Source organism: Lacerta agilis, chromosome 8 (assembly GCF_009819535.1).
Source record: "Lacerta agilis isolate rLacAgi1 chromosome 8, rLacAgi1.pri, whole genome shotgun sequence".
NCBI classification, from domain to species: Eukaryota; Metazoa; Chordata; class Lepidosauria; order Squamata; family Lacertidae; genus Lacerta; species Lacerta agilis.
The window spans coordinates 46,160,111-46,232,199 of NC_046319.1; the positions used below are offsets into that span (position 1 = coordinate 46,160,111).

A 72,089-nucleotide genomic window follows, 5' to 3' on the forward strand; every position below is an offset into this window, starting at 1 on the left:
GGCACTGACAAATCCACACAGACATGAAGGCAGGATATTATATCACAATTTCCCCCAATCCTACCCTCTCAGTGGATGCTAAATATGAATTATCAGCTTATGAAAGATATGACAATAATCAGAGATGCAACATTTAATATGATGGGGGGAAACATACTGTGGTGCAGAGCTGAAAGTGCTTTCTGACCACAGCTAGTCTGATAGGCGGCAAACTAAATGAAGAGAAGAATTGAAATTTAAAAATAACGGTTGGTTTGGCATCCAAGTGTCCTTAGAGTTATAAATTTATTAGAAGCATTAGGGTAATAGAAGGGAAAGGGAGGAAGCTCTCCAAAGTCCATAGGTACCATAAAAGCGTTCTCGAATTTCAAATCGGTTTCATGCAATTTATGTCTGGGTACTATTTATATAGCTGTGTGCACAGTGAAAGGCTCCCGTATTTTTATGGGAGCCAAACCATAAACCTAAATCTGAAAAGAACCAGATTTAGAACGCCTAAAATCCAGACGCAGAGCCAAATGTTGGGAATTTGGACCATGACATAATTTTAGCTATCCATGTGCTATTAAAGCCATACATATTTGCAGGCCTGTGGCTGCGACTGTCATTAATTGTACCCAGAGGGAGCTGCACAGCCTCTAGACCCTCTGACCTTTTGCAGTCTCCTCCCTGAACTCAGGCTTTTCTGTCTGCCTTGCCTCTCGTTGGCTTAGCTGCTCTGTTGTCAGAGGGTCACGGTGATCCTCGGTTGGGTAGCTAAAGTGGTTAAGGAAACTAAAGAACAGAGGAAGAGGATTTTATTTCACCCTCACCCACCCAATGAATGGCAAAAATAATAATAATGAATGCTTTTGCCATTTTTTGGTGCAGCTCTGGACTGCATATGTCTGTTTGGCTGAAGGATTCACTTGTGTTGTTCTGCATGAATCCTAACTCTCTTCCTGTCCAGTCTGGTGGCAAAGTAACACAGCGAACACATCATGCTAGGCACGGTGACCAGGGCCACATGTGGGGGCAGGCAGACTGTTGCACCAGCCTTGAGGTGGCACAGGGATCAGGCCCAATGCCGTCATGTGACAGCAGTTGGACCAAGTCATCATCTAACAAAACCTGGGCTGGCTCAGCCTCACCTCCTGCCCACCCCACAGAAAGACCCTTTCAGGTCTTTCTGCTGCCTATACTTCCATCCACCCATTTGGTTGGCAGGAGGGAAGCTCTGTTATCTATGGTATGACACTGGCATCTCATCTCTGATGGTAGCCAGTGGGGGGCTGATGAAGGCTGATGAAGGCTGGCAAAGCTGAGTGGAGGGGCACCTCTGCCCAATGTAATGGGCTCCCCAGCTTGGCACAAATGGGAGTTGGTTAACAAACCACCCTGTTAAAATGTGTATGCATTAGAAAGATGAAGTATAATTGCCCGTATAAATAGAATAAAATAAACCACCTGGAACATTTTAGAAATAAAGTACAAGACCCAGGAAAAACAGCAACACGTTTTATTTATTTCTCTCTCTCTCTCTCTCTCTCTCTCTCTCTCTCTCTCATTTTACAAATGTGTAACTTACTATGAATGAAAGGCAAATGCTGCAGGTTAATTAACAAGCCTGCTCTTCCAATGCTGTTTAGTGAGATTATGGCAGTGCCTGTTGCAGAAAGAGGACACTGCAGTATAATTGTCTTAAAAGCTCTCTATGGCTTATGGAGATTTAGCCTGTAAATGCGGTAAATCTTTATGAAACAAGTGAACCAGGTACTTCTTCCAGCTCTTATGACACTCACTGCTTTGCTGATTTCCCAGCAGCACAGTGTTGTCCTAAGAAATAGGGGATTACATAGTTATTTTTATTTATCCTAGTCAAAGTTGGGTTGTTGGATTAGCTCACTGATTTCACTGTTCACACAGAATTCTAAACTAAAATTTAAAAATCAAGGCTTTATTTTATTCAAACTCATCAAATGCCATCCAACAGGTTTTTTGTGATTTATGGGGAAATTACTGTTTGTTTGCTTATTGATTTGGCTCATAAAGGAAGTAAAACTAATGCAGCCATCCTCTCCCTGAAGTCACCACAGGCTTCTGACATGTGGTGGAACAAATCCATGTGGCTTGGAAGGAGCATGAAAGCTGCCAGTATGCTTGAGCCTCAGTCAAGAGCAGTCTCTAGATGAGGAGAAATATATCATGGCAGCATGGGAAGGTGCCTTAAAATGAATCAGACCATTAGTGTATCTACCTTGGTACTGGCCTCACAGACTAGCAGTGGCTCTCCAGGATTTCAGGGAGAGGTCTCTCCCAGCCCTACCTGGAGATGCTGGCGATTGAACCCGGGACCATTTGCATATGAGGCAGATGCTCTCCCAATGAGCTATAGCCCTTCTGCAGCTATGCCCAGCTGAGGGGCAAGTTTCAGTTCCACATCCTCACTTTACTGAGTAGGCATCAATTCTGTGTGTGTTGTGGGGGTATTTATATTCTGCAGAGTGTCTGAAAATTAGATATACTCACGTAGACATTTTATGTTTGTGACATGTCTGTGAGGTTGACTATGTTGATGGTCAGTGATGAACCTAAATCATCTGATGGTCTTCACAGATGAATGGAGGTTAGAACCCCAGATTGCCCTGTGGTGCTGGAGCAACTTTTTGCTTTCAATTTTTAGAACAACGAGGAGCTCCAGTTTAGCAATCACCCCCCCCCCCCGAATGCACTGTGCTGTTTAGGAGAATTCCAGATAGAAAATGGCAAACACCTCTGCCTTATTTTCCTCAGAATGCCCCAGAACAACACTGGGGGGCAGATATGAGAGTGAATGTTAAGTGCAATTGTAGATTGTGAAAAACAAGTTTTTAGTCGTGTTGCTTATTTTTTTAAAAAAAAAAAAGATGATGATGATGATGATGATGATTATGATGATGATGATAATTGTATTATTTGTACCCCACCCATCTGGCCGGGTCCCCCCAGCCACTCTGGGTGGCTTCCAACAAATATTAAAATACATTAAATACATTAAAATATCACAGATTAAAAACTTCCCTAAATGATTCCACCATCTTCCTAATAGAACGGCCAGCGTTGGCCAGCATGATGCTCCATTGTTACCTACCTCCCCCCACGAGTCCTTTAAGAAATTTAAGCCTTCTTCACCACCACCACCATTTACCCCCCCCCAAAAAAAAAATCAAGGATATACAGGGATTTTTAGTTCAAGGCTAGAATGCGCCACTCTGCTGATCATACAAAGATAGGAGGCCAGGCAGCTATAGTTATATCTAGCCAGTGCAAAGACTTCATACTATCTGTCAATCACAGAGGCCAGTGATGCTCACATCTATTTTCTTCTCCACCTGGAGGCAGTTTTCGAAGCACACACAATCCATCGCAGTTCCTCATCAGCCACTTTATTGTACTATAATAATAATAATTTATTATTTGTACCCAGCCCATCTGGCTGGGTCTCCCCAGCCACTCTGGGCGGCTTCCAACAAATATTAAAATACATTAAAATACTAGCGATCGATTGGCCTTGACAATTTCCAAATAAAACTTCCATTACAAAAAGGAGGCAATAAAATCTACCATACAGAATATTTTTATCATAAATATTCTATATAAAAAATTAATTCACGCAGTACAATAAAATCCTAGAATAAAATAAAAACCGTGTTATTAAATCCCTACACTACCTAACTCTGATCCTTTCCATTTCTTTTGCCTAAAGTTTCCTCGAAGCTAAAACAAACAAGGCTGTTCTGCAAGTCACAAAAGGGTCAGATTCTTGCAGTAAAGTAACAAATTGTTTCCCGATCTGATGAGGTTGTTAATTCAAACTAGAGGATTTCCAGGATTTCCAAGATACTCCCCACACTTTGGCCCATCATATAAGAGATATTTTGGTAAATAACATTATATTCTCCATCTGATTCAGAGAACAGATGCAGAGCCACTGGGAAACAGGAACCCATTTGTATCTGCCATCCAACATGGCAGAATGCATCAACTGTGGGTATACCTCATAGTTTATTTTTGCACTGTTAGGTTGTAACTTGTATTTATTTTAAAATTTATAGCCCATTTTTCATGGAACACTGTGCTACTGTACTTTAAGTGAACAGCGCTGAGCACAGATACATTTGTAGAAAATGTGGTATTTAAACTGTGAGTATGAGATACCCCCCTCTTTTTCTCCTCCTCTGTCTTGCAGTTTTGCCACTTTTACATTATTTCAACCACCTCTCTCAATTCCCTCATCCCTTTTCTGTCATTTTCTCAGCCAGCATAGCCTTTCATGTTATCTTCTTTCTCCCTTCATTCTTTGTCTTTACTACTACTTTTTTTTCTATCTCTTCAGAAATTTAAAGAAACGTGTGGGTGAGTTTGGGAGACGATTAAAAGTGTTTTATTTTTCCATCACAGGAAATGCGGCTGCTCTGCAAGGCCAATGAAGTATTGTAAGCAATTAAAAAACACTGCAGCTAATTTTGTACAAAAATCAGCTAAGCCACTTCTTACTATTCTTACCTGCAGACTGACTGTCATCTTCCCAAATCCCATGGAGTCTCACTCGGGATCTACAAGGTTACTACAAACAATTATTTGATCTCAATAAAGCAGAGAGGCAGAACTTGTTCTTATAAGTGCTAACGCTTAGGCTGCCCCTGAGATTGACCTGGAAACTGCAGTTGGTGCAGAATGGGCATATATCACCACCACGCTACGCCATTGCTGAAACAATTGCACTGGCAGCAAATTAAGTAAATTCAAGATGCTGGTACTCAGAGCCGGCCCAGGACATTTTGGCACCTGAAGTGGACCCCAAAATGGCACCCTCCTACCTTCCAGGGAGGAAGCTGTGAGAGACGACCTACATCAGGAACAAGGTGGGGGGAAGAAAGTTTGACATCTGGACTTGCTGTCTGATTTCAATGGATTCTGCTTCCTGAGGCAGTCGCCTCACCTTGCCTCATGTGTGGGCCAGCTCTGCTGGTACTAGTGTACAAAACCTTATACAGCCTGGGACCAGGATACCTAAAAGAATTTCCCACCCTTTATATCCCCTCCTTTATATGCCCAATCACTGTGCTCTTCAGCCGAGATCCCCTTGCAGATGTCATTTCATCAGGCAGTTCATTCCATGCAATGTGGAAATTGGGTATTTACCTATGGCAGATCTCCCTCCTGCTAAATATCAGGCAAGCACCATCTCTATTATATTTTCTGTGCCTGTTGAAGACTTTCCTTTCCCAACAAACCTTATAAGTGGAGATCTTTATTCTGCATGTATGTATGTACATATTTAAACGTAGCTATTGTCTACAAGCTCCAGCACAGTTGGCAGAGCATGAGACTCTTAATCTCAGTGTCGTGGGTTTGAGCCTTGCATTGCAAGAGGTTGGACTAAATGACCCTCAAGGTCCCGTCCAACTTACAATTCTATGATCTATGATCTACCACTTAACATTTGAAAAAGCTCCAAGCGTTGTCTATTTTGGACCTGAAATTGCTTTTAAATACACTTTTATTATTGATGTTTTCATTGCTTTGGGATGGAAAACAATTAAATTTATGAAATACATACAGTGTACATACAATGGTTATTCTAGGTGGTGGGAATGATAGGTGCCAGCCAGGCAGTAGTATTCTGAATTTTGCCCGCTGCCCCAACCCTTGCAACCCTCTTCCCAAAATTTGAAAGTGGGGGAAACAGTTTCCCCTCCTCTTTCACTTCAAACCCAACTCAAAATTAATGAACTTTCAGCCCAGAGCAAAAATGTGCAGACTCACAAAATAAACACTGCTCCACTCATAATTCATCACTTGGTTAGACATGGGCTATGCTAAGAACATAAAAGTTTCTGCTACATGAAGGCATTTAACGTAGGAAGAGAACTGCTATTCTTTTCCAATGGCTATTCCTGGCACATTAGGCTGCTTGGTCCATTTGTAAATGTGGAATAAATGGCTTACACCAGAAGACACACACACACACACACACACACACCAAAAAAGAAACATCTTTTAGCAACAGGCCAACATCTGTTATGTATGGCTTGTAAATTTACCTTTCCGACCTCTCAACAACAAGGGAAATCAGACAGTTGAGCAACTTATATGAGTGGGGGACTTAGGCGGTTCTGCTTTGCGTCAAACTCCATTTCAGACCCCCAAGGATCTCCTTTTTCATTTTACTCTTGCCCTTTCCCCATCACCCTGACCTACCTTTATACTCCCCAGCCATTCAGCCTTTCTCGTCTTGTACAGAGGGCACCAGCTTGCTATTCCAAGCTGAAAGGGTATTTCCTGCACAAAAGATATTCTGCTGCTACTGCAATTTGACCGTCATCTTCTCCCTGAAATGCATGATTGCTTGGTCTTTGATACATACATATTGCATATGCTTTCTGCAGAAGGCTACAGAGTTACGAGTCAGTACTTAAGACTTCTATGAAACTAAAATGGTTTTCAAAAGGTGACAGAATCAGCAAGGGAGGAGAGTTTGATTATATTTTTAGAGAGGGGTTGATGTAGATGTATCGCATTTGGGTTTCCATAGGGCCTGCTTAAAACTCTGTTCTATTCATTATGAAAACCTGTCATATTATTTTTTTAATGCTCTTGTTTCAGAAAACCAGGACAAAAATGTACCTTGGGTGTTGTAACACCAAAGACCAGAGGACACTCCCCGCCCAGGATGCTTAGCAGAGAGCATCACCCAGTTTGCAATGGCATGGTTCAGAATACAAATTTGTCCAACTCATCTACTCATTTTTTTGGAAAGCCATTCATTATACATTTGGACACTGTAATCTGGTGGGGCAGAGCTACAGCAATAGCCTCCCGAGAGCAGAGTCACGCCACATACTGGGAGGGAAGGCAATGGCAAGGCTGGCATTGCATGAGCACATTGGTAGAGTCAACCTGGTGATCCCACTTGTGTGTCAACTTGGCCCTGATTTTGTTGCTGCCTTGCCCTGCCTGGTATGTGGCCGGGACACCACGACCAGGAGGCAATTGCTATGGCTTGGCCCCACGGCATAAGCCGATCCTGGTTATACACAATATGTTTATTCTCCGGACACATGAATGGCTTATCGGGTGGTGGGAGGGTGGGAAGGATCCTGACCCATGAACAATGTTGGTTATTCTTCAATAATAAAATCGCCAGGATCCTAAATACCAATGGATTGTTAAAAGGGCACTTGCCAAGGCTTATTAAGTACATGAACCATAAATCCATTTGGTCTGCAATTAATTCAAAATTACACAAGCACTAAATGTGTAATTAACTCGACGAGGAGTGTTTAGGCCTTTATGTTGGCATTTACAAAGGCAAGCTACAAGAAGTTTATTAGCTGGCAATTTATTACTAAAATACTAGCAATTCATGAGTAAGTTGATGGAAATCTAACTTGCTATCACTTTATCATTATGGGCCAATTAAAAGCCTAAACAACCCTTTTAAATAAATTAAGAGCCAATTCAAAAGCAGGAGGAAACTTATTTCCACATGCAGGACCACACCAGAAACATACAGTGATGTATGTGGGACTGCCTTTCAATGGGCTGCCAATGTCAGAATTCTAGAGCTGTCATCTAATTAAATAAATTTTAGAGGATTCACATTCAAACTCCATCTTAGAAGAGGCATCCTCTCATCTACGATTCTATGTTTAAGAGAGAATGGGTGATTCCTCTTCTAAGATAGTAGAGAGGAGGGGATGATGGATATTAGATGTCATCTATGATCCATTTTTCTCTAGATGCTAAAATAGCTCAATATTTTTAAGGCTTTGGTAGGAGTGCCCCCAAATTAAGAGATTTTGGGATAAAATTGGATCTGAAAAAAAAGGATTTGTTGAACTTGTGGCATAACTTATCTATCTATATTTAAATTGCTAATAAACAAAAGCACTATTAATTTCTCTAACTACAGGTCCATATGTGCTGCCCCCAAACGAAAACACTTACAAGAACTACATAAGGACCTATGAGACAAAAATATCTAGAAATTAGCTATAGATGAAAAATAACACACAATATATGTGCTGATCAAAGCTTACTTATGCAGTAATTACTCAAAGCTTACTTATGCGGGTATTACTTATGGTAATATGTACCAGAAAGAGTTCCTAGAATTGGCTAGTCTGGCTGGGAGTTGCTCTCCAGCACAGCTCCTTCACCTGCTATCTGATATTATTTTTTACTAGCTGTGACAGCGATTGAATCTGGGACCCTGTTGCATGTAAAAGCCATGTGCTCTACCACCATCGCAGTTCCTCCTTCTGATGAACTTGACTCTGAAAGCTTTTGCCATGAACAATTTGTTGATCCTTATGGTGCAAGAAGACTTTTGTTTTGTTTTAACAGCAACAGACTAGGAGAGCTGTTTTTCCAAAAGTTGTAAATAAATTTGCTCTCGAATTCTGGGCACAGAAAATTGAAATCAGCTGTCTGATCCCTGTCAAATAAATACCAGATTTCCTATCATATGTGATTTGGAAATCTTACCATACTCTGTCATTATTTGTTTGCCACACATCTTACTACTCTGAGGCATCTGATACCACAGTGTCCCCTCCGCTTAAGCTGACATGCTGCAGTGAGTAATGTTCAGACTATTTGTTCCACCCAAGTCTTCATGAAATAAATATTGGTGTCATTAAAATAGCCCTGCCATTGTACCACCCCTTTCTCCGCAAAAACCCTTGAGAGGAGCACATACAGTTTCTCCTGAGCCCAATGTTTGAGGTCAGAGTAGTGGTGGGCATTCTGAAAAGCTGCATGTGAAAGCTTCCAAGTTAGCCATTTTGAAAACAAACACAGCTCTGTCTCTTTAAATCTCCCTCCCCGTGATCACAAACATGTGTGTGTGTTTTATAAAGCCCTGGAAACTCTGCTGAGCCCTGGGGATGATGCCAACCAGAAACCCGGGTACCTTGGGACGAGAACTCTACTAGGCCCGAGGTACAACATGCTGTTTGTAACAATTATAATAATACACCTGTACTACCATTGTCAGCCTGGAGTAGCCACATGGGGTCTCATTAGTATTGTATTAGGACTACATGGGGGAAAAGATAATGGCCCATAATGAAAAATGCCAAATTTTCTATATAATAAAAATGAACTTGATTAATGAAAATCACTTTCAGGCAAAGGGTTACAGCGTTGTTAGAAATAAAAAATGATGTATTAATCCAACACTCTTACAGATGGTCCCAACCTCCTGACAACTGTTATTCATTTGAGATGCTATTAGCATGCATAATTATGCTAATTAAGTTGTAATTAAGCACCAATTCTTCAGAGGGCTTTTTCTTCTCCTTCCCTCTCTCAGTCTACCGTTTAATACAACTCGGCGCTCTCAAAGCATGCTGAAAGCTTCAGACTTTGTGGCAATGCAAAAAAAAGAAGGGATTCCTATCTTTGTAGCCAAATAAGATGATTGACCATCTAATCTCTGTTGAAGAGCCCTATCCTATGTGTGGTTACTGGGAGGGAGAGAGCACTCCTTTTCACACTTCTTTACCCATCATTACCTCCCATTGTCTTGTGAGGTTCGTCATCAACGCTCTCAAAATATATATTTTTACACATGATGAATACTGCAAGTTTTACATGCACATTTCCTTGTATATGTGTCAACACTGGTATCACACATGCTTTTTTAAACAACAACCCTGTCATGTCATGTGTTGCAAGGCTGAAATGTTATTTGCTTGTTTTTGCATTTGAATGAGCAACATACCCACCTCACTTTCATTGATGTAGAGTCAAGAACTGTGTTGAACTGCACTAACTAATCTAAGGGATTGCAAATTGTTCTCATTCACATATAAGGATGTTGGAGAATTATGATAGGAACGGAAATGGAAATGGAAAAGTGTCTTCTTTTTCAACCTATGTCAGGGAAGGAAATCAATCCAGCAGATATGATTGGCATTTGCTGTTGTTGCTTTCACTCCATCTCAGAATATGGGGTACTCCTGACCTGACAACCCTGGTTCCACCCTACCCAGTGAGCTGCTTCAGTTAGGGCCTAAATACTTAAAAGCACGCCTCTCCCTGTACGTTGCTTGTCCAGGAGTTGAGATCTGCAGGGGCATAGCTGTCAACCCTCCCTGCTGTTTCCCAATGCTATAACGAGGGATTTCCCGCAAAAAAGGGAAAGTTTGACAGCTATGTACAGGGGAGGCCCCCTGAATGTCCTTCTGCTGGGTTTCATACATTGGGTGGGCCTTCTCAGCAGTGACACCTCAGTATTGGAATTTCCCCTGGAATATGACTGGCACCTTCCTTGCTTGGTTAAAACATCCCCACAAACTATAGGAACTTGGCATTGAGGAATCAATGACACTCAGCTGAAAGACTTGGGTATATGGATGTAATCTTCTGTTTTTGTTGTGTTCTACATATGTATTTTATTTTATCTTATTGTTACCCACACTGAGTATATTTAGGGCAGGGGTCTGCAACCTTTAAGACAAAAAGAGCCACTTGGACCCGTTTCAGAAGAGAGAGAAAAACTGGGAGCCGCAAAACCATTGCGGCACACAAAAATATAAACACCCAGAAGCTCATAGCACAATTTAGACAGGTAATGAAGAGCAGGTAATGAAGGCAAAATGGCAAAATATCATTAAATGCTCCCCCCCCCCAGCTAAACAACAAGCACTGTATTAAAGGAACCGTCCAAACGCCTGACGCTGCAGGGGCAAATCTAGAAGGGGAAATCCAACCCCCCAGAATACTTCCACCCCATGAACAGCACAAATGCAACCCTAAAAGTTTAGCAAACTTATGCAAAAGCACACAGCATGCACACTGCCCCAATCACTATTGGCCAGCAGAGGGGCTGGGCAAGGCAGCTGAGAGGGGCTGAAGCAGGGGGCTGATCACGTCCCCCCTGCAGGCGCGGGAAAACATTCCTTCAGAATGGATAAAACCCTTCTTTCAGTCCATGGGACTCCCGCTTCTAGGGGGGCAGGGGGCTTCTAGGGGGGGCCGCTGCCCCCTCCTGCCCCCCCATCGGTACGCCCATGCTCGGGCCCCTTTCGCCACGCTGCTTAAGGGAAGTCTCCTGCGCGCTCCCGAAACAGAGCCCGGGACCGGTCGTCCCCTGAGCTTTTCCCCGCGCCCATCTCATCCCGTTGGGCCGCCCTTAGCTGAACAGCCGGGCTTCCTTTTCCTTCCCAGACTGCCACGTGTCCTGGAGCCGGGCCCTTCCACTTTTTAAAAAGAGGGCTTCCCCCTCGCCCGCCGCCCGTCGCCCGTCGCCCCTGGCCCAGCCCGCAGCTGCCTCCTTACCTCGTCGAGTCGTTGCGCCTCGTCGAATCGCAGCAGCCAGCAGCTCCACCAGCAGCAGCCAAACACAAGCGCCGGGACAGGCGCCAAGGAGGGAAGCTGCTGCGGTCTGCTGCTGCGCCTGCGCTGGTACGAAACGAGACACGCATGAGCAGCACAGCCGCCAGCAAGGTAGAGAAGTGGGTGGGCACATTCGGGCCAGCAGCGTGGCGCAGCGCCCCCTACATTTTGGCGCTAAACGCACTGGCCCTGCCTGGAGCCGCGGCAAAGGTGCAAAAGAGCCGCATGCGGCTCCGGAGCCGCGGGTTGCAGACCCCCGATTTAGGGTAATGGCGGTATCTAAATGTTTTAAATAAAGAAACTAAAATTTTAAATAAAGAAACTAAGCAACCCCACTCCACCCTCAACAACTGAGGCTGAACTTTTCACCATTTTGATTTTGATCCAGCATGAAACGCACACACACTCACACATGTACACACACACACACACACACACACACACTTTTAGATCACAATAGCTGAGAAAGAATTAGTCTTTCTCCATCCCCTCCTGTAACTCCACAAGAGTGCATTCAGAAAGCTATGATTATTAGAATTTCCACCTACGCATTATCCCCCTGTAAAGCCCAGTTTTGAGGTTCTCAGCTGGGCAAGGGTCCAGCCTCATGGAGCCAAGAGGGATTTCATTTCTAACTGATTCAGCTGATTGTGCGTAAAGCTGAAATGGCAAACATCTTAGGAAGAAAAAAAGAAGAAGTGAAGTTCCTGATATAGAATTAAACTCTGTACTCTACGTGCAAGCTGACACTGTAAATAGCCAGCCTTGGAGAGTTTCCTGGGATCCAAACATTTGGCTTCAATTGCCCCGCGAGCTCTCTGGATGCCCAAAGACTTGCCTTTTTATTTGAGAGAGTTTTATTGCCGCCACCCCCCCAACACATAAAACACATGACCAATAAAACCAGCATCAAGTTCAACTCTAAGACGGGGAGGGGGAAGGAGGCAGGGAAAGAAAGAGAAACAAAGCACACAAATACATATAACGGTTTAATTTAAATGTCCTGCGGAATATTCCATATGTGGACACAACTGGAATCTGTTAAAAGATAGCCAGAAATACAAAGTTCTCTCGCACTGCTGACAACTTGGCTCTTCTCTCCTCTATTTGTACCTGGTGGCTCTTTTCTATTGACTGCTGCAATTCTGAGACGGAACATTAGCATCTCAGTTTATTTCAGCGTTCCAACGTGATCCAAGTGAGTTGTCTCAAGTTTCCCTGAGAAACGAAAAATGAAAAAAACAAAACAAAAAACAGCTCAATCAAACATTGAAGCCAATGGGTATCAAAAATATATATAAGCAGGTCTTGTTGATATTTCTGCAAACTCCATGTTATTTATTTATATCTCTCTTTTATAAAAGGATTACTATATCCTACCAACTCATAGGAACATAGGAAGCTGCCTTATACTGAGTCAGACTATTAGTCCATCTATCTTAATCCAATTATATCTGGATAGGGCTGGAAAAGGCTCCTACGTAAAAACCCTCTTGGTCAGTGTAGACCAGGGGTCGGCAACCTGTGGCCCATGGGCCACAAGCGGCCCACAGGGGTCGTTTAAACGGCGCACAAGCCGCCCCCGAACCAAGCTGCCTGCTTGGCAAGTCCCCGTGCACTGTGCTAAACCAGCACAGCGGGGAGCAGGGAATTGCTTCCGCGGCACTGGAAACCGGGTCTGTGCAGACAAAGACGTTGGAAATCGTGTCTGCGAAGACGTGATCCGGCCCAAGGAGTGATCTCCACGGGAGTGAACCGGCCCAGGCGAGGTAAACCTTGCCGACCCCTGGTGTAGACCAGTGATTGTCAACCTGGTCCCTATCGCCCACTAGTGGGCGTTTCAAGATTCTAGGTGGGCGGTAGGGGGTTCTACGGCACAAGCTGAATCCTCCTTCCATCAAGCACTGGTAGGCGGTAAGAAAATTTTTACCATCAAGAAAGATGCATTAGTGGGCAGTAGGTATAGAAAGGTTGACTACCCCTGGTGTAGACAATACTGAGCTAAATGGACCAGTGGTCTGATTCTGTATACACACACACACACACACACACACACACACATACATACATATAAGAAGGCTGGAAGATAGTTACTTTCTTCTCCTCTCCTTCACATCAAACTTGATGGGCCTTTTGCAAGTCTCCAACAAAACTCATAACTGTTAAGTGAACTTGGTACCTTCTAGTTGTACAATAGGGAGGCAGGGCGTGAAGCCTAGTCCTGTACATGTTGACTCCAAAGTAAGTTTTCAAGCATTCCGTGGCACAGAAATTTGATATCATGGCAGTAGATCAGTGTGTTGGAATTATATTACTGCAAAAAGTGGAGAGGAAAGGCTTTAAATCAGAGCATTGATAGAAAGGGGGCGAGGCTCAACTTTCCCCTCATCTGTGGCTGTGAACTCCCCTTGCACTCCTAAACTATTTGCCATTCCTCTCTTGGTGGGGTTTCATAATTTTAAGTGATCAAATGGCAAAGAAGCTGTTTGGGAAAGGACTGCGGGGGAAAGGGAAGGGTTCAGCTACCCTCTCCCACCTACCAAAGCTACACTTAAAATCAGGAATGGTGAATCTCAACCCCAGTGCTGAATGTGGCCTCTCTATCTGGCTCTTTGAGCTCTCTTCAGAGCACACCCCTTACTGGAACTGCTCTGTATCCTGAAAGGATACCTAGCTGAAATGTGTCCTTTGAGAGTGCCTCTTGCTTTCCTGGATGAAAGAGAGAGAGAGATGTTAGTGTGTGTAGAAACTAACCTGTCAGATACAAGGGGAAACTTGCATTTGTTGTTCCACCTACTTTTTGCTTCTTAACCTTTCCACCACAGGCAGATTGCCTCTTAATTTCAATGGCTCTGCTCTGTGTAGGACTTAGATGAATACAACTCACTGCTCCTCCCCCCAAAAAATGCATATTTAATCAAGTCTCAGCTAGTAATTTGTCTGCCATATTCTCAACCAAATGAAGTGTCATAAACTAACTCATGTACACTTATTGCAATAATCAACCCTTCCACTTGACTCTAGCTTTACCCCACCAGTAAAGACAGGGAAAGGAATTCACCCAATGGAAGAAGTGAATGGGATGCAAGGAAATAATGGAATATGGGCAGTCAGGGGAGAAAAGGCCATCAAATGAGGTCAGCAGGCATTCCTAAGCAACTAACAATTCCATTACACCATTGGCTGTAGAAGGAGCTGCCACCCCACCATGACCCAAAATCAACAGATGTGTCATGTTTAAGATTGTCTTGGCACTAAGTTCGCTTCTTGCCTATTTGAAGAAAACCTTGCAGCCAAAGTTTGCTCAGGGTGTGAGCTGAGTTTTGGTTAATGCATAAGCCAACAGCATTAACTCTTGGTGTTTTGTGGGTTTACACCCATAAATGGGCATAATTAGCATTGCCTCTGTTGCTGTGAGGATGAAATAATCATTAAGATTTGTAACATCATTCAAGGATGGTAAAAACAAACAAACCCAAAAACCTTACCCTAAGACTGCAATCCTATATAAGTCGACACAGGAGTAAGTCCTACTGAAATCTATTTTTAAATGAACTTTCCAAGCATTGTTAGAAACACATATTTTGAGAAAGGGAACAGCAAATCTTCATGCAGGTGGTGTTTTGTTTTGTTTTGTTTTGTTTTGTTTTGTTTTGTTTTGTTTTGTTTTGTTTTGTTTTGTTTTGTTTTGTTTATGAAATGGCAGGTTACTGCTGAAATGGGATGGACCTGAGTCGTGGGCGAACACATATGAAGATTACACCGACTGATGTGCCCTTCCCTGTGGTGAACTCTCCTTCACTGGAGCATTTTAAACAGGGATTGGATAGCTAACTGTCAGGGATTCTTCAGCCGTGATTCCTGCCTTGCAGGAGGTTGAACTAGATGAGCCTTGGGGTCCCTTCCAACTCTATAATCCGGTGATTACATCTGTAAAAGAAGCATAAATTGGAACCACAGCATCCAGGCAACAAGAGAGATTTATAGGCATTCCTATTAAATGATCTTGAAGCTCAAAACTATGACTCTTTATCTCTGTAGTTTTTCCTCAACATTTCCTGGGGAGTGGTCAATATTGTGTCTTCATTTTTGTTTTGTTTTTTGAAGTGCAGGGAATTTTATTTTATTTTATTTTTTGCTTCTAAAGACTTTTCTGGACTAGAATTTGCATCTGCTTTCAGTTTACTGCTCTCACTGCTGTAATGTTTAAAGAAAAGCCATTTAAATGTCAGTCCCACTCGCTATTCCCTTAGCAGGGACAAAACACACCATCCATGACACCAGTTAATCATCTCAAACTATCAGCCTGTGCAGATAGTTGAGTCAACAACAAGCCTCTACAATGCAAATAGCTCACATAACAATGACATGATAATTATTTCACAGACAGATGTCCTGGACACTGAAGCTGAGTAAGAGTTTGTAGGAACAAATCTTTCAAGCCTATCTCTGATTAGAGCCAATGTTGACAATCAAAATGTTATTTATTTATTAAAACATTTATATATACCATTTTTCATTTAAAAAAAAACACAATAAGATGGTTTACAACACAAAATAAATACAATAAAACAGTGAAAAATATGGAATTGAGATGCTTCGCGTTAGCCAAGTTACTTAAAGAATGCAGAGTCCAGAGAGAAAAGTCTTGATAACACTCAGCAAACTGAACAAAAACAGTGTATAATCTGAGAAAGGAACAAATAGGTTTGGTCTTTCTTCAGACAGGCTTTCCACATAGCAGGGATACAGTCAACCAAACATACACAGGAAAAATTTCCCTCAGAACTACACAGCCAATCAGACCATATGCTACCTCAGCAGAGATCATGGCACTCTGGTTGCTAAACAACATCCCCAACCACCCTCCTTTTGGATAGTGGACCTTATCACTAACAGAATTGACCTTTAAGTTACAAACTGAATGATCCTGGGTGTCCCCTAGGAAGTGATTCATAAATGAAAATAAGAATAAAATACTTCAAAAAAAAACAAACCCCAAAATATCACAAATATCAAGAATTGCCTATAAAGGTAGTACTAGAAATCATTGCTCAGGAATGCCTTCACAATTACCTGTAGGTATGTTTTAACTGCACAATGAAACACCATTGCCAGAGTGTGTACCTTAGCTCTAGAAACATTGGGGGTTAGGTGCTTAGTCAAAGTCAAGGATTGCTCAGTATCAAGTATCAATCTGTCATCTATTCACCCCAGGTCTACAGAAATGAAAAAGGGCCTGACTCTGAAGTACCCAGTTCCAATGATCTCCCCAAGAACATAAAGTGAAGTTGTACCCATTTATTGCAAAAGTGGAGCCATACCTCTGGGTTGAATCTCTTTCCAAGTCTTTCACTTAAACTTGATTGAAAATAAGTTCTTCCTATTTATTTAATGGTCCCTTTTATTCTGCTTTTACAATAGGCAGTCATAAAAGTTGAAATTTACAGAACACTTAAGACTGTTGTGTAATCATAAACTCATTTTTCAACCTGAAGCTTTGCTTCATTCGTTTACTAACCAAAAAAAGGGGTTGCTGATGTGTTGCTGAGATCTGGTATCCACCACATGTTGTAGTAATGATCACTCTTTAAATATACCCTATAAATCACACACTGGAAGAGTGTGTTTGAGAAGGCTGATGTGACACAGGTCAAAGGGCAGAGGCAAAAGGGTGTTATGTTTATAGTCCTTTGGAGGGGAACTGGTTAATTAAAAGATGGCCTTCATTACACCTTCCAATGGAGCACTTAGAGGAACTTTTCTGACTGCGACTATCCTGCCAAAATCTAATTAGAGATTCATTGCATCTTATAAATCAATGTTATTGTGTGTCAGGCAGATACAATGCATCAAGCCTAAGTGGAATTTTAACTGTCCAAATCCGTTTGTCTAAACATCATAAAACCTGAAACAAATCAAAGAGCCAGTTATGCTAATAAAAGAGACACATATTTATTATGAAATACTGTGCAGTGTGTGTGTGTGTGTGTGTGTGTGTGTGTGCGTGCTTGCTTAATGATACAGGAACAGAGCCAGATCTATCACAGTAGCTAAATCCCACCTTCTGGGCAATAGTACATGTAATAGCCCTGGCTAAGTTTTCATCATGTGTAACTAGCTGAGTGCAAAGACTGGTAAAACCCAGATGGAGACATACGTCCCTGTGGACATAAAAAAGTGCTTCTCTGCAGTTCAATAGCTCTGGGAGAGCGTTGCATTATGGATGCAAGTGTGCATCCTTCATAAGCTGCATGGACCTGGGTCCTCTGTACAGATTTCCTGTGATGGGAAGGGGAGATGGTTGCTTGGCCCACACAATTGTGTCTGTGTAACCAAATGGGATATTGCACAGGTAGTAACAACACAGAGACAGAGAGATTTGTTGCTGTTGGCATCCATCTGTCTTGAGAGACAATGAAGTGTGCCTCCAGGTGTGGAACCACTGTGTTTGCAGCAGCGAAGTGACCTCGCCAGGGGGCAAGCCTGGGCAGTGTCTTGGGCCACCCAGACAACAAGATCCCCTCTTGGCTTACGTGATGTGGTCCAAAGGAAAGGAAAGCAATATGTTTGGCACCAGCCTGGCTGCAGAAGTTGTCGGAAGGAGGTGTGAAAGGCGCCATTGAACCATCGTAGGGACACCACTCTGGATTTGTGTAGGGTTTAGTCCTTAGCCTTTTCTTCTCCCAAAGATATCCTGCTAGACAGAATTTAGAATAAGAGTTTTGCTTCTCCTAGATGGACTATCTTCCCCAGTTGATGAGCCCCTTCTGCCCCTCACTTCACAGCATGTGCAGAAATTGCCTTCTTGACTGTTGGACCCTCTCTTGGTCTCATCCAATCTGCTAGTGCCTGTCTTCGCCTGCAGGGAAAGCCCCTAACTGAGGATTTGAGACTCATCGGCTATCCTCACCTGGTTTAGCTGGCCAGTCAAAGCTGTTCCCAAGGTATGGCCACTGCTGACAGCTTCTAGGAGGCACAAGTGAGAGCTGAGTGCAGAATGGGGGCCGAAGGTGGACAAACTGCCCCAGAAGGAGCACGGCTATATGTGACCTTAATGATGTCATATGTGACCTTAATGATGTGACTGCAATAATCATGTTAAGTTTTAAAAACTTAAATAGCTAACCCTATCCATCCACACTGTGGTCCCAGTTAGGCGTGACTGTTGGCCTCCTTGGAGCTGTTCTTGACACTTGACACCAGAGATGTATGTTTTTGGGATGAACCCCATTCTTGTAACTGTGGTTCTGTTTTAGACTGTTTTAATATCGTTTTAGACTGTTTTAATATTGTGTGGCGCTGTGGTCTAAACCACTGAGACTCTTGGGCTTGCCGATCAGAAGGTCAGTGGTTTGAATCCCTGCGTCGGGGTGAGCTCCCGTTGCTCAGTCCCAGCACCTGCCAACCTAGTAGTTCAAAAGCACACTTCAAAGTGCAAGTAGATAAATAGGTACCGCTCTGGCAGGAAGGTAAACGGCATTTCTGTGTGCTGCTCTGGTTCCGTTGCACCAGAAGCAGCTCAGTCATGCTGGCCACATGACCCGGAAGCTGTCTGCGGACAAACATTGGCTCCCTCGGCATGTAGAGCGAGATGAGCACGCAACCCCAGAGTCGTCTGCGACTGGACTTAACTGTCAGGGGCCCTTTACTTTTACCTTTAACATCGTACTTTGGTTTCCTGTCTCCTAATTTGTCCTCTGGTTCTGACTTGCTCTTTGGTCCTGACTTTTGGCTGATTCCTCAGTCCTGCCTCATTGTTTGCCCTTTGCTCCTCACTTCTCAATTGCCCCAGAGCTCCTGGTCCCCAGCTCCTGGCTCACCATCTACTCAACACCATAGTTTTCTATGTGTAGGAAACATTTTTGCACAAAGGAACATCCCATCGCATTAGTCCTCAGTGCCAATCTGAAGTGCCTTACATCGTTTAAAATTAAGCCTGCTTCCCTGTATAGTGCTAAATGCCTGCTTGGCTTTCCTGAGCTGTATCCAACACAAGTCCTTACCTTTGTAAGTTTTGTCTATTAGCTTCTATGAGTTTACTAGAATTGGATACAACCCCCTGAGTTCTTTTTAAAGCCACTATCCTTGAGGAAACTGCACAAGAATCTTCAGTCTATTTGACAAATCCATATGGACTGGCAACATTAAAAAAAATTAATGAAAGAAAAAAATCCCTGGAAAGTCTCTAAGCTATCATATTTTGCATTAGTTATCCTAGTCCACTTCCCCCACTTTGTAATAACTGGTTATCAAAATGGAAAGTGTAGAACACATTGCATAACAGAGTTCACTGATGGGTCAGCTGATTGCCTGTTTTCTTCCTGCATTTCAAGGAAACCATTAACTGATTTATTGCTGAGGCTTATATCACAATTTCTAAGAAAACATTGTTTGTGGTATGATATGAATGTAAAAAAAAAAAAGCTGAGATGTTTCCAAGCGTCTAAGCCATAAGATGAGATCAACACCACTTTCATATGACTGCACTTCTCAGTCCACAGGGAGCTCTGTAGGGAGCTTATAGATCTAACCTGTAAAACAATTAGATCTACGCCAGGCCTCCACATGTTATCACTAGCCAGCGGGGTGCAAAACCTCTTTATCAGTTGTTATAGAGCAAAACCTCTTTATCAGTTATTGTGAACAGGTTGTTACACAGTCATCCCCATCTCTGATCTGCCCAGCACAGAGAAGCACCTTGAGATATGAGTGACTGGATTCTGAGAAAAACAGACAAATGAGTAGCTAAGTCAAGTTGGGTTAAATAAAGAGTGTTGTGCTCTGCAAACATGGCACGAAGGCTGGCAACATTAACCACGCTGTGGGGAAATCCCTTGCAGATAATTGCATTGCCAGGAGACAGCCAGAGAGGCAGTTTTAGGGCAACGTGACTGGTTCCCCCACAATGGGCACTGAATGGAGAGGGAGCCCAGTAAGCACATGCCTGGCTATGGGAAGGAGGCATGAGGGCTCTGATGGGGTCCTAGATTCCTCCCCACTCCTCCCCCACGCCAGGTAAGAGCTAAGTAGGCTTTAGGAAGGAGACAGGAGACTCGAGGACCCTGTCAGAGCCTCACACATCTTTCCCAAAGCCCATTGCCTCACTTACCAGGCTCAGCGCTCAGTGCATATATCTCACAGCCCTAAATCTGCCCCTGCTACACCACTCCCATGCTGCCAGCCAGAGATTTGCATTACAGTCTGAATGAGTTTAATGCTCACCCTTCAGATTGTGCCACCATAGGCATGTCTTCAGTGTTCATCAGAAAAAGTGGCAGAGCATGAGTGAAATGTGCTTCTTTCAGGTCTCATGCACTGGAGTGAAATGCACATGTGCTCTGCAGACATAAATATGGGGAGAATGGGCAAGTTCAGCTTACTATGGACGATATATTAAAATATATAAAGATTCCTGCTGGATCAGGCCAAAGACCCATCTAGTCTAGCATCCATGGGCCAACCAGATACTTCAATGGGCAGCGTACATTTCATGCCTTGCTTTGCACATAGCGTAGAAATAGTAATGGAAAACTCACCCTGTTGTAAAGTTGCTTTCCCCAAGGTAATTCAACTGGACTGCTATCTTTCTAGGAGTTAACTGACACTGGGACATTAATATGGATACTACTTTTTTTTCTTCCTAGGAAAATGCTCAACTACCCATAACTCAAGACACGTATTTATTGACCTGGACTGCCAGTAGCCTGAGAGAAAATTCATGTCATATTTGCACTGAGACATTCAGCTGAATTTGATGGGAAACCTGGTTGGACAAGGTTCTCCATCTCAATCCCATATAATGTTGTTTTTTAAAAAAAAAGAAAGAAAAAAGAAAAAAAGACTCCTCACTTCCATAGCATTTCCCCAAAACAATCAAGAAGAACCCCACCCCCACCCCCCATTTCTGGTTTACAAAATGAGTACTTATTGTGCTAGAAAAGTGTTTCAAAAGGAGCGCCTTCATTCTTATGCAACACGAAGTCATGAATTCTGCATGAGGCTGCAAGCACACCTTGTCAGAAATTATATCTGCTTCAGCTAGAGGGACAATGATACATATGTTCGTGCGAACACATAATATGTTTTATTTAAAGTATGCCATAAATATTTTTTTGCCCTCTAGCAGAGTTTAGAATGAACAGGCGCTGTATGGTATCATGACAACAATTTTCAGATAACAGAAAGGGAAGAAATCTATTCGAAATTGTCTAACTTTATCTGTGTGCGTGTAAGTGGGGGGAATACTCCAAATCTTTACTGATAAAACAGGCACTTGCAGGAGACTTTCTGCAGTAAAACATATGCATTCTGCCCATTACGCAGAATTACACTAACATGCTGGTTCAATATAGTGGTCTTCACCGAGGAAGCATTGCTTCTTGATGGCTCTCTCATTCTGAGACTTGGGGACAGATTCTCACCTAATCCTACCATGACAATAGGAGAGGAAATGCAAGCATCCCTTAGGGATGAGGGAGAAATTTGATTCCTTTCACATTTAAGGGCAATCCTACCTAAACTGCGCTTTCCAAAACAGTGTGAACACAGCCATCCTTCAAAATTTGCACTGCTCCAGATTTTGTAATACACTTCTCAAAGGACAGTTGTGTTTCAGTTTTAGTTTATGTCCTCTTTTGCAAAGTGCAAAGTGCAAATTAGGGTAGGCTCGTGTTTCTTTATATAAATACATTTCTTTACATTATTTATTCTATGAACCTCCCTGAGATCTTTTGGAAAAGGGTGGTATATAAATTTAATTAATTAATTAATTAATTAATTATTATTAATAATAATAATACAAAGTTACTTCAATTTCTCCTCCATCCCTAGTCCCTTCACTTAGTCCGTTTACTCAAGATGCATGCAGCTTCTCTCCTGCACCTGCTGCACAGTCCTCCTTTGGATCTTGGCCACAGTGAGTTTATCAAGAATGCTAATATTTACCTTACTTATTGGCATACACAGTTCCCATCAGCTGCCAGACTTAGTCTATCTGTTGAGACCATCAGTGTTGGATTGCTCTCTAGCATGGGGGGAGGAGAAATCCACCTGTGTGAATTCTTTGTTAAAGAGAATGAATAGATTTATTCATGAGCTAGACATCAATTAAAATCAAATTACTCAATGGGATAATGATTAACCAAAGAAACACAGCTAGGTTCTCCTCGTGTTATGCAGGTACATTGGGTACATTTTCTGTGGGAGAAGGTAGTATTGTTCATACTAAGAATTCCTTCTACTTTCTGCAGTTGCCTGCAAAATTTTGTTTTATGTTTTAATTGCCTTTTCCAGATTTTATTATCAGCTTTCCTTTGGTTTTGGTATTTTTCTTCCTTCCCTAGCCAATAGGTGCTAATGGCACAAATACAACAGCAAAATACCCATAAAAGCATTCATAAAAGCATATAAATGAGGAGTGGAGAACCTGTGGCCTTCTAGATACTGTTGGACTCCAGCTCCTATCAGCTCCAGTCAATATGGCCAATGCTCAGGGATGATGGGAGCTGTAGTCCAACAATATTTGGAGAGCCAAATGTTCCCCACCTATGGAATTGGGGTTTGAATGGAGTCTGGGATTACATGTGCTGGCTTGTCCATGTGTCGTGTCCATGTGTCTTAAGGAGCCTTTTGGACTCCTTGTCTCTCATTTCTCTCATCTCACCCTCTGCTCTTCCCTCGTTTAGCTGAAACCTGCAATGTTTTAATAATTATTATTTATTTATACCCCACCCATCTGGCTGGGTTTCCCCATCCACTCTGGGTGGCTCCCAACAGAATATTAAAAATGTGATAAAACATTAAACATTAAAAACTTCCCCGAACATCACACAGTAGTTTATTTCCTTAATGGGAGGGCATTCCACAGGGCGGGCGCCACTACCGAGAAGGCACTCTGCCTGGTTCCCCGTAACTTCACTTCTTGCAGTGAGGGAACTGCCAGAAGTCTCTTGGAGCTGGCCCTCAGAGTCCGGGCTGAACAATAGGGGTGGAGATGCTCCTTCAGGTATACTGGGCCGAGGTCATTTAGGCTTTAAAGGTCAACACCAAAACTTTGAATTGTGCTCGGAAACATACTGGGAGCCAATGTAGGTCTTTCAGGACCGGTGTTATATGGTCTCGGCCACTCCCAGTCACCAGTCTAGCTGCCACATTCTGGATTAGCCCCACATAGAGCGCTTTGCAGTAGTCCAAGCAGGAGATAACCAGAGCATGCACCACTCTGGCGAAACAGTTCGCAGGCAGGTAGAATCCCAGCCTGCATACCAGATGGAGCTGGCAGACAGAATTGACCTGCACCTCCATGGACAGCTGTGAGTCCAAAATGACTCCCAGGCTTCACACTTGGTCCTTCAGGGGCACAGTTACCCCATTCAGGACCAGGGAGTCCTCCACACCCACCCACCCCCTGTCCCCCCAAAACAGTACTTCTGTCTTGTCAGGATTCAACCTCAATCTGTAAGCCGCCATCCATCCTCCAACCGCCTCCAGACACTCACACAGTTTTCATCCCTAGTTGTCCTCATTGCAACTAGGCTTATTTGTTTTATTTATTTATAAAAATATTTACATACTATTGCAGCATAGGGACGTGGGTGGCGCACAGAGCCTAGGGTTTGCCGATCAGAAGGTCGACGGTTCGAATCCCTGTGACGGGGTGAGTTCAGTCCCTGCTCCTGCCCACCTAGCAGTTCGAAAGCATGTCAAAGTGCAAGTAGATAAATAGGTACCACTCTGGCGGGAAGGTAAATGGCGTTTCCATGCGCTGCTCTGGCTCGCCAGAAGCGGCTTAGTCATGCTGGCCACATGACCCGGAAGCTGTATGCCGGCTCCCTCGGCCAGTAACGCGAGATGAGCGCCGCAATCCCAGAGTCGTCCACGACTGGACCTAATGATTAGGGGTCCATTTACCTTTACCTTAACCTTATTGCATAAAGACATATCACAGTGGTTTACAACAATATAAAAACATAAAACCAAACAATAAATCACAGAAAGTTAAAAACAAGTTAAAAGCAAAAAGAAATTGAAAACACACACACACACCATTGTGTGAGATGTACTCTTAATTGCCTGCCTACACCTGGCAGAAAAGAAATGTTTTCAGTGGGCGTTTAAACATTGGCACAGAAGGCGCTCGCTAAATCGCGATTGGCAGGGCGTCCCACAGGACTGGGCCAACAACCCTAAAGACTCAATTTCCCATTGTTGTCAAACGAACCTCGCCACAGAAGCCTGCCAGCTCTCTAGCCCACCTCCTCTTTCCCTTATCTGCAGTGCTGGAAAGGATTCAGAAAAGGGCAACCAAAATGATCAAGGGATTGGAGCAGCTCCCCTGTGAGGAAAGGTTACAACATTTGGGGATTTTAATCTGAGAAACAAAGCGAGTAAGGGAGACGCGAGAGAGCTTCACAAAATTAAGCACGGCATGAAGAAAGCAGATAGGGAGACATTTCCCTCTCTCACAATACCAAGAACTTGGCAACATCCAATGAAGCCGGATACTGAAAGATTCGTGACAGACAAAATAAAAGCACTTCTTCATGCAGCACACTGTGGAATTCTTTCCCACAAGATGTACTGATGGCCACCAACTTGGATGTCTTTAAAAGAGGGTTAAGCAAATTCATGAGGGAAGATAGGGCTATCAGTCATGATGGCTGTCTTCTATCTCCACTATTGGGAGGCAGTATGTTTTTGGATACCAGTTTCCAGAAATCACAAGTGGGGAGAGGCTATTGTGCTCATATCCTGCTTGTGGGCAGCCACTACGAGAGCAGGATACAGGACTAGATGGGTCTTTGGTCTCACCCAAGAGGGCTCTTTATATGTCGTCACCGCATATACAGCAAAAGTAGTTCCCTCCAGCTCTGCCTGTTCTTCTCAGTCTCCCTCCTTCCCCATACAACTGGTATAGGCAGGGTGATGCCAGAATAGCCTTTCCATGTATATTTAAACTTACTGATCATTTTTCAGTTCTGTAATAAAACCAGACCTTGATTTGGCACCATGTCTGGGCAAAAATTGTGCCCTGCTACCATTCCCAATAATTGGTCTGCAAGGCAAAGTCCCCATGGTACACTACAAGGCCGAAGATCTTGGAGATCACGTGTCCTTTTGTGACATGTGTATAAGTGTTTGCATGTGATTGACATGCCACCTGGACATAGCCCCATTAAAGTTTGCCTATGCAATTGCACCCAGGGACAGATAGACTGCGGCTATTCACAAGTAGGATGTGCTGCCTGTGTGAATCAGTTCCCACCCCACCAAGCCACCACTCTGAATTAGAGTACCCTTCTCCATCATTATAGGAGCCAAGTGTGTGTATTAGCCGAACACTGCGAGACTAGTATTGACCTAGTAGCCTGGCAGCAATTTATTTCGGTTTGCTGTTGTGGTTTATGGTTTTATGTTTTTCTCTTGCTTGGTTATGACAGCCTGTCAATAAAATGAGCAGTACAAAATATATTCAAACCCGGTGTTCATTGATGTTTTATGGAAGTCCCAGGGCACCCCCTAACATATGCTTCTGTCATCTCTTCCTGAAAAGCTCCGTGTTCTGGTATTTAAAATACTGTTTGACTTATCCAGCGGCTGCCTGGGTCCTGAGAGCTTCACTGCTGTTATCCTACAGGGCTTCAAAAGAGGTAAAAGAAACGTACATCTTGTTTACAGCTCTTCCATACAAGGTTTGATAGTAGCTTGCATATCAATGACTTCGAGGTTCTGATTCAGCCAACATTAAGCACTGATCTCAGCTGGAACTTTCAAAGACCTGCATTTTGACTGGATTCTGCCCCTATGGTCTAGTGATTTTATTTGTTACATTCATATGCTGCTTTTACTTAAATAAGGCTACTAGAGGTGGCCAGGAGCAGCTTGCTAAATGGAGCAGAACTACACTCACTGTCCAGCAGGTTGGTCACTGCTGTTTACCAGGTGGAAGAGGGGTGAGGCAGTGGGGTGGTTTGGGGGGGGTGGAAACACACCAGCAGAGGCAATCCAGTGTTTGTGCAAGTATGCCTGATTCATGCTAACCCCCTTACTGCCTAGTCTCTCCTCCTCCCAGGAGGCAACAGGGACCCACCAGCTGGGGAGCTGGCACAGCAGCTTTGCCACACCCAGCAAGATGCTTCTGGGGTGGCTTCTACTGCCTTTTCCTCCCGTGTGGCTGCAAGGAGAAGTATAGGTGCTTTGCCTTCCATGTTTGATTGACTGTAGCTTGCCATGTCATCCAAACCTGAACAAACAAGTTAATATTAACTATGACTAGTGGAAACAAGCCAACTTCAAGCCATACTTTCTGAGTTGGCTTTTTTTCCACCAGCCATAGTTAAGATTAACCACAGTTTAGGCTCTGAACAACACGCTAAACTGTGGTCAATCTAAACTAGAAGCATAAGCTTTAGCTCTCCTCCTTGCAAGAGTGCCAGAAGAGAGGAGGGGGGAAGCACATGAGCTTAGGAAAAGACTAGGCTACTTCTTTGAATGCTAAACTATGGTTCAATGTTACATCTGAACGCAGTGGTTGAGTTTCTAGGTAGTCTTCCATCCAGGCGATGACCAGACCAGACCTGCTTAGCTTCAATGACGTTTCATCCCTGAACTGGAAATGGCTTTTCTAGGTCACAAACAAAAACAATTATGCATGTAAACCAGAAAACTAATAGGGCCACAGCCCCTCTCCTCAGGCTACACCCCTCACTAGTAGTTTCACACCTCCCTTGAGTGTTTTTGTCTGGCTGATATGTATCCTTGAACTCTGATGACACCTCTTGCCTGGATGGATCAAGGAGAGGGATATTTGATTGTGTGTAGAAACTTGACTACTGTGCAAAAGTTTGAATTTAAATTCATTGCTCTTTTCCTGCCAAGTGACTGGCATGTAGCCTCCATAAAGTATGTGCATAGAAGAATGAGGCCCTTGGGCTGAAAAAGGTTCCTCACCTCTGTCCTAGACCATTCTATTGGTGCAATGGGTCAGTGTGTCTGGCTGTTAACCAGAAGGTTGGTGGTTTGAGCCCACCCAGGGCCGACTGTGAACAGGATTCCTGCATTGCAGGGGGTTGGACTAGATGACTCCAACTCTACAGCTCTATGATTCTATTATCTTAACATTCTCCAGTGAAGTGCTGGAAAAATCTGAATATGAGGGAGGCATTAATCTGAATTATGCAGTTTACCGCCTCCTGTTTGAAATTTATCATAAGGCTGAGCGAAGATTCAGTTGCATAAGGCAAGGCTCTATAAACCCCTGGGAAAAAATGCATCACTGTGTATTAAAATGCTAATGTTGTGCTTTGTTCTTTGGAAAGTAACATTTAGATTTTTCCAAAGTAATAAAAAGATTCGATATATTATTCAAGAAGTCAAAAACACTTAACTATATTGTGTGCTGAAGAGCAAGGGGTATTCATTTTCTGGATAGTTACACTTTCCTTTCTTGCTATACCTGAAATGGTTCTTGGACTGTGACGGGGAAAGAAGAAAAATCAATGAACAGATTAAGGTTTGAGTCTACAATCAAAAATCTTTAGTCAAGATGAACCATCAAATATTTCACTCAAATACTGTACACATGCTTCTCCCTGGGGAAAAAACCAGGGTTAGAGTTAGGGTCATCCAGTTTGTCCTTGTGAGAAGTGTATGTACCTTACCATATTTGAGTGAAATGCTTGATGGCTCACCTTGGCTAAAGAATTTATCATGGCAAATGCAACTGCAAAGGGGGAAAAATACTTTATTGGCCAGAAGAGCCAGGATGTCTCTTCATGAGTTGAATGTTATCACTGTCTCAAAAGACAATTGAGAAAACAGACTGAATTTTAAAAGACTGAGCGATTAAGGCTCGTTTTTGCATACCAATGTGCCATCTTCAGGGTTTATCATCATCTTTATTATTAATAATAGTCAAATTTCTACATTGCCCTTCATCTGAGTGTGGTTTACAATATAAAAACACAAAAATACATAACAAAGGCAATAACACCCCAACAGTATTATTATTTATTAAATTATTAAATTTTATTTATATATTCATACTTGTTGGTTTATTGTGTTTTTGTATCTTCACTGATGTAGTTCATTCTATATAGCCTTTTCCTATTCCATGTCTTGTAATTCTTTATGCTTTGGTTTCTTTGAACTCTCATTGTTTATATTGAGTCTGACCATTGGTGCATCTAACTCAGTATTGTCTACACAGACTGGCAGTGGCTCTCCGGGATTTCAGACTGGAGTCTCTCCCAGTCCTACCTGGAGATGCTAGGGATTGAACCTAGGATCTTCTGCATGCAAAGCAGATGCTTTGTGCCACTGGGCTGTAGCCCTTTCCCCACATAGCTCTATGAGCTCTTCACCTTCTCCTACCCTGTGTGAAGCATAATTAAAAAATAAAAACTAGCTCTATCTTACACAAATGCCTATCCAATTTGCTCACTGCAGAAAGGGGTGGACTGAGAGACCTCAGTTTTATTATATATACAATGAGCAAAGAGTTATCCATGCTACACAGGAACCAATCTGTTGTCATCAATCAATTCTTGCCTATATACTGTCTCATCCAGTTAATTGAAGTCCATGACTATTTCTAAGAAAAAAAAACTATTAAAAACTAAATGTCATCCTAGGGGTGAGGTTAGGCCTGGATAATTATCTGCAGATAGGATATGAATCTGGCTTAATTTTGTTGTACTTAAAATTAATTACTGATTAAGGTGGTGGTGAGGAACAGACAGAAGAAAAGAAGTCCTAAAGTGATCATTAAGATACTTTAGTAATGAACCAAAGATCATTATTTTAAACCAATTATTTTTATTGCATTGTGGAATTTCCTTGAACCAGTCCTGATCATCTTTCTTCTAATTTGCCTAGCGCAGGAACAGAAACTTTTCACAAAGGTGCTAAGGAATTTAATAAACCTGAACTGCCCAAGTGCCCCTAAATTTTCCCCATGTGTATTTTTCTCTGACCTAAATAGCAATTGATAGATAGGCTACTGGATCAGTGAGTTTGGCATATTTCCAAAGGAAACTACAAGGTGATTGTCAGCCATCTTGATCCTGTGGTTGACACTAAACAGTCCCATTTGCTCATTCAGACCATTTCACCAAACATAGGAAGCTGGCTCAGTATCAAACCAATTGGGCCATCTAATTCACTGGTCTTCAGCTGGTGGGTCAGGACCCACTAGTGCAGGCTTCCTCAACTTCGCCCCTCCAGATGTTTTGAGACTACAATTCCCATCATCCCTGACCACTGGTCCTGCTAGCTAGGGATCATGGGAGTTGTAGACCAAAAACATCTGGAGAGCTGAGGTTGAGGAAGCCTGCACTAGTGGTTCATGGCCTCATCCAAGGTGGGCTGCAACAGGATGCAAATGTATGGTAAAAGATTAAGAAATAGGTCCCCAAAATTATGTTTGGGTTAAAAGTGGGTCCTGGGTCTGAAAGGGTTAAAGTTCCTGATCTAACTGAATACTGTTTGCACTGACTAGCAGCCACTCTCCATGGTGTCAGGTCCTGGCTGGATGCCAAGGAGTGGTGGGAGGCGCCAGCCAGGGAAACCCCAAGGGAAATCCCAGAGGAGGAAGGTTCAGAGTGTGTGGATTGGTGGTGGGACAACTGAGGAGAGGTCAGAGGGGGAAGCCTGGGATGAGATGCTGGATACTGATGAGACAACAGGGTTTAATGAACAGGAGGAACCTGGGACAGGGAGCAGTTCAGACTCTGAGGCTGAAGCAGAGGAGGTAGGTCAAGAGACTGCCTCTCCAGCTGCAACAAGTTCCCCTCCCCGCTGGTCTCCAAGAATGTGCAGGATAATGAGGAGGGCAGAACAGAGACCAGAGGTGTGCAGATGCAATTTGAGACTGTTTGGGAAACATCTAGGAGTGGAGGAGCCTTAGGAGGTGTGGAAGGCAGGGACCTTCAGTCATGGCAACTGCTCTATAGGGGCAAGACCTGCTGGGAAGTGTTGCTGAGGTGTATGCCTTATCCTTGAATAGTTAACTTTGCTGGCAACTGACCTGCATCTGACTCCAGCCTTGACACATGGTATCAGACCAACATCTCTCCCAGGGATTGAACCTGGGACCTTCTGCATGCAAAAGTATGCTCTATCACTGAGCCATGGTCCTTCCCTTGGGTAGATCTGGATAACAATGCATACCTGTCTATGCTGAGCATTTTGGAATTACAAAGTGGAGACCATAATGCTAACAGAGCTTTTAATAAAATAGATCTGCACAATAAGAGGGAGGAGAGAGAGAGAGAGAGAGAGAGAGAGAGAGAGAGAGAGAGAGAGAGAGAGAGAGAGAATATCATTTCTCTCTCTTCATCTCTCTCTCTAGGCAAACTGTCAGAGGGTGGAACAATTCCTGACTTCATGCTCTGTGGTTTCAGACAAAAGACAACAAGATATTAGCCTCCGTACTGAATGAAGTAAAAGAAAAAAAATGCCCAATGTGGCATTGAGATCAGTACTGTAAGGCATTCTTAGAGGTTGGCATGCATATATTGTTAGAAGGTTTGCACTAAGGCAGAGGAAGCCAAGACAGAAAGGAGATATGTGGGGTTGGGGGAAGGCGGAATCAATTGCAATCCTTGTGGCACCAGACAATCAAAACTAATATCCTGTATGATCTCACATGCGAGGCACAGCATTAAAAACTGGAAACATCATTTTGCAAAATGCTCATTAAAGACACAAACACAGGGGTCATCAAGGGCTAATCTGATCGACCCTTTCTGTGGTCATCAGCCTCATCTTTCAATGAATTGCAAAGCCTGGGAAATGAATTTCTCTTTGGGCTTCAAAGTCAAGGCTCTTCAAACAGCCAGCAGGAACAGCACGGCAGATCTGTTCTGAAGAGAGAGAAATAGGGATCGCTAGGCATGCATTTTTACACACACCCCTGTACTTTCCCAGCTGCCAGACCCATTTGCGTGAACAATGTTTGAAGCAAACTACCAGCCCCAGATCAAGTACGCTCAGTGTCAGTGCATGACTAGTTAAGGCAGACAAGCCTTGCCTGTCACCTGAACTCCACAGAGGGATTAGGAGACTCATGCTGCAAAATGAGAGAGAGGACTAGCTAGATAATTGGAGTGTTTCAAAGCTTCTAGCATACATCTTTGCAGACTTGGGCTCTTTGGTGTTCTAGTTGCACTATATGTGACTGTCCCACAAAGAGAGTCCAAGCTTGGCATTCAATCTTCCAACTGGATCACGTCTTTGTTCAACTGCACGCTGTACCCTGTCTTGGATCCTCTCCTTGCCAGGGACATAGAAGTTAATCTGCTTGCCAGCCCTTGAGTCTGTAGGTGCAGCTTCTGAATGCCAGGTCAGTTTTAAATAAGAGTTTACTGGGTCCTGATTTTATCTTGGATGAGCTGACCTGGCTTGCATTACCAAGACCTGGGTGTGGGGACAGGGAAGGGTTTATATTTACCAGTTATGCCCACCTGAGTTTTCTATGCAGTGCAAGAGCAGACCTGAGGGGTCATGGAGGAAATGCAACCATTTACCTCCTGTTCAACTGGGTACTTGGTCCTGGTGTTGGGCATATTAGGGATTCTTTTGGGCTGCACATTAATTCCTGACACATTCAGCCTCCAAGCCTGAGGTTCCCCACCCCGGACTTTGAATGAACATCCAGAAGGGAAACGAGATCTGGATTCTCTAGTCCATTTCATACATATTTTTCTGTCTTCCCATAACATCTGGTGTTGTTCCGAAAGCTCTCCACGCTTTTCTTCCTTTGTGAAAGAGGCACCCATTTTTCTGCCTCATCCGCAGGACACTTCAGAATTTAGTGTCAGTGTTGTGTTGGATATAGAGTTTTGAGCATACTTTAACATTGCCGGGTGGCCAAGGATGGTGTGTATTTTGTCTAAGCGTGTCACCACTGTTTTGCAGCCTGCCTGGCTGCCTACACTTCCTGACCTAAAAAAGCCTTGTGGGAGGAGTTACCTCATAATGTCTTCCCCTGGGCTTTAATTGAAGAAACACCCAGGAAGGCTGCATAGAGCAGTCCACTGCTGAGAAGTGAGGGAGGGAGGGAGGGGGGGGGGGGAGAGAGAGAGAGAGAGAGAGAGAGAGAGAGAGAGAGAGAGAGAGAGAGAGAGAGAGAGAGAAGATTGCAAATTAGAAACAGCAAAACAGCAATATTCTGTCCTAATCTATGTTCTTTTCCATACACCTCAATTTGAGGGAGGGGGAGGGGGAAATAGATATCAGATGTGACAACTGTATGTTTTTCCCCCAGATATCTGACTGTTCATTTTGACTTGGAAGGGCTACAGCACCTTTCAAAAGTTTTCGCCTTCCATTTCTGAGGAACTTTATCCTTGTGGCATGGATGTCACTTTTCACAGTGCTCAAACCAGCTTCTGCAATTTTCACATAACGGCAGTTGTTGACAGGTTGTTAGGGCTGACAGTGAATATGTTTGAAAAACTGTCAAGCTGGTGAATATATATATATATATATATATATATATATATATATATATATATATATATATATATATTTAAGAGAGGGAGCCTCCTCTAACATTTGTAACAGCATGTTAAAACTCAAAGTATAGTCTTGGAACGTGCAGACCTACTTCCAGTCACACTGCATGCCCTCCAACGACAGCTGACACAAATATATGATCCTTCAAAATTAGTGTCAGGTTGTCACTATAAAAAGGTCAAGACCACAAAATCCCATTTATCTGAATGAGGCTGATTTGGCCATTTAAACGCTCACTTGCAGCAATTCCACATTGCACAATTGAATTTTTGACTCAGTGAGATCTGTAGGTTTTTAATAAGCCAAATACACATGCTAGCCTTGCTGAACCCCTGGCCATTCAGACTTCCCATCCAAAGGCATTCCTTTGCTTTGCACTGATGAGCTATTCAGGAAGCTTCCAACCATGGACCAAGGCAAACCAGAAGAAGAAAAAGTGAGAAGCAGTCTTTTTTGAAATCCCCACAGGCTTTGCCTATGGAACTCAGTTCTTAATGAGATCTTAAGCGGCCCAGTCTGACAAAAATAATTATTGCCTATTTGCATGAGTGACTTCCATCCAAATAGGGTTGCTAGGTGTAGATTCTGGCTAGGGAATGGACAATTCCTTGTATATTCCACTCCCTTTATGGAACTACATGATCTCTTTCAGAAAATAGCTAGTCTGGGATTGAATGCCTTAACGATCTTGGAAGATTTTTTGTACATTATAAACAAACGACAATAGATAGAGAATGGCTTAGGTACCATTTTTCTAAATGTTGAGTGCACATACCTCTTCCATTCTTTCTGTTACAAGCAAAGCATCTCTCAGGTGGCCTGCCTCATTTGGTTTATTGCTGTCTGGATCTCATCCGTCATCTTATTACTGGGACTGGGTGTGGACATCTCTGGCAGCAAAATTGACAACACATTGTATAGAGTTATTTATTTTATTTTAAGAAGAGCAAATACCTCTCTGTGAATTTGTGTGTGTGTGTGTGTGTGTGCTGGCTGGTTTGTTGCCATATGTTTGGGAAAACCCAGACATGCCCTCTTTTGGGGGACCAACATGGCCATCCGGTAGGATTCTTACATTTTAAAGGAAACGTCTGGGTTTTTCAAGCTCGGGTGCACCTCTTTCCCTGGCTCGGGCTAGCAGCGGCTGGGGCTGTATTATTTCTTGGCTCAAGATTTGGCAGCTGGTGTGTGTGTGTGTGTGTGTGTGTGTGTGTGCTAGTTACATAAAATGTGAGAAACTTGTACAATATTGACATTTGTTGTATGTCTTAGAATTTGAATAAGCTCAGGGGGAAAAAGACCAAAGACAGTTTTGAAACTCTATGTACAATGTTGTTCCCTTACCATCAGCTACTCACAGCTCACTCTGGGACAATCTGTTAAGAGACAGATTAGAAAACATCTAACTGATGTAATCAGTTCTAAACTACTTACAAATTTACCTAATGTTTGACTGTATTATTTATATTGCATATGCAAGAAGAAGTTTAAAGGTGGGGAGAGAGAGCCAGTTTTGTTTTTTTTTAAACTTTTCTGAATAGGTCCAGGGTAAAAATTTCTGACAGTTACTGGTAGATACCAGGCAGCTGATTGCTCCAGTAAATATAATCCCAAAGCCATTTCCATTTCCATTTCCTAGCAAAGCAAACATTTTCCATGGTATAAATATCAAAAAGCAAATTATTTATGGCACAAAGACTTCTGATAAGTTCTGCTGTGCCTTAATTTTGTGAATAACCAGTAAATGTTAACATTTACCAAATTTATGATATATACAAACAAAAAACAAAAAAGGTACATTGACATCTACAACAGAGCTTGAAAGCAAAAAAGAAGTCTCTGTATTGCATAGGTTTTCAAATAATACTGTAGAGAGTATCCCCTAAGCCTTATCGAACAAGTAACAGAGTGAAATTCTCCAGGAACAAAAAAAGTCTGGATGTCTTTTATGTGCTACACTAGGTCCCAGCAGATACTCATGCAATGTTTGCCACCAATTCAAGAGGCAACAGAAACAAGGTCAGTGTGCTTTGTTAACAAAAACCTAGACAATTCCACTCAGGTGTGCTGGTTCCTAAATGAATGCATGGATCTTTTTTCCACATGCTGTTATATATCTTTTGTAACCACAGTAGTGAGAGGCACGTTCTTGAACTTTCCTTGACTCCATGGAAGTATTCTGAACTTCAGGGAATAGCTTAGAGAAATTCAAGATTTTGATAAAAATCTTATTCTTTGAAACCTAAGTAATGGTCGTTCTGCCAAACTGCCCCTCCTAAACTCATTAAAACACTGTACATTTTGCCAAGACAAGGATTTCAGCCATTAAAAATCTGCCCAGTAGTTTCAATATCAGGGTTGCAAATAAAATGAGATCAGCTGCAATGACTGGATTCATTGCCCCATATCAAAGAATGGAAAATTAAAAACAAAACGAAGTCAATTAAAATTAGAAATGTGTCAAATATACCCCATTGGGTAGCAACAGCAGTTATCAAATGAAACCCTACAGGAAACAAGTGGGATGCAGAAATGCATTAAACATTCACAGGAAAGGGGTGCTGCTTATCTCCCTTAGCTTACAAGGTGGCAACAGGTTTCCAGTATTTTCCCCTCGTATTTTTAACTTTAAGTCACTTTGGGCCATTTTTGTGAGGAAGGCAACTAATAAATTTAATGAATAATAATATGTACAAGCTGTACAAGCACCTTGCCTGAATCAAGGCCTGCCTGAGAGCCAGGAAGGGATGGAGCCTGCAGCTCCTATTTAAGTTCTCAACACGAGGTGTTTCACTGCTGAAGCAACAGCTGTTTGGATGCAGGGTAGAGAACCTTGGGCCTGAGGGACAAATGCAGCCCCCAGGTCCCTCTATCTGGCCCTCAGGACTCTCCCTAGGTCATTTCCCCACTGCAGGCCACACCCCTTAATGCATCCTTGAAGGCTAATGTATTTTGCTTTTCTAGACAGAGGATAGATGAGTGTATGAGAGCACAGAGAGACTAACTTACTGCACCAAAGGTAAAATTTACATCTGTTGCTCTACCCATTTTTGCCTCTGGCCCCACCCACCACTGACTGTCACCCCTGGAGGGTTGCCTGGAAGGGAACAAAAAAGGTTCCCCAGCGATGCCTTAGAGCTCCAGGTTCCAGTGCAGATCTTTCCTGAAACCAAGGAAACAGACAACCCTTCAACATCTTGACTGAATGTTCTTGGTTCCATGGCTAGCAAGATGCTGTTATGCAGGCCCCATTCATTACAATGCATTTGAGGTAGATGAACCAACAACCGAGTTTAGATTCAGTGTTCTTCTTGCATCAAACACACCCCATATTATTGTGTTATTTTGAACTGACCCTCCACCCACCCACAACACAATCATTATTAAGAGCATTTCTAAGAGATACTCATATCAGCCCAAGTCATTTTGTTGCCATTAACATGTAACTTGTGATCTAATAAACGTCACAGTGAGTTTCATTTAATTAAAATCATAAATATTATTCGGTAATGCAGATTGACGTTTATACCTTCATTTACGTGACGTGGGATTTATGGCTATGGCTTTATTTGATGGAGGACCACAAATAACTCCCATTAAACTGCCATGGGATGGACAAGAGATCACATTAATGGAATTAGACAAGGCAAGGTACTGATCTATGCAGCTCTCTTGCTTTAAGAAAGAAAGCCAGATCCTGCCTAAAACCAGATGTTTTCTTTGGCTGCTGTAAAAGTTTGCTACATATTCACCGGCAGTTTGACACTAGCTGTGCTGAAGTGGAACAGAACACAGCACCAGGGACAGTGCTTTTCCATGCACATCCCCAAAAAATTCATTCCACTATTGTTATCTCAAAAGCATTTGTATAGATCTATTTCATAACTTTTTTTAAAGTATAGCATTAAATAGGATCTATGTGAGCTTTATTTCTGACTTTTGGAGAAAAATGTAAAAAAAAAAAAAATCTTATTGGAAGATAGACCTCATATTTTTTCCCTTATCTTCAATTGAGGAAGACCCAGAAAATGAAGCTAACCATAGTTTTGCACACACATAAAGTCTTAATTTTATTTGGAGTTGGCAGATTATAATCAAAAGAGACAAAGGAAGCAAAGTTATTTCTCTGGGGAAGGTTTGAATCTTACCTCTCCAAGCGAATTCTCACCCCGCCAAGTCTGTCCCACCTGTGTAATGTACAGAAGGGTAGCTTGTTGCTCTTCCACAGCATTATTAAAGCCTCCTGCTCTGGTTTCTGTCCTTGCAGTACTGTTGAAAGACAGATCTAGTCTCTCTGTCTCTCTTGCAGAGAGTAAACAGCACATAGAAGATGACGATGAGAGGTGAACTCAAATTTGCCTCGTGGGCAAATTATCTAACTGGATGCCATTGCGGAGTTGAGAAAAACACTGTGGGAATGAGCAAGCCTTGGATTCATTGGCACCCCTGAAACTGAGTTTGTCCTGCTCAGAGATTCTGAGAGAGTAAACTGGATTAATCTATTACAGAAAAACAAAAAAAACAAAAAACACAGGAACCAAGAGCACCTCAGTTGACTCATTTGTTGTTAAGCAAAGACTCATTCATCAGATACATGAGGAGGAGGAGGAGGAGGAGGAGGAGGAGGAGGAGGAGGAGGAGGAGTAGTAGTAGTTTGGATTTGATATCCCACTTTATCACTACCCGAAGGAATCTCAAAGTGGCTAACATTCTCCTTTCCCTTCCTCACCCACAACAAACACTCTTTGAGGTGAGGGGCTGAGAGACTTCAAAGAAGTGTGACTAGCCCAAGGTCACCCAGCAGCTGCATGTGGAGGAGCGGAGACGCGAACCCAGTTCCCCAGATTACGAGTCTACCGCTCTTAACCATGCTGGCTCTCTCATGAAGTGGATAAAGAAAATGGATAATTCTTTGTTTCTTCATTTATTTGTTAAATTTATATCTCACACACACACCCCCCCCAAGGAGCCCCAGGTGGCAAGCACACAAATGATAAAGTGGTGAAAACATCTAAAAGCTATTCCAGTACACTTGCAGACTGGGAAAGATCTCCATTTGAAAGGCTTGGTGAAAGAGGAAGGTCTTCAGTAGGTGCTGAAAAGGCAAAGAGCTGGCACCAATCTAATATTCAAGAGGGGGGAATTTCAAAGGGGCTTTTGACTTGTAGCTCAGTCTCCTAGACATTGTGCAACACCAGCTCAGACAGTAGGTATCATAATATCCACCTGGATATTTATAGGTTCCATAAATAACTTGATATCATCACTCTGGGGAAGTACAATAGCAAGGATCATTGAGTTTGCAAATTAAGGGTTAATTCTGTTATCAGGAAGTCAGTTTACCAAGGGGCAAGTGTTGCTTCGCAGCAAGGGAGTGTGTTGTGATGTCTACTGAGATAGCATGTGCTCTGTGTATGTTTGGTTGAATGCCTTCCTGCTACGTAGAACTGACTTAAGAAAGACAAAACCGCTCTCTTCCTTTCTCCTCAAATTCTACACTTTTTGTTCAGCTTGCTCAGTAAAACGTTGTCAGTACTTTTCTCTCTTGACTACCATAGTTTACCATGAAATGGGTTTACTTATAATGTGTAGTTTAGTGGCGCAGACTCACTTCATCTCTGGAAGCCACTTTATCCCTTAAACGGAGGATGGTCATATTGCCCCAACTTGCTGGCAAGCCTCCAGACTGCTTCTGAGTCAAATCCACCTGTCAGTCTGGTTTCTGACAGTTATATCTGGAGGCCAAGGATACTGTTACTGGACTAGTCAGGCTCTGGGAGGGGGGGGGGAGTTGCTTTGAATAAACCAAATACACTATAGTCAGCTACATACTAAGACTTAATGAGACCTAGGAATTGCTTGAGGTTCACTTTACCTTGCTTTAAATAAACATGGCCTATCGAGAATGTGGTGGACCTGCAGTAGCCCCATCAAGGGACCTCCCTTCCTCTGCCATTCCTCGCAGATGAGCTACAAATCTACAAGAACTTGTTTGCACCACGACTGCACAGCACCGCTCCGACTTAAATTAGCAACTGTGTGGGCCCCTTGCAACACATATCAGAAACCAGCTGTGGAAGGAGCTGTCACGTTCTTGTCAGTGGAAGTTTTCTGTCCAAAAAGCTTTCGTCATCCCTCCTTCCTCAAGTCACCAAGTGTCAGTTGAAGAGACAGCTGAAGTCACTTGCAATGAATGGTCTCCAATCAGAGCTCACTGCCCTTGTCACAGAAAGTCTCACCCCGCAGCTAAAACTGTCACTGATCATGTTTAGATATGTACACTGAGGTATCAGATTAGAAGAGAGTATTCACGAGATGGGAGTTTAAAAGAGGCCAAGTTACGAGTGAAAAATCTTAATAGGGGAGAAGTGAGAGCTTAAAGGGGTCTCTTTTCTTTCCCAAACCCAATTTATATTTTGCATCAAAAGCTGGTATATACATGCACACACACACACATCCATTTCCTTTTATTAAAAGCACATTTCCGCAAAACAAGTTTCAGAACTTTCACAGAGTCTGCAAAATAGATATACAGTACTAACATTGTGGTGGATACCAACCCAAATGTTGCTGCTTCATTAAAATCAGGGGGAGATAACCCTGAAGGGTATATAATGAACCTCAACATTAGTAACTCAAAATGTCAGGCATATGTGCTCTTGCTGTGTGTGTTTTCCTTTTTCTTTTCTTTTTTAGGAAAACTGTTTAAACTTGGTGTATTTTTAAATGAGTAAGTAAGATAAAATTAGCAAAGGCACTTTGAATCTTCTCTTCACCTTAAATGCTAATACGGGACACAATTTGACACAATCAACTCTTGCCAAAGGCCATCTTTTTCCCCCAGTGGGTGTTCATGGAAAGCTCTTGCACGAATATTATTAAAATGAATGTGTAGGGTTTTTTTTTTTGGCAGGACAAAGCCTTGAACATGGAGCGCATGCCTAAAGTAGGGGGTTTATATTCAACTGTGCAAATAGGAACATTTTCTAAAATATTGGGTGAGGATTTTGAGGTGCGGATGATCAAATGCTGATTTACGGTAGTATTTGAGAACTGAAGGGATAGTTCAACCGCCATCACAACTTCTTAAGGAATAGGTTGATTCCTACACTGCAGAAATGTCTTAGACTGCAATGGAAATCATTAACATCTCTTCATTTGTAATGAATGGACATTGTTCATTACATTGCTCCTTTCTCAAAACACACACCTCCAAAAAAGTTGAAATCAAATTTGGATTCTCTTGTTGCAAAATTTTCTTGGCATGCAGTTCTGCTTCCAGATTAAGGGTGATGTTTAAAAGTAGCAAGAGGAGATATGGGAACAGCCATGCAGTAGAGCAGGCACATCCAACTTCCAAGCGACTGCGATCTACTCCCAGTATAAAAAACAAACAAACGGCAGTGATCTACCCATTGCCTAGAGGTGTTGAGCTTTGGGGGGGCAGTCACCAAAGTTTTTGGGGGGTTGACCCGTAATTCACCACAGGCACCCCCACGATCGACCGGTAGATAGAGATCGACCCGTTGGACATGCCTGCAGTAGAGCATATAAAAGGTTCATGATTCAATCCTATTTTAATCTCCAGTTTTAGAATCACAGGGAATCTCTGGTACAAGTCTCTTCATTTTGCCCTGAAAAGAAAGGGGAAATGGTGACTTGCCCAGGGTGGGGTAGGAGTGTTCCCTTTGGCAACTGTGCTAGTCCCTCTGAAGCACAACAACAAATAGTGGGAGCAGGAACTAATGTGATTTAGAAATGCTTGTAGGTAGGGGGAATCAGTTCTGGGTGATACTAGCAGGGAAAGGAAGCTAAAAAGAGCTGACTAGCTCCAAGTTTTGTATATCGTTTGGTGGCAGCGCACAAGTAAGTAAAGTTTGTTTCTTTTAATCCAGTCCCTGTGGCTCATTTGTAATCTTGCAAATATTACGAATGCCACTTAAACTCTCTTCCTCCATAATCCTTCAATCCTTTGGGAAGATGGTGAGACTTACTTTGTATAAAGCAGGGGTGGGGCTCCCAGGCCCCTCTGTGTGACCCCCTGAAGTCTCCCCACACCACACCTGCTCCCTAGAAGGAAGTGCCTCAACTATTATTTCACTTGCCATCTGCTGTCCATGTCTGCCTTGGAGGTAAGGGAGAATGTCCTTTCTAAAATGGCAGCCATCTGGCACCTTGTGGTGCTTTAAATAATAAAAAAGCCCTCGCATTTACAAACATTTTTAAAAAATTGGTGCCCTTGAGTAAAGATGGCCACGTTTATAATTGATCGAAACATTTTTAATTGATCACTCCAACTGATTGACTAAGCATTGCAGTCCTACTTCCGGCTCCATGGACCTATAAATTCAATACAAATAATCTGTTTCCGTCGCCTCTAGCAGATATCCATTAACTCCGCCAAGAGTGTTATTGAAAAATCTAATTGCTTAGTTCTGGGCTGAAATGCAAACCTATTTATTGAAGGTCCTGTTGCTCATTTCCATCGCGTTGCAAGCCAACGTATTTTCCTCCGCTCCGGCATGAACTGTTTCAATATAAGAACTACGGCTGACACCTAAACAACAGAGCTGACAAACATAGCAGGGTTGACAGGACAGAACAATTCCAACAACGTCGCAATGATCATAGTAAAAAGACAGCAGCACATAAATATTTTACTCTTATACAGGCCAGGATGCAACTCTTGTTGCCGACGAGAGTAATCTTGGGAAGAAAGCATAGCAAGAAGCTAAGAAAATGGGGGGTCTGCAGCAAAATGGTGTGGTGAAGGCAGTGAAGGTTACTTGATGACAACAAAGGGGGCACCTGCACCATACCTGACAAGCCTTACCCTCAACCATCCCCTACCTGCCTGCCTTCTTTCTAGCAAACAGTCCATGAGGTGGCACTGCATGGTGGTTGCCCTATCCTTAGTCTCAAAGTTGTCCTTGTAGAACTCAGGAAGGAGAATGTGGACAGAAGTAGAAGTGGTTCATGCCATCTATCATTGGCTCTGTAATCCCTGTCTTCTGCCCTACCGGTCTCAATGGCCACAAACCACCACTGATCCCTTGGCTAGCCTGGAACAGGGGCCTTATGATGCTGTTCGGGGTCACAGAATGAGCACCAAAATCTCCCCCCACAGTACTGCCTGCCTCTGACCTGAGCACTTTATATAAAGCGCAAAGGGGAGAGGTTTCAGAGGTTTCAGCAGGGTGGGAAAGCAGAAACGCTTTTCTTTTACCCCTCTAGAAATCTTCCCTCGTGGTATCGGAGAGAGGTTTTATTTTTAACTTTGTGGTTTATATTTTCCCTTAATTCTCTTTCCAGGATGCTATGCACAGTTTATGAATCAAGCCACCCAAACCGTCCCCTCCATTTTCCTTTTCAACAGGAAAACTCCACATTCCTCAAAAGTGGTGTGGATATCAGCGGGGGCGTAATCAAGCCCTTGGATTTTTCTCATTTAAAAAATAATAATAATAAGATTTACTAAGTATTAGTTGGTTGGAGCAAATTTATGTAGATATAGGCCCTTAACTAAATTTGAAAACAAAAACACTGCTTAATTATAGCTTGCAGAAGGACTGCTAGCTCAAATTTGAAGCTATATTGAATATCATCAGAAATGCAACAGCAAGCGATCTGGGTCAGAACAAAGTGAGGAAAAGGTTTCATTTTACTGTTTCTGAGAAATAATTGAAAACTATAAGTTGTGCAAGTTCCTAAAGGCATAGGGTACAATGGGTATCCTGGTGCTGTTACTTCTAAGTTTGGATGGTCTATATCTAGGGATGGACAAATCTGTAGATTTCAGTTTCTATCAGTGTCTCATTTTTTCCAAGTGTGCAGTCAATTCCCCCCATTTCCACACAGGCTTGCAATTTTTGCATAAAATGCTTTCTTTGTTTAATTCTTCCTGAAGGAACACTGTTTAAAAGCATGTACAGTATTTTAGAAAGCAATTCTCCTGATACACACATTTTCGCAAACAATTTTGTTGTTTTCACTAATATTTGCATTTTTATGCACACCTTTCCCCTAGCATTATTTGTCTCACTACTAATCAATATTTTTCCAATAAAATAATTAAAAACAGCACATACACCCTGCATATGTTCTTATGCATATACAAAACTACTGTTTTTGAGAAAATAATTTCTTTTCTCATCCCTAGCTACAAAAATAAGTCATATATATATATATATATATATATATATATATATATATATACACACACACACACACACACACACACACACACACATATATATATATATATATATATATATATATATATATATATATAGCATGATTGTATTATTCCAACCCTAAGCCTAATTAGCCAAAATTCTTATGGATTCAAAATCCCAGTTGTGTCTCCCATGTAACCCCATAGCACTTTATTTCATTTATCTGAGCATCTGGTTATCCAGACCTTTTGAATGCCAGCCCACGTAACACATTTTTCTAGGTACAAATTATTACTCTTTTGAGTGCTTAGAAAATTTGATGTCAACTCTAATTTGAACAATTACGATGCAGGTTTCTTTGCCTGTAATGACTTTAACCTGTCAAATGGCTTTTCCTTGCTAGGAATAAAAGGCTGACTCTACCATGTATGTTTACAACTGGAGAACTGAAGAGCACCACTCCTTTCTTGCCTATGTGACACAGCTTGACAGTAAAGCATCTTTTTTTATATAGAGGATCATACATTGTGCTCAAATAGCTACCTGTCTGGCTCTGTAAGTATTGCCATTATAAAGCCAGCCGTAAAATTCAATCATTGCGTTTGACTGTAGGAGTCAAAAGGCTCAATTCCCTTCCCCCTTCATATTCTGTTCAATTAGGAGTTTTTTAAAAAGTGGCAGAGAGGAGAACAGACTGAGATATCAGCAAAGCAAAACAGTCATATGCCAACGTGGCCAATGGCCAGAGGAATGCCTTGGTGCTATGCCTGATGTAGGGTCTCTGATGCAGGGACTGTTGCAGCTGAAGGGTGGGTAGACTGAACTAGAGGCAGGGAGGTGAGGGCAGCTGTCACATTGCCAAGACTGATGCGTTCACCTTCCCATGCCCTGGTGGCTTTCTGAGCAGGCTTTAAAAGGGGGAGAGGAGGGACTGCTGGGTATGCTTCACCAGAAACTCACTGATTAAAAATGAGCACAGAGGGAGTGTGATGGACCCCTAGCAGGCAGGAGCTCCACCATCATGGCATCACCACCAAGAAGGCCCTGTCTCTTATATCCCCCTTCTTGATCTCATTAACCAATTGGACAGATAATAGGGAGCTCCAAAAAGTCAAGCAGGTTTGTTTCTTTGGGATGAGAAGAAACAACATATGAATTGAAACACACCCATCCTCCAAAATTTGCACTTCTTTTAATTTTGTGATCTCCAACCAATTTGTATAAAAATGCATATATTAGGGGAAAGTATGTGTACTACTATTATTTATTAAATTTCTACACCAAACTTCATTGCATACTAACAAACAAAAACAATAGCTCCATAAAAATGAATAAATCTTTGAGAATGCTATGCAAAAAAAAAAAAAACCCATAGGGAAAATTGCACACATAAAAAGGTATTTATTAAAGGGAAATTGCTCTAAAATGTGGATGAATTTTCATATGGAATTTTTTTAAAAAATCATAAATTTCTGCAGAAATGTGGAGGACATAAATTGGCAGGTCGTTTCATCCCTTCTGAGATTATGCCTCACCAAACATAGTAGGTTTTACTTAAACATAACCATGCAATCTAGTTCTTTGGTGGACCTTGGAAAATATCACTCGCCGCCGCCGCCCCCAAAAATGAGTGTCTGTTATTTCAACACCACTTACTGTTGGAAAAGATACAAGAAGTTTTAGAGATGCTTCCACAAACAGCTGCTTTTAAAATAATCATTCCTTCTATTAGTGATGTTTGGGGCTGACTGCCAATGGTGATACCAAAGATGTAACAGTGGCCTAAGGAAATTCCCAAGGTTTGCAGAAGAACCAAAAAAAAAACTTTAGGAAGAAGCAAACAAACAAGGCAAATGAGGACTGAGAATCCTCAGTGGCCATGCAATGCAAAGTGTCTGCGGGGGGCGGGGGGGCAGAATTGAAAACTGGGGGAGGAGTGGGAATAGAATGGGGTGTCCTGGAAGAGACTATGTGTAGCTAGCAGAAACCCTGAAGAGGAGCATGGCACACTGCAATGTTGTTTTGTTTAATGCAAGCTGATATTTTATCAAAGTTATTGGGCATATTTCATTCCTGATGGGGGGCCTGTTTCCAAATATTTTGCATGCCTCTCAATGTCCTCCTCCAGCAGGAAAGAGTGTCCCCTTCACTGTGACATCACAAGCCAACATCCCCATGGAAACAGCTTTGTTGTCACAAAACATGGACCTATGAGCATCAGAAGGAAGAGTCCAGTTCAAAGAGAAGCTGCTGTTTGAAACATAAATATCTTGGCAATCAGCAAGGCTGAGAAAAGGAAAAATAGCAGAAAGTTTATGACAGTTTAATGAGGTTTTTGGGTAACATGTTGTAGTTTTCCAACTGTGCTCGACTGAGATTGTGATTCTTCTTTAAAAAAGCAACAACTCTGAATTCCCTTAATTTAATCGTCTTTAAAAGCCTGCATCTGTTTTGCTCAGCACAGCAATCTGAAAGTTCACATGTCTGATTTTATAATTGAACATGTAGAGAGAACTGCATTTCAACACCTGTCTAGGAAACTGCCTTTTATAAAGACACGTCTATGGAGATACACTTGGAATTTAAAAATCTTAGAGCTTCCCTCCCTTCCACACACACTCTCTCTCTCTCTCTTTTAATCTTTTATTAATGCCTTGTGTTCCCATTACACCAATTGAGCATCACATTATGAGAAAAAAAGAAGCACCACTCACGGTGTGTGGAATCCCTGGAACTTATTTGAGAAATAGAAGGGGGGTTGGGTTGATTAAAACTGGCATGTCAGACCCCGAGGCTGCTGATGGACATTTTATTATGGGAAAGCAGTGCTGTCGTTTTGACAGTTGCAGGATGGGTGGCAAAGCGAGGAGATGCAAGCAAGCGAGTGCCTTGCTTCAGTTCTCCCTCATCAATCGTGCGAGTATTTTCAGACCGAAAACAAAATGCCAGCTCACTGTTTTGCAAAGGCGATCGGGATAGGGCCATTTGACACTGTGCAAAGAGTCATCCTGCCCCATTGGCCAACTTCCATGGGTAATGTTATTGCTAATTAATATTTATATCCTGCTCCTCTACAATAAACAGCCAGAGCAACTTACAAAAAAGAATAGGAAAATTAATTAATGTAAATTCATGAACATGACCAAGAGTGGACCTCCTTTTCCTTTTCACCAAACATGACACTAACACATTCCTGTAATAACAATACCATATCCTAAGTTCAGTTACCGTAATGCACGTCTGCTCTGAAATTCACACACTGTTTGGACCTGTCCTATTCAAGTTGCCTAAATCCTTCACCGAGTGTTTAGCAGTAGAGGCATCACAGTTCATTAAAACATGTTGCTAGCAGGGGCGGAGCAAGGTGGGTGTGGTGGGTGTGGTTTGCCCCAGGTGTCACCTCCAAGGGGGGGGGGTGACAAAATAGTCAAGTCAAACCATTTTTGCAGGCAAAAAATAATAATATATAAATGGGGCGGGGGGGGGTGACAAGAAATTGTCCACACCGGGTATCATCTGACCTTGCTACACCACTGGTTGCTTTCCACTGCAACTAACCCTATATTATTGCATCAATGACATACTGCAATAGAACTTTACAAAACAGTACACAAACCAAAGCACAGCCATCCTTTGAGATTCACATTTCTCCAAATTGTGCAATGTAGTTCTCCAGCCAGTAAGTGTATATAAAAATGTATATACTAGGGTAACATGTGGGTATAAATGCATATGTTGGTGAAAATAACATTAAAATACATTAAATTGAAGGAAATTGCTTGCAAAGTATGAATATTAGGTAGAAGTGCATATAAAATGTATATAGTAGCAAAAATTCACACAAAAATGCTGGTGGATTTTCATTGAAGAGAAACTGAAACTCCCTAATTCGCCCATCCTTAGGTCCACTTCATCATTGTTGCTATTAGTCAAGGCCCCTCCTAGTTCTGGTATCTCTTTCCTGGGCTACTGCTTGGACATCATCAAAGAGCCCTTATAAAGTGGTTCTTTGTTTAATGCTGCAAAACTGATTTGTGTGATATTATGACACAGCAATGAGAAAATTCAAACGTCTACAAGGAAGGAGCACTTAGTCTGCATACCGACTAAAATCCATGCCCTTTCCTTACATGGCCCAAAACAATCCCTACCTTTAAGAAAGGAATTTTCGTTTATCTCAGTTTCTCATTTTTCCAATTTCAAGTTCAGATTTTCCCCATTTCCACATCAGTTTGCTTCTTCTTTTTAAAGTCATCGTGGAAATTTAGCAGCATTTCAGTGCCGCTTTCCCTTAATACACACATTTTTTTCTCTCTACAATTTGGCCTGATATACATATTTTTACTGTTCTGGCTGGAAGGGTTTTATGTATTTTTTTTTCTAATTGCAACAGTTTTATCTGTTTTCATAATTGTATACAGTGCAGTGTTGAAACCCACCCTGGGACCCTATGGTGAAAGGTGGGTAAGAAATCTTCCAAACAGAAACATACAAATCATTAAATTATTGCCCCAGCAGCGATAATTGAGGGGAAGAGATTCTCTGCCTCGGGAAGCCTCTTGGTAAGGCTCTAAAGAGAAACGCAATTGGCAAAAGTAGAGTTACGAGGCTTTGAGCAGCCTATCAGATGGATTAAGGACATTTTAATGAGAGATTTGGAGTCCTTTGCACTGACTGTAAACTAAAGAATATAAACTCGGGGTGTATTATATCACCTCCTATAACTCCTCTGTCATCTTCAGCTTATATTTTACTGCTTGTATTTATTATCCCCAGCCCCCCCCCTCCCGGTCCTCTCACACTTTCCCCTGTTTTCTCAAAAACAGAAGAAATGATGATAAATAATATGATTAGCTGAAGTTTGTATGACTATTGAAACAAATGTTAGGCGATTAGATGCTGCCTTCTATTTTTGCAGCGGCTGTCTCAGCCTTTGAGTTACAGCCCATAAGTGAAAAAGCCGAAGTGTCAAAAGAAAGTAATGTAGCAGGCAACTCAGTGTTCTAATACTCACTTGAAGGACTCTGTACTACGTACAACCAACAAATGATTTATTAAACACTACAAGATAGATACTTGATAAAGTCTTAACACTGCAAGGAAAAATGACATATGCACAGCGTGAGGAAATCAAAATGATTAATTGAAGAAAAAGCATGTTGCAGTAAAACACGCGCACGCACACAACACTACAGCTTCTTCGCTAGGAATAAATAAAACCGCAGAGACACATCATTTGTAGCCTGGCAATGGACTCCCTAAGCACAGTTAAAAAACACATTTCTAATAAAACACGCTTAAAAGCAGCTTTGCTCAAAGCATTGTTTGGGTCTGCAATAAACCTAATGCATTCCAATGCACTTTTTATTCTTGTTCGTACACAAATTGGCTGACTCTGGGAGCGAAAGCAATGTAGCAAGGTAGAGAATTAGCGCTGTGTGGGGTGTGTGTGTGTGTGTGTGTGTGTGTGTGTGTTGCATTGTAATTCAGGGTGAGTGTCATAAACAGAGGGCACACGGCACATTCCCAGCAAGAATTTAGCCCCCAACACCCCCACCCTGACTGGGCAGCTGGTATTGTTTTTCCTTTTGAATCTTCTTAATGGATGCTGTAAATCTTTACTCTCAGTCCCAGGGGCTGGGCACAGTCTGAATAGCCTAGACATCTAGATAATGGCCAAAAGATTTGTTTATCTTTGTCATCTAAAGAGTCCTAAAAAGAACAGCAGCAACCATTTACATAGGATTCTATTCCTATGGCAACTGGGTAACTTTGTTCCCCCATTGACTGGAGCCCTAAAATAAGGCTTTCTACTTTTTGCAGGCTGCCAAAAGCGGTTCAAAAAGAAGTGCGTACACTCATACAACTTTCACTTCACATAAGCGGGTTTTCATCCATTCGAAATCCCTGTAAAACCTGTTGTGCAGCAGGAAAAAGAGGGAGGGAAAATGTTTGTGCACCACAGGAAGTGAAACTTCATTTAAACCACTTCGAGTCAATTCCCTTCAAAGCTATTCTCTCTCCCCCCCCCCCCCAGTTTTCAAGCCACATGCAGTAATTACTCCCCATATCAGCAATAGTTTGTTTATTTGGTCTACAGACCACACCAATCAAATAAATCGTAGGGTTATCAAGAAGACCATAGCCGAGAAAAGAAAATACAATATGCACACAATTTGGGCCTTTAAAAATGAAAACATAAGACAATCCATAAATACAGATCATTTGACTCAGAACTCAACTTCCCTTTAATAATTGTGATCTAGTATTGATGGCAGTACAGCAAGGAACTTGGCTATACAGTAGTACCTCTGGTTACGTACTTAATTCGTTCCAGAGGTCCATTCTTAACCTGAAACTGTTCTTAACCTGAAGCACCACTTTAGCTAATGGGGCCTCCCGCTGCCGCTGTGCTGCCAGAGCACGATTTCTGTTCTTATCCTGAAGCAAAGTTCTTAACTTGAAGCATTATTTCTGGGTTAGTGGAGTCTGTAACCTGAAGCGTATGTAACCCGGGGTATCACTGTATTTTCTGTGATATTGGGGTTGGAGCCTACCATTAAAACTGAAACAACATGATGGCAAAAAACTTTTTGTGCCCCAGATGCCCCAAATATGGCCCTTCAGAAAAAATACATTTTTTTTCTGACTGCTTCTATAGGTGCCCCATTCTATAGGTAAAGGTAAAGGAACCCCTGACCATTAGGTCCAGTCGCAGATGACTCTGGGGTTGTGGTGCTCATCTCGCTTCATTGGCCGAGGGAACCGGCATACAGCTTCTGGGTCATGTGGCCAGTATGACAAAGCCGTTTCTGTCGAACCAGAGCAGTGCATGGAAACGCCGTTTACCTTCCCGCCGGAACAGTACCTATTTATCTACTTGCACTTTGACGTGCTTTCGAACTGCTAGGTTGGCAGGAGCAAGGACCGAGCAACGGGAGCTCACCCCATCACGGGGATTCGAACCGCCGACCTTCTGATCGGCAAGCCCGAGGCTCTGTGGTTTAATCCACAGCACCACCCGCATCCTGCCCCATTCTATAGGTGCCCCATAAAACCATTTTTGTGGCTCCCCCAAAATTTGTCAAACACACAAACAATGCTTTTTTTCAAAAGTGGATTCCCTGCTATGGTGCCGTGACAGCAAATAACATTTTTGTACACTCCCTGGTCCCCCAAATTTAGCTCTTCAAAAAACATATTATTATTATTATTATTATTATTATTATTATTATTATTATTATTACATTTTAAAATTATTGTTTTTTTCTGACTGCTGCTATAGGTACCTCACTCTGATATGAATTGTGGTTCCTCCAAAAGTTGGCTTTTTAAAAAAGAGCAAAATCTAACTAAATCCTGTCAGAGTAAACCCTTTAAGTTATATTCAACAAAGTCTTACTCAGAAAAGATCTATTTATATTAATAGATCTATGTTAGTTGTGTCCATTTATTTCAATGGGTCTATTCTGAGTAGGACTAGATACAACTCTTAATTAATTTTTTACTTCATTTTAGGACCACTCCCTTGGGTCCCCCACAGTGTTTATGTGACACTAAAAGAAGAAGAAGAGTTTGGATTTGATATCCCGCTTTTTACTACCCGAAGGAGTCTCAAAGCGGCTAACATTCTCCTTTCCCTTCCTCCCCCACAACAAACACTCTGTGAGGTGAGTGGGGCTGAGAGACTTCAGAGAAGTGTGACTAGCCCTAGGTCACCCAGCAGCTGCATGTGGAGGAGTGCAGACACGAACCCGGTTCCCCAGATTACGAGTCTGCCGCTCTTAACCACTACACCAAACTGGCTCATCCCTCAAGACTTCCCTTAAAAAAAAAAATGGCCACACCCACTTTTCACACATGGCCCAAGGTAGCATGGAAAATCAGCACTTCTAATTATGGCAAACCAACGAACCTATCCATTGAAAGCATTCTCCTTTATCTAGAAATCTTTAATTGCTAAATAGCTAGCACTGTTCTTTTCACACATCAGGTCCAGCTGTTTGCCAAACATTCTAGAAATGGCTATGTCGGTCTCACCATTTGCAGAGATTTTTCTTCTCTTCTTTGGCGATCACTTGTAGCCAAGTAAGATTGTCTTCCATAAACACGGTTTTAACAATGAGTCCGTAAGTGACTTTGGAGGCCAATTCTGGATCTACACGTCCTTCCACAGAGGGGACATTGGTTTCCAGGCGGGAGTTGATCACGGTGTGGATTTGCCAAGCGTGCCTTCCTCTTAGCACGTTTCTCCCTTGCATCCTGAGTTCGAGTGTCTTCAAAACCCATGATACCTTTGGTAAAGGCTGTCTCCAACTGGAGCGCTCCCAGGCCAGTGTTTCCCAGTTGTCAGTGTTTATACTACATATTTATAGATTTGCCTTGAGACAGTCTTTAAACTTCTTTTGTTGACCACCAGCATTACGCTTTCCATTTTTAAGTTCAGAATAGAGAAGTTGCTTTGGAAGACAAAAGTAGAGATTAAAGAACTAGAGAACACTATCTCCATAGGATAGCTCAGTTGGTAAGGCATGAGACTCTTAATCTCAGGGTTGTGGGTTTGAGCCCTATGTTGGGCAAAAGATTCCTGCATTGCAAGGGATTGGACATATATGACCCCTGTGGTCCCTTCCAACTCTACAATTCTATGATTCTATGTGTGGTGTGGTGGTTCGAGTGTTGGACTATGACCTGGGAAACCAGGGTTCAAATCCCCATTCAGCCATGAAGCTCACTGGGTGACCTTGCACCAGTCACCATCTCTCAGCCTGGCCTACCTCACAGGGTTGCTTGGAGGGTGAAATGGGGAGGAGAACAACTATGTGCACCAGCTTGAGCTCCTTGGAAGAAAAGATTTTATATAAATGTAACAAATAAACAAATAAATAATAAAGTGTGTGGCATTAATAAGATTATTTTTAAAAAGTAAAGGTAGCACCAGTACCAATGGAACAATCTGTTCCCTTTGCAAACAACAACAACAACAACATGCTCATCAGTCTCTAGCACTATTCAGAACCCATAGACAATGGTCAAAAACACAGCATTAAAAAAACCCTAAAAACTAGAAATTGTCAATTCCAGTGTAAAACCAGCAGAAATCAAATTGGTTGCGGGTCACCAAGTTGTGGGGAGGGGGCTTGATTTTCCCCCACCTATGCTTTAAAAAATTATCCAAAGTTGTTCTGGCATTTTTCTATTACTGTAGCTTAGCTATTCATGTTCATTATTTGTTGCTTGATTTATGAATCACTTCCTATGATGCTTCTTGACGTGATTTCCTGCTACAATAAACAATTACAAAAACAATTAAAAACCATTACATGTACAAAAGCAGTTAAAACTCTCTCTCTCTGTGTGTGTGTGTGTGTGTGTGTGTGTGTGTGTGTGTGGTTTTAACTGTTTTTGTACATGTAATGGTTTTTAATTCTTTTTGTTTATATAGTTTCATAACCAATACAAATATTGACTGGGATAAAAATCTCCACTTGGAAGACTTGTTGAAATAGGAAAATGTTTGGAGAGGTGAGATGCACTTCTCAACAGTTATGTTACTAGACCAAATGTGCTCAGATCTTCTGAAAATTATTTTCCTTAATTAGTACGTGCAATACATTTTAACATTAAGCAAGCGACTTTCTGAAAACATATTGCAGCTTACTCAGAGAATGAATAGAGCACACCCAAAATCTGTTGCTGCAGTGTGTCTTTTGAAACTTCAACAGAAAGCCTCCAGAGCCAAAATCAATTAATTAAAATTCAAGACAGGTCACAGGGCAGGGATGTTATCTTGGGATAGATGATATGCTGGTAGTAATACGGAAATATCTGCATGTTCTAATATTATTCCCACTGATTTGTTGGATCAGGAGACAGTTCCATTGATAGGGGAAATGTTCTTGTATAAAATTTTAAAATATTTATTTAACAAGATATATACTGCCCAATCAACGAAGACCTCTAAGCAGTTTGCATAAAATAATATACTGAAAATTAAAGCATACCAATAAAAATCAACTGTTGAAGCTGTCATAAACTTTTCAAAATACAAATAAAAGCAGCAGTTTGAAAACAAATATACATAATGAAATTACATGTAGGGTTGCCTAAACAAAAAGTTTTAGCTGGCATTGGAAACAGTACAGCAAAGGCACCTGTGTACCATCAACAGGCAGGGAGTTCCAAAGAATAGGGGCTGCCACACTAAAAGTGCAGAAGTGCGGAAAAAGCATGATATGACACTTTGTAAAAAGTTTCAGTTCCACATACTGAAGTCGTCAATGGTTAATAATCATAATCATAATAATAATATTTGTATATAACTTTCAGGTGTTCTAACCATGCCATATGCATTATCTAGTTATAATCCTAACACCTACCTTGTATGGCAGAGGTAGCCAATGTGCTGCCTTTCCGTTGCTTTTGGACTACAACTCCCATCAACCCCGGCCTTCATAAGCAATGATCACAGATGATGCAAGCCATTGTCCAGCAATATCTGAAGGGTACCGCGTCAGCCATCTATGTTATCAGTGTTATTGTCCACTGGGTGGATCCTGTTCCTCCCCCAGTCTTAACGTTGCACATATATATCAGTATAAGACACATATAAAACCAGAATCCCAGTTGAGTAAAATAGGTACTTTGCACGGTAAAACAAAGAGACAGACAAAAAAACTAAATTGTATATATCATGCTCATCAGTAAAATAATTCCATATGATCTAAACCAAAGCATAATCGTTGGATCGATACATACAATCTATTAACCATAAATACTTAAACTTCTCCAGTTGTATTTAATTCACAGCATAATCCATAAATGCAGACAATATTTCACTATAACTTCTTATCTTATTTCTTCTCGCATTCATATACTGCCAGCTCAGCAACCTGTGTGCAAACAAACCAGGCATAACATTCTAGAAAAATTTATATCCCCCAAGCCTGAAATGCTATCTTTTGTTTCCACTGAGGTAAGTCTGAACTTGCCACAAGGGATGAGTGGAATGTGTGAATAGACAATCTAAAACACGTCTATTTAAGACGTATAGGCCTGTTTAAATACATCTAACAGGCAGAGATTTTACAATGTGTCATATTTAGACTGGCTCAAAAAATTTCGCAGCCCGAGGTAAAAAACAAGATGGCACCCTCTCTCAGTTACAGCTACAGAAGCCAACCGGGCTGGCAGTTGCCATCTGATTCACTGCTGGCAGCAAGACAATATCTTCTATTTCAGCTGAGGACAGCAGACTGACTTAGAGGGCACAGACACACAGCTCTGTCCTCCGGCTCCCGTTTGCTACTTGCACGCTGCTCCAAACAGCTGCTGTCCCCCAATGTCCTCAGCAATGGCCGTCTGAGGCAGCCACCTCACTCTGCCTAATGATAGAGCCAGTTCTGCCTCAAATCATCTCAGACCTGACAAGAAGAGCCTGTTGGATCAGGCCAGTGGCCCATCTACTCCAGCATCCCGTCCTCACAGTGACCAATCTGATACAAAACAGCAGCACTCTTCCCGTCTGCAGTTTCCAGCAACTGGTATCCATACTGCCTCTGACTGAGGAGAAAGAACATAAGCATCAGGGTTGGTAGCCCATGATAGGCGTATCATCCATCAATTGGTGTAATCCTCTTTTGAAGCCGTCCAAGTTGGTGGCCATCACTGTCTCCTGTGGCAGAGAGTTCCATAGTTTAACTATGTGCTGTGTGAAAAAGTACTTTCTTTTCTCTGTCCTGAACCGCCCAAAGTTTCATTGGATGTCCATGAGTTCTAGTGTCATGGGAGAGGGAGAAAAACTTTTTTCTCTGTCCACTTTCTTCATGGATAATTTTATACACTCCTCTCGTGATTCTCACTTTCCACAGAGTTCGGTTAACACACTAAGCTTCCACTCAGCAAGCAAAGACATGAGGTTGCACAAATGTGTGAATCAGCCCATAACCAACAAAATTTCTCTGGCCGCTGCCATTTCTGAGGTTTCACACCAGCTGGAAAATCCTCATCTCTAAAGGACGTGAGCCGGTTGTCCCCTCCAGCTCCCACTGCCTCAGTCTGTTTGTGATTATGGATGGGCTACCCTGGCTGCTTTTTACTTAATTAACTAATATTATTCCTCACTTTCACATTTCTAAATCTGGCTATTTATTTGAACAGACCTTGGCTGACCCAAGTCAAAAGAGAACAGTTGATCCTGTCATTTCGGGACATTAATTGCAAATGAAACACTGCCATCTGCTGGTCTGTTTCCATTTTTTAAAAAAAATATATTTTAATCTACAAGCTGATCTTCCCCACTTGTTTTGACAGTTTCCTGATGCCACTCCCCACTGCTGACAGAAACATTAAGTATTTGTTTCACAGCTTAACACTAAGGGCTACTTAACCACCCTGTGTCTTTTCTTTAGGCAATTTTGGATCTGCATTTAGACAAGTTTCTCATGTCCTTATTCAAATGACTAACCTTCAGGTGGCTAACCTGACTCCTAGTAAGTAGCACAATCTCTCTTTGACTCAGTCGAGCTTTCAAATTGTGTTCTGGGAAGGAACCCTGCAGTTTCTCAGGAGGTTATCGGAGGTTTCCTTAATGAGAAAACCAGGAGCAGTCAAGAAACCTCTTTGAAAGACAGCTGGCCCAAAGCCACTCCTCCCCCTTAGTTGGTTTTGCAGAGCTTTTGTGGAGAATTCTCAGAATAAAAGCTCATAACACCATGTGGAGTAGCCTGATACCAAGTCAGACTATTGGTTCATGTAGTTCATGGTGGCAGAGGATCTCCGGAGTCAGTAAATTGCCTGTCCTGGATGGGGTTACCCTCTCCATAGAGGAGTAGGTGTGTAGATTGAGGGAACACTGGTATTGAGCTCTTGTCACTAGAGAGACACAAGCATCCTCGGAGGCTAGGAGTGTTTTTTAGCAGCTTCGGTTGCTAAGACCGCTATGCCGGTTCCTTTATCAGGAGAGCTTGGCCACAGATGTCTGTGCATTGGTTACCTCAAGTTTGGATTGCTGCCGTGCACTCTTTGTGGGGCTAACCTTGAGGTTGGTCCCAAGTGGTTTCATAAACCATGGCTTAGTGCCATCTGTGAATCAGGTAAACGAACATGAGACCTAACAAGTCATGTGCTGAGTGTGTATCTGAAAGAATTCCCTGGAATCCTTTGGAATGTGTAGATGCCCAAATTCTCTGAGCCGACCAGTCAATGACCGTCTTATTTACACACATATCTAAATTGCTCCCTGCAGGGAAGCTCCCTAGCGCCAAGTCCATTGTCTTTCCAACACCAGGTAAAGACTCATCTAGACTACTTTTAAATGTGGGTGAACTGTGTAAGTTTTTCTGTTTCGTACTACCTTTGCTTCTTCCTACCATTAAATGTATTTTATTTCATATTGATATTTGAAGTTGTGGGGTTTTTTTTTAATGGTTTTTCCAAGCTGTCCTTCATGCTGTAAAACTGATGGGTGCATACATTTTAAATAAATAACTGTTTAGAGTGACGAGGTGTGGATTTATATCATCTAGTCCATTATTACCTAACCTGACTGGCAGTGAATGACAGCATCTTCCCAGGGTCTGAGGCAGAGACAGAGCCATTCCCATCACCTGTAATGGACAAATGTAACTGTAGATGGCAGAGAGGCCGTCTCCTGGTCCATTCCTCCTGTAAAATATGTACTCTGCCACACAGCTACAGTCCAACCGCCTAGCAATTCTGCACCTGTGTCCTTTGGGATGTGATGATGAAGAAGAAAGCATTCCCCCCATGTTAGCAAAGTCACTGAAACAACACATACATTGTCTAGAGAGAAAATAGACAATGGAAACACTTTTCCTGAACAAAAATGGGGTATCAGTTGAGGAGACGAGCAGAGAGGTTTTGTCTTTCTTCAGTTGCTGGGAATGAAGTGAGCTTTGTTGCACTTGGCTGCTGCTTTCAGGCTTCCCAAGAGGCAACTGGTTGGCCACTCTGAGAACAAGATGCTGGACTAGATGGGCCTTTGGCCTGATCTAGCAGGGCTCTTGTTATGCTCCTTTTGCTTCTTGAGCACTTACCCCCAGCACACACAACTACACATGAATAAAAGCATCTTCTCAGCCTGTTATATGCTATCTTCTCCCCTCCCCCCCCTTTTGTAAACAGCCCATTCTGCTATCTCCCAGAGACTGGGTGTGCTAATAAAGAAACCATAGCAGCTTCCTTAAAATAAATAAATGCATTTGACTGTTGAATCTCAGTGTTAATCTGGTTACACTTGTTATAGGATAGATGCAAGCATATTTGGCATCAGCAAGATTTACTAAAAAGGAAGTTATGGGAGGGGTGCAAGGAAAGCAAATTATTTGGTGTTCTTATGCCGAGAGACACCTTGAAGTGCTACGACACGGGTGTGGGGTAAACACATTTTTTTAAATAAAAACATAATGTTCTTCTGCAACCAGTTAGATCCCCTTCTATTTGTGCCCCAGCAAGAACATCAGCATTTTCAGCTTTTGCCATCAGCCTTTGCCTCAATTATGTTTAAAGGAAATCTCAGGAGAGGATATAAACCCCATTGTTATATTTCTTGATGCCATTAACTATTTCCATACAAGGTAAAAAGGTGAAGGCAAATGACCCCTGGACAGTTAAGACAAGTCAAATTCGACTATGGGGTGCGGCACTCATCTCCACTTTCAGGCTGAGGAAGCCGGTGTTTGTCCGCAGACAGCTTTCCAGTTCATGTGATTCTGTCCAATCCACCCCCAACCTGAAGTGGTACAGGGCATTTGTTCTGCCTCAGAAACCCTACAAGATACAAAATCAATGCAGCTGTGAAAGAAAGCCCTCAGAATTTCAATACACAAATTTCCACAGCCTACAGTGATATAATATTTCAGTTCCTTACCTTAAAGTTATGAGCTGCCTCCCTCCTTTTACGAAACTATGCCATTCAGCTGAGCTGGCAAAGGATCAGGTGCCTGGAATAGTGAAGTGCCGTAAACAGATTTGGTTTGTGGTGATTTGCAGTGACCGAAAAGCTATTACCTAAGGATTCAAATTGCAGCAGTTAAGAATCTGCTATGGGAGCCAAAGCACTATGCTATGCAAGGGAGCTGTTCGGTATTACCAGTACTCAATTTAAACTTAATAGCTACACCTTGGGGGTGTATCACTGTCCAAATTAGGCCTGACAAGTTAGTGTGCAGCATTTATTAGCAGCAGCAGTAGTAGTTTGTATCTGAGTAAGCGATGCTCCAGGTATCACTTAGATAATGTGAACCAGGTGTGGTTTATATTTATAAACCTTTGGCCCGCCAGATGTGGCTGAACCTCGGCTCCCACCATTCCAGGCCATGCTGCGTAGAGCTGATGGGAGTTGTAGTTTGGCAACATCTGGAGAGCCAAAGGTTTACCACATCTCCTCTATTGATGTGCAGGACCATTGTGAAAGTGAGCAAGCAAGCCTCAAATGAAAAGGTAGCAAGTAAAGAATCCTTCGGCTTCATCCAAGCAGGCTGTCAACATCCATCTCTGAGGAATCCTAATGGGGTGGAAAGAACAGTTGCTCTGTTGATAAAGGTACTCACAAAGCCCAAACTGGTTAAAAATATAAGTGTTGACAACACAGGCGACAAGCTTAGAAGGAGAATATACATAAGAGGCATGAAGTTTAGTTCTGTATCATAGGCTTCCAAGGCCCAGGTTGCGAACAGAAGTGCCTGGGGAATCTTTAGATCTATTTTGCAACCTTAAAACAGGTCATGCAGCTGATGTTTGCAAAGTGTGAGATGATACAGGCATTCCCTGTCAAAGGGAGGCCTGCAGGACAGACAAGGAGGGTGAACCTGCCAAGCTAGTCAATGCCAAAAGATTTTCAAGTGTCTCAGTGCAAAAGTAAGAAATCTGCATTTCACAGGGATGGGGAATGAATTAGTTCACATTTAATAGAAGAACCTACCTATTTCAACAAGTTCCAAAATAGCATGCTAATTGAAACACAGCCAAGTCTTCAAAATTCACACTTCTCTAAATTTGGCAGTGCAATTATCCAGACTAGGAATGTGTACAAAAAAATGTGTAATTAGGGTTAAATGTGCATAAAAATCAATATATTGCTTAGGAAAGAATGTCTAAAACGCCATTAAATTGATTCACAAGAATGTGTATATTAGACAAAATTGCATACAAAGGTGTGTATATTGGAAGAAATTTGCATTAAAATGATGCTGGATTTTCACGAGGACTTGTTTTTCGTTGTTAAAGTACAAACTGATGAGTAAATGGGGGAAACTGAACTTAAGCATGGAAAAATGAGAAACAAAAAGAAATTTAAACAGACAGATACGCCCATCCCCAGCATTTCATGGGAGACAACAATGGCACAAGGGAGCTGGCGTTTCCCAGCTTCAGTTTCTCAGTGGCAGTGGCTGTTTTTGCTGATACCCTGTTGCAATTGAGGAGAGCACAGAGCAGGGCCAGTGAAATCAGTCAATAGGCACTGACAGGAAGCCCTGCCTGCAAAGTGATGCTTGGGAGCACCCTTTAAGCCTCCAGGCGGTTCTGGGGGGTTGTGTATGTCCCACACCTTTGTACGTCCAACCCCTTGATGTCACAGGTGGGCCTGCTTTGCGACAAACAGCCTTGAGGACAAAAATGGGGACAGGGCTATCCTGGGCCTAATCAGGGTCATGCGCCTGATTCTCTCCACCCCTGGTGTAATGCGATTTTCAGGGAGTATTTGGAAAGGCTGCAGATTTCAGATGCTGTGTAGAATGAAATGACACTCAGATGGACCACTTGGTCACCATGAAAGTAAATTTAGTGCAACAACAAAGCAAGCACCCCACCCATAAGAAATTTATCTGAAATTTTCTCCAGTCTTAGCTAAGTGACAAACTAATTTGGCATTTAGTGTCCTCTTGCAGTTTAGCTCTGAAAGGTTTGAAAGCTCTCTTCCAGTAGACAAGGATTATCTTCTTACTTCAATTAAAAAAAACACTTGATAACATAAAAATAAACATGAATTCTCATTTTACTGCATGGAGATGAGCCTAACACATTTTCTCCAATGTCTCCAGAGGTGTACATAGATCAGGGGTTGGCAACCTAAGGCCCATGGGCCAAAAGCGGCCCATGGGGGTCGTTTAACCGGCCCATGGACCGGCCCAAGCCACAAAAACTTTGCTGACCCCTGACATAGATGGTCCCATTCTGTCTTTGCTACAACCCCAAGGAGGTAGCTAACCCCAAGGAGGATGCAATATGGTTGCTTGCTAATGGCTACCTTGAAAGTGACGTGGTTGAGAGGAGATTTGAACTCTGATCTTCCTGACCTAACTGCAACACTCTGCTCACACTAACTAGCTGTTATGTGGCATTTCATACAAAAACCAAATAGTGTGCGTTGAAATATTTTTAAAGTTTGATTGAGGGAAACCATCAATGCTTACTCTTCACTTAAAAGGCAAATATTTAGTGAACTTCCTTTATAGAATACATACGCTTTTCAACCAGCTAATACTTTAGAGAAGGGAATCTTTAAACCACATTGAACTGAGCTACAGTATTACTATAGCGGTGTCCCCTCATCCTGAATCTCTTTTAACATCCATCGATCCTCGCCAGACTCTCATTGGTGGGATTAATTAATTTATGAACTTGTCATTACAAGCCATTGATTAAGATGTCTTCCCTTAAAGATTTAATTATGCTCAAAGATAAAAGATTTGCTAATTATTGTCTTTTATCTAATTGAAGCTTTGTATTACAAATAAAGTTCAAAGGTTTAAGACAGTTGCCCTTTCAACCACTTGGGCAAAAGATGAGAATTTAATTAGAGAAGAAGCCATGTTCGCTCTGGCCCCTTCAAATAGAAACCAGGAGCCATTCTAGTAATAGAATTGATGACAGCTCAATATGAGGAGACCCTGAAAAATCTTTTAACCTTTGTTGTCTTTCAGATGTTTTACAGCACCTAGTTGACTCTAGATCTATCAAGGCACTGAATAGCAAGGATCAAATGAAGCAAGCTGCACATTGTATCAAATACCTCCAGCCGCGACTCTCACCATTTACTCCTTCCTAGCCATTCATTTTATCTTTCTTTATGGCTTTCACATGTATGTTTAAAACTACTCTTAAACTTATTTTATGCTGCTGCTGTTACATATGTACGTATGATGCATAGATAACAACTTACATTATTAGATTCTTGTATTTCCCTTTTTGTGGAATGCCTACCCTGCTGAGAAGTGTCTGTCTCTCTAAACCTTTAACAGTTCAGGGGGGATTTAAAGACATTCCAAGCATTTTAAAGGTTGAATGATATTGCCTGGCAGCCAATACTAGTCCTACTCAAAGTAGACTCATTGAAGTTAATGGGCAGGGCCAATTTCAGAAGTTATCAGCTGTAAGAGTAAGTGATTTTTAAATATATATATATATATAATTTATATATTGTTTTGTTCTATTACTGAGTTGTCTTCTGCCCTTGGAAGTATAGGATATAAATTTAATAAATATGAACAATATTTCACAAGGGTTGAATTGTGGAGTTAATTGCTGGGTTGACAGTGTGATTAATTTGACACTGCTACTGATTATGTATCACTATGCATTGTTTACCAAGATGATTTGTATTTTATACAAATACATTTGTATTTTATGGATATTGTATTTTATGGATATTTGTGTTATGAATGTGCATTGTGTTATTGTGTTACTATTTTGTAAACTGCCCATAGCCTTTTGATGACGGTTGGTATATAAATTTCTTAAATAAATAAAACCAAATAAAATATTAATATTTTTCATATTTCCAAGGATGCTTTTTGACCCAACGGCAGCTTAAAAGAAAGAAAAACCAAAGAACATGAAAGCAACAATAAAATCTTAAACTTATTTTCCAAAAAAGAAAAGAAAACAGTGGCAAGCAGGTCAAAAAATGAAAAAAAATATAAAATTAACAGAGTTCTTTTCTGCAAGTTTCCTTCTTATGCACCAGGTGCATAAAGCAAAATATTATCAGTATAAAATAAGCTCATGTGATGAATAGTAACTAAGTTTCTATCTCTTTCTTTACTCAATGTTAAAAGCTGAGTCAAAATTTCCCAGAAATACATTTTTTCTGAGAACATTTCTGAGTTGTTTTCCCCTTTATTCTCACCTCCCTAAAACAAAAAACAAAAAGGGCTAGCTTTCTTCCCCAAATCAGGACTCTTCAAAGTTCAGCATATCCGTATTTTAAAAATGCACTACTATATAGGAAGTGACAAAAGGCAGACAGTGTTGTAGGAACGTGGGGTGGCATGCAATGAAATAGTTCTGTTAGTACAAGGAGTTCCGTTTGCGCAATGGAACTTCCCCTCCCTCTCCTCAGCAGTGGAGCAAGCCAACTGGGTTCTGGGGTGGCGTGCATGCCCTGCAACCATGGGCGGGGCCAGCTGGGGAAGGATGCTCCGTGGGGCTTCCGAGGAGTCTGCCTGCCTCCTTCCACTCAGCCACCCTACAGCTGGGGGGGGGGGAGGCAGCGGGTGGACCGTTGCGGCAGTGCGGCGCCTGCGGTCACCCAAGCCACCGTGTCACTCTCAGGAGAGATTGCGTGGCTTGGGCGTGCTGCAGGCCCAGCGGTGAGTGCCGCCTAGCATTCTGTCACCCCCCCTCAGTGGTGACAACCCGGGGTGGCCTGCCCCCAACGCACCCCCCTTACCTCCACCCCTGCCTTCCTGTCCCGGAATGCCCCTGTACTCATCCCATAAATCTGCTCTGGAGGATTGGGGAGAAACTCAGAACAGTTTTAGGGTGGGGGTGCCCAGGGAGGGGAGGGGAGGGGCCATTGCACAAGCAGAAGTCTCAATGGTGCAGTACTGTTTCTCAGGTTAGAAGCAGACAACAGTTATGAAGAGGGCCTCCCCTATTCCGAGTTGCACCATTGGTGCCCACTGTCTATAGCTGGTCGGTCACTGAGCTCTACAAGGTTTCAGACAAGAGGGGTTAAAACGGGGACCTTTTGGCATCCAAATAATGAGCTCTATCACTCTTTCACTTGTAGCTTTCAAAGTAACTGAAAGTCATATGATAGACTATCATTGTTTCCTGTGCATATGCACACTTCATTTTGGGGCTCCAAAATCTTCTCCAAAGAGATATGCAGATCTTTGATTTGCTATGAAAGGAAACCTGCTAACCTGTTTGACCTGAACAATGTAGATATAGGGTCCTACCATCCATCCCCAACTCTTAGAATCCATCATCTGCTGCCAGACTCCTATAGTTCTCCTGTAACATGGAGAACTGTACTTCTCTACAGTTGAGGAAGGGAGGCAGTATTTGCTAGATAAATATGTTTGAGACTATGTATGAAAGATATTGCTTCCAGCATTTGACAGATGAAACAAGACATAATTCTGTCTCGCCAAGTGAGCAAACACCTCACAGCAGTGCAAGCGATTGACTGGAGCGAACCAATTTTAAAGGAGTAGGTGGTATACCCCCACACACACACTTCCCAAGATTGCCTTCAAAAGTTCATTTGCCTATATGACTTCTGGCAAACTCAGAAAAGCACAGTTTTAAGCAACAAAAATGATTTGCATCTCTTCCCCTTCCATCACACAAGAAACCGCCTCAGTTCCCCAAAGCAATGCTTTTCTACCCAGGTGTGACTTGTTCTAAATGGTCATGCATTTCACATGTTAATTTTTATTTTATTTTTATTGCAATGGGGGTAAATCATCAATCTATTTGTAGCTACAATAGAGTGCCTGAGCACAGGAATTTGGTTTAAGTACTACAGCTGAGGGGGCGCACGTGGCGCTGTGGTCTAAATCAAAGAGCCTAGGGCTTGTCGATCAGGAGGTTGGCTGTTCGAACCCCTACGATGGGGTGAGCTCCCGTTGCTCAGTCCCTGCTTCTGCCAACCTAGCAGTTCGAAAGCACCTCAAAGTGCAAGTAGATAATAGGTACCGCTCCGGCGGGAAGGTAATGGCGTTTCGTGCGCTGCTCTGGTTCGCCAGAAGTGGCTTGGTCATTCTGGCCACATGACCCAGAAGCTGTACGCCGGCTCCCTCGGCCAGTAATGCGAGATGAGCGCCGCAACCCCAGAGTCAGACACGACTGGACCTAATGGTTGGGGTCCCTTTACCTTACTAGAGCTGAACTGAATTTAACGTTCTGGCTACTCCCATTTTTTCCTCCATTTCATCAATCTTAAAATTGTGTGTGATGGTCGTTTTCTGTTGTCATTGCTCAATACATCCCCTTGCTGACCCACTGCAGGTCACCCAACAGATCCAATCTAACTTCTGCCCTCTCCTGGCTATATATATATATATATATATATATATATATATATATATTGCTGAGTATCACATCACATATGGGCCAACGAAATATCCAACGAAATTTTAGATCCACTAAAATTAATCTACATTGCTATAGTATTATGCTTTTTATAATACTTACCGGTACATATTTTATTTATGAAGACTGTTGGATTCTCTGGGCTTGTTGTCAGGAAGAGTGGGGTAAAAATAACTGATTATCATCATCATCTTATCCAAACCACCACCTGAGAAGTGCTCATTTTAGTACTCCGAGAATGAATTTTCCTTGGATGGGTGCAAGGCTTCTTCCCCTCAATATTTCCCAATTTCATCCCCACCCTAGAAATTCAAAATCACTGGGCCTTGGAGAACTTCAGAGAGCTTGCCCATCACTAAGGGGAATAAATATATGACACTTTGGGGTTGGGGGACTGTTTCACAAACAGACAACTCAAACAGAAGCAATAGAGGTGGGTCAGATAATTTGCACTGTATACATTCAATAAATTCCTGGGATGGATTTTTGAGGACAGTGCTACCTCCCACCTACTGGGCAGGTGCTGACTCTCAAAAATTTGACTTCCCATTTTCTTTTCCTGACGTAGTCCCAATGAAACCAATGGGGCTCCTCTCAACAGAAGTTGCTGGACTGCATAAACATTTTGCAGCTCTCTATAATAATGTGCATGTTTGGAAACCTGCTCCCCCAGGGAATATACCCATTTCCAAATGATATATATTTACTGTCACTCTAGACTAGCACCAATTTTTCTTTGAAATCTGCTACCCATGTGCTTGCGTAACAAGCCCTAACAATGTCCATTAAATATAAAATGCTTGTTCTGAAATTATAAAACATTCCAAGTAGGTATTTGGTCATAATAAATGCTCACTCTACTACTTAATGAAATTGCTTGACATTTATGGGTATAATTAAAACAAGTATAATCAATCAATCAATTCATATACAATCCGTTCAAAGTGTACTTTTGAAAATCTCTTCTGATTTATGCCAGTGTTTATGAAACTAGAATGTGTAACCCTTTCAGCACCCTAGTGCTAGTTATCCCTTTTTTTAGGAATACAGGAGAAGGTTTGCTAGCCAAAAACATGCTCCAAGTGGTCCTCTGTTGGTCACATCTGAACTTTAATAGGAAATCCTCCATCACTATCCTCACCAGTTTCATTTATAAGTTGCCTTGTGGTTATTTTTAAGCACACAGCCAAGCTGGAATTTGTGCTGTTCTTTTATTTTGATTGATAATGTTTATCTCGCAGCTTCCTTCCAATGAGGTCATGGTGGCATTCATAACTCCCTCCCCAATCTCCATTGCATCTTCAGAATGATCCTGTGAGACCAATAAGGCTGAGACACAGTCACCACCCAAAGGTCACTGGCTAAGAGGTGATCTGAACTCTGGTCTCCCAGGTTCTAGTCCAGGGCGGTCCAACTTATCATACCAAGTGAGCTGCAAGAGTACTTTGACACAGAACCCATGAGCCGTTCACTGCTTTGTTGTGCTGGGGGGGGGGGGTTGAGGCCAAAATTGGACACCCCCCATCCCTTGTGAGAGAGCCAGTGAGGTATAATTGTTAAGAATGTTGGACTAGAACAGGTTGGTCCACCACACAGTCCAAGGATGTGGCCCTCGAGGCAGGCCTTTGTGTCGCCCTTGGCAACATTCACTCCCACCCTCCCAGCCCTCGTACTGCCTTCCCAAAGCCAGATAAGTGAGGCATGGTGCTCTGCGAGGGTCCTAGAGCTCTCCCACCTCTTTCACAAAGCTGGGCAAGGGCTAACTAGGCTTTGGGATGGAGGTGGGAGGACTCTAGGACCTTGTCAGAGACCTCACAGGCTATTGCAATTGGTAAGCCATCTCGTCTTATTTTAAAATAAGAAATCTAATGAGGTTTTGCCTCTTCTTTCTAGACATCATCACACCAAGAAAACATCAGAGGACTAGAATGTAAGATCCTAAGTGAGGAACCTCTGGTCTGCGGACCAGAACCTGTAATGGGTTCTAATCTGAATTGTAAGGCCGTTTTTTAGCAAAGCCACAACACCTTTCAATCAGCTGATGCCACTCCAATGGGGTACAATTCTGCCTGGTTTTGCTGCATGCACCAGGTTCCTATATAGGCCAATCTCTGTGGAAAGCAAGATTTAGCTTGTGCTTAAATTGTGCACCAGTTCCCTGCTCAGTATTCAGCCTTACAGAAATCAGATTTTAACACTAGCACCCATGAAGCGATGAGCAGGTTTTTAAATACACATGTATACATACTAACATACATACATACATACATACATAGCTTGCATGTCGAAGGTCCATGTTTCAATCTCTGGCGTATCTTCTTAAAGGGCCTCCTATGACATGGGAGGGCTATATAAGGTAGAGTAATAGCTTCCAACATCTGACTTTACTATAGAGTTTTCATTTGTTCAACCCAGTGGGTCATGAAAAGTCATGATTGCCATCATCTGGGCTGTTCAGAGTCTCCCCCCTCCAAAAAAAGGGGCTTTGGTTTGGAAAAAGAACACACACAAGGTTATAAACTCTTTCCAATTTGTTAAATATCACCAATCAATAGCCAATGAGTCGTTTGCAACAGCAATGACACATAGAAGGTCAGTAATCAATAATCTGAAAGCAATTCAAAGGAAAAGAATGTATCTCCAGAAGGAGATAGACATAAAATAGGGAAAGCAACATTGCAGATGGACATCATCCAGCAGATGGCAATGGCCTAGAAGTGTCCATGTCTGGAGTGAAGCATCAGCAGCATCATAATTTCATTTATTTTAAACACTTAGATATCACCCTTCAACCAATAGATTCGAAGTCAGTGGAGAACAAGTGCTAATAAGGAAACCATGCAATACAAACCCAACATTATCAATAATATCAAGGACAGCAGCTGGAAACATACAGCAGGCAGAAACAATTTTACAAATTAAAATGCCTGTGTTAAAAAAAATATGTCTTAAATGGGAAGGTTGGTACAGTGCAACTGTACCGTCAGGAGCACTGGATTAATTTGCTCTGCTGGTGCATTTGCCCTGAGCCAGCCATCCAACTGCCTCACATCTCTCCCTCTCTGTAAGCCTGTAACATCACTTTGAGCATTGGGGAAAATTCTGCTCGTGGAGGTCCTGGGCTGCCCAGATGACAAGACCCCCATTTCGGCCTCATGGCGCCACAACCAACAGAATATCATAGAGCGGTGAAGCAAAAATAGGCATTTTCTGCCGCTGCTCCTGTAGTGTACAATGCCTGTCCTTCTGTCACACACAATGCCACAGGCATTGGTTTCTGCTGATGTCTTGTGAGCAATGCATGCAAAAATGTGTGTATCAGTAAAAGCGTGCACAAAATCCATACGTTAGTGAAATGATCATTTAAAAATGTGTTCTGTTATGTGGGGAAACCCCACAAAAAGCACGTGGAGAATTCCAAGTTGACTAAGGCCACCTCTTGAGTTCTTTGGTGAAGACACTTAAAGAGGCTTTTCCAAGCCAACAGTTCACATGCTTAGCCACACTGGCTTTGATTACAGAAAGGAGAGAAACATTTTCTCAGTGTGGAAACAACTAAACGGCCTTGTGGCACCTCGAAAGAATAACAAATGTATAATAGCATGAGCTTTCTGCTTCATTCTGTCACACACACGGAACCTTATCCTGAATTGAAAGGCACACCTGCATATTGGTAGAGAGTGAGAGAGAACGAAGTGACAGCAGTGAGGTTGGAGGGAAATGAAACGCGGGAAACACAGGGTGGTAATTACATTAAAGCTGAGATGCATGTTGAATAATTACAATGACCATTCACAAAGTAGCACTGATACACATCCTGGTATCCTTTCCTCTCCCATCTACAGCTTTGATCTGATGTATTATTTTTCTTCTCCATTATTGCTTTATCAATATTCTCATAAAGAGGCTCAGCAATATCTATCCCTTTTACAGCCTCGCTCTGCTTATGCACCACCTTTGTACCAAGGTGATGGTAGTACGCAGGTGTACACTTAAGTACCGCAGTGTGCGTCCCAGAGGGCTTTGCTTCTTGGAGCTGCCATGATTAGCTGCTCCAGAGAGCAGCTGATATTAAAGTTGCATATGGAATGCTTGTAGGCGTGCATGTGTGAATGCACATGTACACCTTGCAGCACAGTCTTATTTGGATATGTTACGGAAACTGTCATAGAAGGATTAAGAGTACACACCGGCCAGGAGGCTAGACAAGAATTTCATTCTCTCACTCAAACGTACTGGCTCAGGGCTTCATTTTTAATCCCCAAAATTAATGGTCACTGCAAAACTCAACTTTCCCCCCTTCCTACTTTAACTGTAAGGTAGAGAAATGACTGGTTGGATTTTGTTTATATCCATGGGAACTGTGAATTTTAAGTAACTCCACAGACATCAGAGCCAGGTGCTTGAACAAATGTGAAATTATGGTGGGAGGAAACAGAATTTCTGACAAAAGATCTCTCCTTGTAGAGTTGGTGTTATGAGATACCCCCCACAGGGCAAAGAATAAAGAAAAACTTGAGACGTACAAGCAGAGGTCTTGTGAATAAATCAGATTTTTCCAGGAATCATTATCAGGGAAAAGTCAGCTCATATTGACAACGTTATGACACAATGCCATTCCCAGTTAGTACTGAAAGGGTTTCTTGTGAAACTAAAAAAAAAAAAGGCAACTAAAATAATGCTCAGCTTTTAAAAAAATAGGTATGAATTATGAATAAAGATTAGCATGGTGTAGCTTCGATAGTTCAAGGAAGGGAAGAAACGCTTGGGAGAGAGAGAATGGGGTTGGGAAGGTATGAAGATTTGATTTCTCCTGGAGCTGTGGAAAGACAAGTGATAGAGATTGATGCAAATAAGCTGCTTCCGAGTTGCTTGTCTCAAAACCAAGGGGCCATCAAGGGAGCCCCGCGAGACCGAGGGCACACAAACAATCCATGTTACATTTCACAAAAGAGTAGCAGAAATATATGGCAAAGAAAGCCATATTCAGCAATAGATGTGTAAGTGGCATAAATCAGTTCAGGAAAAGCAAACGGACACACCAGAACTGTTGCTCCTCTCACCTAGGCCAACGTAAATCAAGAGCGACAACGCAATGAAATTACAAAGAGAGCACAGTTCGACCTGCAAGAGGATGCAAGAAATGAAGCCAACAGGACAAGAGATCCAAATGAAAGATGTTGAGATATGATGGTAGATGTATTGACGGCATAAATCACCTGTAGGTGTGGGTTGATTCTTATTTCTTTTGGGATGCAAGGGGAAGTCAGTAGACTGCTGAAGCTCACTATAGGTACTCAGAGACTATTTTGATTTAGTGGCGCTATTGAAGGAGCACCACAGAGTCTGCATGTTTTCTCTACGGTAACACAGCATGTGCAAATTCATTCATCCTGATTGCTCTCACAGATTCCCCAAGAATTGGAAGCAACTCTGTGGCATTTTCCAGACCACAATGCCAACCCCGAGCTAGAGTCATGTAAAGGAAAAAGTCAATTTGTTGAAGGTATAACAAATAGTACCATGTGTTCACAGTAGCTCTGATTTCAGCCTCATTTTACTTCTGGAGGGTGCAGGCAGCTTGTTACTATATCATCTGATAAATTGGGCTCTGCTCCGTGAAAGTTTATACCACAATAAATAGGCCAAGTCTTTAAGATGCCACAATACTCTTCACTGGTTTTCCTGCAGCTGGTTACCTGGAAGCTGTTATGTATGTTAGTTGTACACCAAGAGCTGATGTTGTTTATTGGCCAAGAAACCAATAAGCAACCCAAACCCATTAGTGAGAAGTCCATAGTTAAAATCTCACTGCAGCAATAAAACTTGCTGGGTTATCTCAGGATCTCTGTCACGGCCAAAGTTTACATTGCCTTACACCCACATGTAATATAACTCCTATAAGAGTATATCTCTATTCCAAGTCATTATAAGAAGAGGGCGATTTCCAGCAGTAAAGGGGAAACCGAAAGGTGTTTCCAACCATTGTTCTCTCATCCCCCTGCTGTTTTCTTTCCACGCTGAGCTGTCCAGACCCCATCCTTATTTCACAAAGAGGGAGTTTCAAAGGAAAATGTGGTGAGCAAGGGGAGAGTTAAGCACCCTCTCCCTCCTGCCAGTCTTATTCTGCCAAAATCTTCCTAATGATACTCTGAAGCAGAGAGGCAGTCATCTAGCTACCAGTGGCAAGATAATAATTGACCCCAGGCCCCACCTGCAGCAAGGAGAGGATTTTAACAGCGGTCTGGGTTTCTGTATGGAAATAAAATATAGCGAATGCTCAGCATTTTGAGCATTGTAGCAGACTATAAATCTAAAGGGTAATCGTCACAAGGGATCGGAAACAAAATGTTGATATGTAGGGTTCTCCTGGTCAGTGTCCCAGTCAGTCAGCTGTTACTTCCTTCAGGGTCTTCCTCTTCCTCCTACCCAGTTTCCTGCTGCTGTTTTGCCCCTCAGCAGTCAGCTTTTTGTAGCCCCTGAGTATCTTCAGTCCTGATAGCACTGTTTAAAAAACAACCTAGGAGGAGATCAGGTGGGGGTTTTTATACATCTGAAAACTTTGGGGTTCTCCCAGGCCTACTGCCACCTCACTCCTTTCTACAGATGGTGCCGTTTTGACATCATGAGCAGCGGCACTCACAGCCTGAACATCGGCAATAAAAGCAACGACTGCTAACAAACTTAGTTGGTCTCTAAAGTGCTACTGGAAGGAATTTTTTATTTTTTATTTTGTTTTGACTATGGCAGACCAACACGGCTACCTACCTGTAACTGCTGTTTGTTCTGCGGCTCTTCCTACAGCCACCACAGACAGGGGTTCTGTTCTGGATTTTAGAAACGGAAAGACTGAAGCTTCTCATAGGAAGACAGGAAGCTGCCTTATAACAAGTCAGACCATTGGTCTATTTACCTCAGTACTGTGCTCACAGACTGGCAGCATCTCTCTGTGGTTTCCGTCTCTCCTAGCCTTACCTGGAGATGCCAAGGATCGAACGCAGGACCATCAGGCAAAACTGATGTTCTACCACTGAGCAATGGTCCTTCCCAAGGTTTAAAGGTCTAGTCTGACACACATTCAAGACAATGATACAAGAGGCATTGTGCATTTTAAGCACATTTGTGGCTTCCTTTTTTATACCTCATTACAACGATTTCCATGCCTGGATTTAGGGGCCAACCCACCCAAAGAAAAGATTCTACGCTGCTGAGGATCTAAAAATGGATAAATGGAAGCACCATCCCAGCATCTCTTCTAATTACCCAGTCCCCATATAAGAAGCCCAAATCAAAAGATATACAGAATTAAGAGAAGGAATAAATACACAGCTGAAGTTAACAGCCTTCTGTAATCAGAACTGTTTAGAGTAGCTTTGTTTAGTACTAAATAAATTCATTAAAGTGCAGTTACCACTATAATAAATGTAGAACTCACTAATTACAACACTACATTTTAAGTGCAACTCGAGGTGTCCTCAGCGGCCTTTAAAGTGGTGTAAAGCCCCAGCCCAATTCAATTTAATTAAAACTATCCATGTAATTTAGTTTAAGTTACCAATGAAGGGTGGCAGGCGTGGGGGGAGGAGAGAGAGGAAATCATAGTAACACTCTGCTAACTCTCGTTCAAATCTCCCTTTGTAAAGATGGGGGTGAAAACATTTTGGGTTTATTTATTTATTTAAT

The 72,089-nt window shown here is 42.3% G+C and overlaps 1 long non-coding RNA gene across 1 annotated transcript; it reads right to left on the reverse strand.

The window, feature by feature from the left end:
• Positions 1–30,702: 30,702 nt before the first annotated feature.
• Positions 30,703–37,288, reverse strand: LOC117051104. Its single transcript, XR_004427150.1, has 4 exons — positions 37,035–37,288; positions 33,662–33,776; positions 32,341–32,408; positions 30,703–31,232 (listed from the first exon to the last, which is right to left on the reverse strand). It is a non-coding gene; the product is annotated as an uncharacterized LOC117051104 (long non-coding RNA).
• Positions 37,289–72,089: the final 34,801 nt, after the last annotated feature.